The sequence below is a fragment of the Neolamprologus multifasciatus genome, chromosome 2 (genome assembly GCF_963576455.1).
Source record: "Neolamprologus multifasciatus chromosome 2, fNeoMul1.2, whole genome shotgun sequence".
Classification (NCBI taxonomy): domain Eukaryota; kingdom Metazoa; phylum Chordata; class Actinopteri; order Cichliformes; family Cichlidae; genus Neolamprologus; species Neolamprologus multifasciatus.
In genome coordinates, this window is record NC_140440.1 from 33,639,172 (window position 1) to 33,695,538 (window position 56,367).

General features: G+C 40.8%; 2 protein-coding genes across 2 annotated transcripts; both read right to left on the bottom strand.

The window, feature by feature from the left end:
- Positions 1-5,402: 5,402 nt before the first annotated feature.
- On the bottom strand, positions 5,403-15,032 carry sash3 (SAM and SH3 domain containing 3). Its single transcript, XM_085173620.1, has 8 exons — positions 14,572-15,032; positions 13,009-13,104; positions 10,794-10,928; positions 10,025-10,160; positions 8,855-9,012; positions 8,233-8,445; positions 8,002-8,146; positions 5,403-6,880 (listed from the first exon to the last, which is right to left on the bottom strand). Exons 1-8 carry the CDS (start codon positions 14,626-14,628, stop codon positions 6,621-6,623), a joined length of 1,200 nt encoding a protein of 399 aa, XP_085029746.1. The 5' UTR covers positions 14,629-15,032; the 3' UTR covers positions 5,403-6,620.
- Positions 15,033-24,084: 9,052 nt separating this feature from the next.
- xpnpep2 (X-prolyl aminopeptidase (aminopeptidase P) 2, membrane-bound) lies at positions 24,085-49,999 on the bottom strand. The gene is made up of 21 exons (XM_085173603.1): positions 48,432-49,999; positions 47,805-47,866; positions 47,039-47,149; positions 46,883-46,946; positions 46,197-46,301; positions 43,288-43,374; positions 42,977-43,120; positions 39,147-39,248; positions 36,588-36,669; positions 36,219-36,420; positions 33,172-33,261; positions 32,906-33,015; positions 32,655-32,732; positions 28,830-28,901; positions 28,677-28,737; positions 28,453-28,522; positions 28,201-28,305; positions 26,790-26,849; positions 26,639-26,715; positions 26,452-26,541; positions 24,085-24,884 (listed from the first exon to the last, which is right to left on the bottom strand). Exons 1-21 carry the CDS (start codon positions 48,649-48,651, stop codon positions 24,684-24,686), a joined length of 2,193 nt encoding a protein of 730 aa, XP_085029729.1. The 5' UTR covers positions 48,652-49,999; the 3' UTR covers positions 24,085-24,683.
- Between the last annotated feature and the right edge of the window lie 6,368 nt (positions 50,000-56,367).

Here is a 56,367-nt window from a genome sequence, read left to right on the forward strand (position 1 = left end):
CTTCCTGTTAAAAGGGAGTTTTTCCTTCCCACTGTCACCAAAGTGCTGCTCATAGGGGGTCATATGATTGTTGGGTTTTTCTCTGTATCTATGAAGCGCCTTGAGGCGACTTTTGTTGTGATTTGGCGCTATATAAATAAAATTGAATTGAACTGAATTGAAGAGTGCAATCTGCAAGCTGTTGGCGGTCACAGATGGTATAATAAAAGATGAAGGTAGGCCAGTTTGGAAACGTCAAGAGCAGCGTTTCCATCTTTGCCATCTTGGTTTCAAAAAAACAGGATGTGCCGAGGAGGGACCGGCCAGAGCGTGCTCATTGTTCCCACTCATTGGCTAATGACTTCTAATTGAAGTTGTTAGCTGGTGTTGTTGGGGTCAAATCAGAAAGTTATCGTCTCATACAGACATTTGTAGAACTGAACCAAAGATATCGCCATCTAGTGACCTGTTAGATAAAATGCGCCATTATTGCATCTCCACTTTGTGGCTTCATTTTTCTGATCTGGAATTTACAACACGCTTACTGTTTATGAAGTACTTTATCCCAATATGCTTACTTTACTTACGTTCCCCAGAGTTTGTAAAAGTAGAAGAGGAGTCACTGTGGAACCAGCTCTCAGTTTGGATTTTGAACAAACCGACATGAGACAGACATGTTTCTGCTTTAAAGGTTAAACACAGTCAGGGCTGGATCAAGTGACCCTGAACATCACTTAGTTATGCTATAGACTCTTCACGTGACTCCATGACTCCACTCACCACTTTTCACTTCCCATCTGTTTATCTGCCACTGCAGTGTGTCACAGTTATTGGTTTTTATTTAATTTGATTTTAAATGTAATGACATAGTTAAATGCTGTCTTCTTTCTGCAACAGTAGGTGTTTTGTCCCATCTTCCTGTGTGCTTTTCTCTTCTCTTTCCCCAAACTGGTCACAACCGATGACCATCCCTTCCTGAGCCTGGTTCTGCTGGAGGTTTGTTCCTCTTACATGGGAGTTTTTACTTCCCACCATCACAAAATGCTTGCTCATAAGGAGTCGTCAGATTGCCTGAGTTTTGCTCAAATTACTGTAGGGCATTTAGCTTGCAATATAAAGTACTTTGAAGCAACCTTTGTGATTTGGCACTATATAAATAAACCTGAATTAAACTGAACCAATCAGTCTGGACGAGCACAAACACAACAGCCAATCAGAATCAGGCACAAGTTAGAAAATATTAAGTAATAAATGAGTAAATAAATAATTACACATAACAAATGTGAGCAAAAGCTATTCATGTTTTTTGTGTCCTCAACCATAATTTATGGTCCCGCAGATACATCTGTGCACGTTTCCATTTGGACAGCCTGAGAACCTACACAGATATTTAGATGTTGTAGTTTCTTATTCACATGCAGTGTGGTAATATCTGTTGCTTCATACACAGTTTAAATTGTGTCCTCATCATTTAGAACTAGTGTTTCACTTTTCACATAAAGATCGAATAGCAGACTGTGCTGCACACCAAACTACAGCATGACGAGATCAAACTTTGTCCTTTTCCTCAGCAGAGCTACCAGCGTGGGTGTAAACTCCCACAGATGTATATGCTATGTATAAAACCTACGAGAAAACTGTTTTCACACAAGGACTCACAGCTAGAAGACCAAAATGTGGGAAAAATAAATCGTGTTTATCCCACAGGCCGATATGATCCTTTAAGATTTACCCAAATCACACTTTTTGAGATATTTTTTCACTGAATTATCACGAAACGAATAAAACATGGAGGAAACAGTAACAGAAACAAGTGTCTCTATTACATTATCAACATTAAATTTGTCGTGTTTTACTGCTGAAAAACTGATATAGTCCTAATAATGAAAAAACCTCTTGCTGTGTCATTTTGAGCGTGACTGAAATTTATTTGCTAAATATATTTTAGCAGCCATAGAATTTCATGTGACTATCCCATGTACTTAAGTAGCTATGACGGCTAAAATCAAGAAATGCAAATCTTCAGCCTTCCTCTACATAATTTAAGGTGTGTAACACAAAAGATATTCATTGTGCACACTTTCATTAAACAGACAAATATTCTACAAAAACAGCCCTTTTTGAACAACTGCATACCATCTCTTTGCCGCCACTGTTTTGGTGGATTATTGTCTCCACTTTGCATTTTTTAGATTCATAAGAAATGATTTGCTGATCAGGCAAATCGCTCATCTAAAGAGAAGCCATGGCTCTCATGTTCTAATGGCAGGGTTTGCTGCAAACTGTCGATTTATTTTAACTCTGAGCTTAAATCCGGAAACTGTTCTGAGCGCTAAAAAAAGAAACCGACCTCACCGTCACCTCGCAGTATGGCCCTGAAGTCCAAACATCTACATCCTACCTTCTGTCAGCACAGATAAACCCTCTGAGGAAGTCAATAACCCACGCTCAGTTTATTTCCACATCTGGAAGCTGCTGGAGTCACGGAGATATCAACTGTGGAAGTCATGACAACCGCGGGGGTTGTCATGACAAATAAAAGGCATCAGTAGTCAGTAGTGTAGCTGCTCCATCACCATTCAGTGTTAGTAACATATAACATAAATATTTGTTTTCACATGTTACTAATACATTTTTGTTTGGGAATAATACAGTAATACTTTTTTTGTTGTTGTTGTTTCCCCTAGTTTCCCCTAGCTAGTAAAAAATATTTAATTTTTGTTTTACCTTAAATGCCTTTGGAGCTCCTCCGTTTGTGTAAGTAGGCTTGTTGTAGACTGTTGGTTGTAGTTGCTGGACCTTTTGAGTTCGGCTGCTGCTTTTCTAGATTCCTTTATCATATTTTGACCTCCACAAAGTGTTTTTATTATGACCTGTCCTAAACTTATTAAACAAATACCATCTATATACTAATCTATATTGCAGTATACTATTATACTACCATCTATAACTCAAATAGACTCACCAGCAACATTATTGCTGTGGATGCTATCATCTGTGGGACAAGATAGCACCTGTGTTTGGCTTTGCCGCTTGTGCCGCTAGTACAGCTCGCTGGTATAGTTTTATATTGGCCGCTATTGTCACTTGCAATATTATTTTTTACCATCCTGTGTTTTGATTTCGTCTCTGCCACCAATACTTATGATCGGGGAATGATGTTGTATATCAACAGTGTTGGGAAGATTACTTTTAAAATGTATTCCATTACAGATTACAGAATACATGCCCCAAAATGTATTCTGTAACGTATTCCGTTACGTTACTCAATGACGGTAACGTATTCTGAATACTTTGGATTACTTAATATATTATCATGCTTTTTACAACTACATGAATGTACTATTGCTGTGATTTATTACTGTAACTGAAGGTCCGCGGCTCCGAACCGTAGTAAAGGGACCTCTGGCTAATACGGTGGGTTCTGTGTCGGGCTCGTAGCCGAAAACTAGCTTTACTTTGTTGTCTGGGTCAACTTTGCTAGCAGAGACAGAGAGAGGCGTTGAAAGGCTGCTCCAACAGAACTTATTGTTTTTGGAGGAAAATACGAACACGGTGTACAGTCGAGTCTTAATAGCTTACTTACAACTGGGCTCGTCAGGCTCTCTTCTTGGCTGCAGTGGTTATTATTATATTTACATGCTTCCAGCTCCCGTTTTTGCTCGATGACAGCTCGTACTTTTCCTTTTTCTCCCTCCCTCGCTCACAGACACATAACGTGTATGGCAGTCCATTCTCCCTGCAACACGGACTACACTGCCTATGATGCTACATTCTTTAGAGCTATACCTGTAGCATTCTGCCTGTTAGCTTAGCACAACAACAACAAAAAGGCCTCTCTCACCCAGGAAACACGCAGAGAGCGAGAGCGTCACCCTGTAACCATGGCAACCGTAACGCTGCCGCCTGGAACAACAGAACGTAGCTGTCAAACAAAACCCAAACAGGCCTGACCCGCCACAATATGAAACAGGGAAGTACCGCCGTGTAATCCATTTATTTCAACAAAGTAACTGTATTCTAAATACCACCTTTTTAAACGGTAACTGTAACGGAATACAGTTACTAATATTTTATATTTTAAATACGTAACGGCGGTACATGTATTCCGTTACTCCCCAACACTGTATATCAAAGATTCAATGGAGAGCTACTTTGACAGCTGGGACAGTTACAGGACATTTTTCCCTCCACCCTTTGTGTGTTCCTCACCTGAGTGCATGTTACCGTACATATCGGGGATATATTGGGATTTAACACGAAGAAAAGAAGAAGTAGGGGAACCAGGGCCGGTGTCCAGGTGCGACTGAGAAGGTACCGAAGATTAGCTTCGTGGATGTGGGAAGAATCCCGGTGCCTACGACCAATTCATCTACTGTCACCTGGTGCCGACGCTACACTTCAGTTCCCAGCTCGGAATCTATGGTCTGATGGCCCCATGTTCACTTGGCGTCCCTCCTTCGACCGCCGTTTTGATGGCAGAGGTGATGTACCACTATGGATATTAGCTTCTGCTAGCCCTGAAGTCCCCGCCCGGCGTAACAGGTGTAGAGGTGCGCACAGGTGTTTAATTCGAGTGCCACTGCAGTCAGCTGTTGACTACACCAACCAAACGTCTTCAATCAGGTTTGCCCTGCTCAACACTCGCTCAATCACAAACAAATCGTATATTTTAAACGATCTTTTTATAAAGGAATCTCTCAACTTCATGTGTTTAACTGAGACGTGGCAACAAAACATGGATTATATACATCTGAAGGAAATTTGTTCGACTGGCTGCTCCGTCATCGGAACTCGAGGTCTCGCTGTTGTGTTCAAAAGCTGCATCAGAATCAGGAAGAGAGGTGATTTGAGTGACTTTGGATGCGGCATGGTTGTTGGCAGCAGTCAGGCTGGTCCGAGTATTTCAATTCAATTCAATTTTATTTATATAGCGCCAAATCACAACAAAAGTCGCCTCAAGGCGCTTCATAGATACAGAGAAAAACCCGACAATCATATGACCCCCTATGAGCAAGCACTTTGGCGACAGTGAGAAGGAAAAACTCCCTTTTAACAGGAAGAAACCTCCGGCAGAACCAGGCTCAGGGAGGGGCGGGGCCATCTGCTGCGACCGGTTGGGGTGAGAGAAGGAAGACAGGATAAAGACATGCTGTGGAAGAGAGACAGAGGTTAATAACAGATATGATTCAACACAGAGAGGTCTGTTAATACATAGTGAGCGAGAAAGGTGACTGGAAAGGAAAAACTCAATGCATCATGGGAATCCCCCGGCAGCCTACCTCTATTGCAGCATAACTAAGGGAGGATTCAGGGTCACCTGGTCCAGCCCTAACTATATGCTTTAGCAAAAAAGAAAGTTTTAAGCCTAATCTTAAAAGTAGAGATAGTATTTCAGAATCATCTCCAGGATTTTTTAGAGAATGGTCTGAAGATTGGCCACACTGCTTATAGTTGATAGAAAACTATAATCAGTTGCAACCAGTTGTTTCGACCAAAATGTGAGCATGTTGAAGGAGATCCAGCAGCAGAAGACCACACCAGGTGTAACTCTTATCAGACTACAATTCATATGGGCTCAAGATGTTGCCTGGGTGACGAGTTTCAATTTCCCCCGCAATGTTTGGATGATAGCATCAGCATTTCGCATGACCAGCATGAAGGCATGCATCCATCCTGCCACGCATCAACGGTTCAGGCTTCTGCTGGTGATGTCACAAGATCACAATCCAACACAGCACCTTTGGGATGTAGCAAATAAGAGATTCGCATCATGGATGTGCAGCCAGGAAATCTGCAGCAACTCTCTGGTGCTATCGTGTCAGCACGGATCAAAACCTGTGACGAATGTTTCCAACACTTTGCTGAATCTGTGCCTTCAAGAATGAGAGCAGCTCTGAAAGCAAAAGAGAGTCCAACCTAAAACTTGTACTTTTATGCGAGTGCCTATTAAAATAAAACTAATACAAACTAATCGGATAACTAAAAGTAAAACCAAATGTTTTAAAAGAATGAAAGTAAACATTAAAATTGAAAATTAAATTGAAACATGGCAAGCAAAACTATTTGCTTTACAAATGATGAAATGATGATAACTTTGCAAAAACCTCTGGATACAGTGTGTACGCTGACAGACAGCGATTGAAAAGAAATGTGAAACAGTAGCAATTAACAGCTTACAGAATCCACATCTTGATGACAAATTTTCTTTAATTTTTTTAATATTTACAACACTGCATCCTAAAAACTGCTGTAATATACATTATAACTTGCAGCAGTTGTATTCAAGTTACATTTAAGTATTTTACATTCTTAGACGTAGTCTCAGAGACTACGTCCCATGAAGATGGTTTTAATATGTACCGTTACGCTCAGATACGTTATGATAAATGATGACAAACAACTTTATAAATCAAACAACACAATACAAAAAAACATTCATTTAAAATAATGTGTCCAGCTAGGACAGATGAACAAACCAAAACTGTGCCACTCGCTCAACAGTCCATGGCTGTGTGACTATTGTGTTCATACAGTCTGCTCTTCTACCATGAAGAGATATTTCAGTGGGATTAAATTTGCATCCACAGAAACCCAGAGGACCAGGAGTAAGAGAAGTTTGACAAGCTGTCCATCACGTCTCAAGATCCTTCGTCCACCGTCAGCTCCTGCAGCTGCTCCTGCACATCCTCCAGCTGCTCCGTCTGGCTCTCTTGTGGCTGCTCGGACTCCAGCTCGTGGTTCTCTACCTCTTCCTCCACCTTTGGCTCCTCGCGTACACTCTCCAGATTCTCTGAGCTCTCAAAACAACCCGAATCCCGCGGCTCCTTGGCATCCTCCCCAGATGTTTCCTCCTTCTCCTTCTTCTCCTCCTCCTCTTCTGGCTCTGACTCTTCTTCAGCTACACAAGCACAAAAACAATCACAGTTTAATATAAAGAGGTTTACGCCCATCCTTTTTATTCTTCCTGAACTCTGACAGGTCCTTTCATCTCGCTCAGCATCCAGCAGTAAAGAAACAACACAATCATTCATCCGGAGTCACTTTGTGTCCACCTGGTGAATCTAAACCCTAGCTCACTCCTGTTCAGCATTGTTTATGTTCTCTCAAACCTCCTGAGGGAAATCCACTACATGCAGGCAGCTGACTGTTATTTGCTGCTGTGTTAGTGCATAAATACGGTGGGACAGCAGAGAGTGAGCCAAAACAGTAAATCTGTGGGTCAGATGGCTAAAAAAGAGACAAAACTACTAGTATTTAATGCTCAAACAGCTGCAGATTCAAGAAACACTTGCAGGTTTCTCAGCACAGATAATCACTTCCATCCGTTCATATCTCACCAAAGTGATTGTAGTATGTATGAAAATGAACTCCAGCTATAAGTTAATATGCTGCAGGTTAAATTACTTTCGGTGGTTTCAATGAGCAACAACTCTAATAATGGAGCTAATAATGCTAATAATATCAGCACTATTATGCTAATAATAATGCTAATAATATTAGCATTATTATGCTAATAATAATGCTAATAATATTAGCATTATTATGCTAATAATAATGCTAATAATATTAGCATTATTATGCTAATAATAATGCTAATAATATTAGCATTATTATTATAATAATTACCATCTCTGTAATTATTATAATTATAAATAATAAATAATAATAAATAAATAACAATAAATAATAAATAATTATGTAGTATTATATAATATTACATAATTATTAGGAATTGATGGACAGTCATCACTGTGGTCAAAATAATACAAATAAAGGTTATTGCGGTTTAGGGGAAGTAGATACTGAGTCATATGAAATGGTTTTGAGTGAATTTTAAAGAAAGTTTAAATTCACAAACTGTCCTTCTGCAGCAAAGATGAAGCATTGATAACACAATGTGAGCCATAAAGTGCACCTGATTGTGTAGTTGAAGCATAAAAAAATGACAAAGTGCTCCTGAAATCACCATCCTTTGATTAGACATTATGAGCTTTGCAGCATCACAGTGTATAAACTTACAGTCTCTCAACAGCTCAGTGGCGTTCAGGATCTTGGAGCGCTGCTCTGGGTCTGTGATGTTCAGCTCGTTCAGGTGAGACTCCTTCAGCCCTGCAAAGTCCTCCAGAGTCTGGAAACCATGCATGGACAGCAAAGAACTCAGCTCCTGCAACACGAGAGAGAATAAGGTTTACATATCTGCGATCAGACAGAGGTGACCATCGCAACGGTTGCTCTGCAGTTTCCCCTCACCATCAGGCCGATGCTGTCCAGGACTTCCTCCAGGCTTTTGGGTTTGGATTTGGCTCGGTTGGCTTTTCTGCTGCAGCGTTTCCTCCTGGTCGGGGGGCTTTCGTCGGGCAGGAGGTTCACATAAATGAACTTAAAGGAGCCCACCTTGTTGTTGAGCTTCCCGGTCCAGGTGCCCACGGGGGGCTTCTCGATGATGTGGATGATGTCCCCTTTCTATGAAAAGAGATAACATTAATACTGGCAGCCTGACAGGAGATAAAAGAAACTCACGAAAGACTCGCAGAATTATGAGTTTAAATTAAAGTCTGCGATCATCTCAAAGTTTCGCTCAATATTTGATCAGAAATCTATCCAGTAATTTAAGATAATGATCACCAGTGTAAAAGCTTTGAAAATATGAGTTTATAAATATTTTAAGAACCCCCTCAAGCAGACTTTTCTGATCACACATCATTGTATAAACTGCACTGAAATTATATTTTATCAAACCAGTAATGGAGGGTCTTGTAGATTAAACTCTTCCTTCACGGATGATAATCAAAATGACCCGTCTTCTTCTACACAGCTAACAAGCTCCCTGGAGGACGCCTCAGTGAGGAAGACTCCCCCCTCCGAGACTCACTTGGAGTTTTAGCGAATCCACATCGTAGGGGCTGGGGGTGAAGTCGGTGTGGACCACAGCGCGGCCGCAGAACGGGCCGTTGTAAGCAACGCCGTTCTCCTCCAGTCGCATGCTGTCCCTCTGGCTGTATCCACTGTCCAGGCTCTGCCTGTCGCTGTCTGAGGAGGACAGATAAGAAGCTGGTCAGATTCATCCTGAGGCCTTCGCCTCTGCCCCAGAGGTTTAAACACACTGTAAACATCCCTGTATGAGTCCAGGAATCATGCTGATGGGACACGGGGCCTTTATACAATATAAAAAGGTTTTTCAGGCTTTTATTAAAGTAATATGGCATTTTACAAAGATATCAGACCTCTAAATAGCATTTGTAACGTAAATATATAATATTAGGTTGGACTTATTAACTACGAATGCTGGATAATTAAGTCAAAGCACTTTTCCTCCAGTGGGAAACACGGCCTTTTGAAGACTTGAACAGTTACAAGAACATCTTACAGGGAAAACTTCCCTTTTCAGTCATCTGTAAAATTATCAACTTGCTACTTTCAGTTGCTCCCTGTGGTTTCGCCACAGCGGGTAGCTCCCCATGTTTGATTGGCAGATTCTTTTATACCGTTCCTAACGCAACCTCATAAGGATTGGGTTCGCCTCGATCAAACCAGGCATCGTTTGCTTGTTAAGTGATTATGAAATCCCTTAAATTGTGTCAATTAAGAAAAGCGGTGGCACTCACAGTTTAGTTTAGCTTTGGGATTGAGTAGCACCTGTTTGGGAAACTTTTCTACCTCTGTTAAATTACTCCAACAGCAACAAAGTTAAGCCTGGTCTAACATTTTAACACTGTTTTAACAGTTATAATGCCAAAGACTCTCTATGCATCTGACCGAGGAAATCAGGTGGACTGAGTCAGTGACCTCCTTTAAATCTAAAATTAAAATGCACTTTTAGGGGAGGAGAGCCTTTCCTGTTTTTACTTGAGTAAAAATCCTTCCTTTAAAGAATTCGATAGTCAAGAATCTAGTTTATCATTATAATTATTGTCTTGCTGTTAAAAGAAAATTAATATCACCCTAAAAAAGTATTCAGTGTATCCTTGGGCCACACGCAGTCTGTCACATCCCTCCTGTTCCTCTCACACAGCCTGAAGTAGTGATTTTTTTTCACACTTACTGCCAGAGAGCTGGCGGCTGATGGGGCTGGGCATGGTGTCCTCCGAGCCTGTGGAGCACACCGACGTCCTCTGGCCTGCGCTCAGATCTGGAAGCCAGTCGGAGGAGACAGGAGACAGCTCTTCACCGCTCTCCCCCTGGGGACAACAGTGCAGGTCAGAGGTCAGTTCACATTTACCTCCCATACATAATAAAAACGTCAAAGAAGTGTCTCATTATCTTTGTCTCAAACGTGTTTCATTACCTTGGAAAATACTTTAGGGCATCTGTCATTGATTTGCTAAAAAGGGAATTCTTCTTTAAAAACACAGTCTGGCTTGTCTTTGTGCTAACAGACATTAACCTTTACATGACAGATTGGTGGCAGTCTGCTAAATTTAGAGCTCTGAACTGAGTGAGCATTATACCAAATAGGTAGGAGATAGACATGAAAAAGCAGAAGCAGTGGAGGAGGGTTTATTCAGGCTCTTTACCCAAACATCAGCATCCCCACAAATCTAAAATACTTGATTACAATAAGAGTGCACAGCACTGGCTGAACTGTAACATTAAATTCTGCAGTTTGCTGTATTTTAGTTTAATCTAGAAAACATTGCATGCAAGTTTTTGTGCAAGGTAAAAGAATAAACCCCTCTGCAGTACATGGGTTTCTCCACAAGGTGGAGACAGATTCAAATTTGTAGTAGTGTGAACTTTTTTTTTTTTTTTTTTTTAGGTATGCATCACGTGTTAACCTTTGGATTACTTTGTGAAACTTAAACAGTCTGTACCCCTTCTTCAGCTAAAGCCTTCTGCACCATCTTGGACGTTTTGCGGGTCATGGTGCGTGAAATGACATTGCGCCACTTCTTCCCCAGTTTGCTGCCACTTTTCACTGCTTCCTCTGCAGTCATACCATCTGCTACCTGGAGAAAAGGAGAAAAGGGAAAACCACCAGATGAGTTTTCAGTCACTGGAATTAAGTTTGAGAGTAGTAAAAAAATATTAAAATCTAAGCCACTGACATGAATTTCCTCGGTGGCATCGAAGCCAGGTCATAAAATTGTTCTCACAGACTAAGAAGAGCGTTTGTGGTAATGGGGTTTGCGTGCACACATGTTGCTGCCATCCACAAAGCATTTCTCTGTCTCTCTGTAGCACGAACACGCACACACAGACACACAAGCGCTCTACTGTGGTGCTTGAAAGCACAGTTTTAGAGAGTGTTACCATCTGCAGACAAACTGTGTGAAATTGCGTGATTATTACTGACATCTAAAAATGTCGTTTTCAGGCTTTTGAGGTAGTTAACAGCTGAGACGGGCACATAGCTTAATCACAGTGATTATTAGTATCATGCAGATCCTAAAAAGCAACAGTGGGCGCTTAGTCAAGAACTGTAGCCCAAAAACTTAACATTAAGTATTAAAAAGAGTGCCAAATAGACAGAATACATCAAGACAACAGATGCAGTTTTATCCTTAAATTGCTGTATGTAAAATAGATGAGTTATGAAGAGCAGCAGAGAATTTCTAACAGCACCCACCTGGTTAGTGGTCACGTTCAACCACCATAACCTTCTACTAATAATACCCACAGGTTTCTGTTTTGGTTCTGCTACTCAGGTGTAGTTTGGAAGCATAAGACAAGCTTTTTTCAATGAAGTCTACCATCTGTCCACATTACCTCCTGATTAAACTGTTGTAATTATTTCTATTTCTTCACCAGTCATTACTTTATCACCTGCAGGGTGAACAAAACACAGAAGCTCGTCTTCTCTCAGGAAAGAAACAGTGCGATCACATCACACCTGTACTGGCCTCCCTGCACTAGCTCCATTGCAGGATCCAGTTTAAAATTTTACTATTTGCTTTCAAGAGCCCGAGTGGTTTTGTGCCATCCTACTTAACCTGGTCTGTAAACCAGCTGCTTTTAGAAGCTCAAAGTTGAGTCGTGTAGTAGTTGAGCAGGTTTCCTGGGTTTTATCATGCGGTCTTATTTATTTGTATTATTGTTTATTTGATGATGTTTTGATATTTTTGCAGACTTTAGTGTATTTATTAGTGATTTGCTGATTGGTAATTATCTTTGTATTTGGCATAACCTATACAACACTTTAGTCAGCTGATATTAACAGAATTTTGGGGGGTCAAGCTTGGCTTCCCTGATTTAAAAATCAATACTAGATTTGCAAACTAACCATAAGTTTCTCCATTTAGCTCCATTCACTCATATTCAGTGAGAAATGTTTTGATTTGAAGCCAATTTTGGTACAAATATGATATAATTAGGCCCTGGAGAAGCCCTCAAAGCTTGTCGTGCACTTATTCTTAATGAAACACTATCATGAAGAAGCGCTGCCGTTTATCGGCAGTGTAAACATTCAGCAACCACAATGACAATGGCAAACCCACGTCTGCAGAGACCGCTGACAGGGGTGTAACAGATGAATTCTCAGCAGCAAGTTTTAAGCTCAGAGTTGACGTAAATGAAAAAAAACAAGGCCAAATTTAAATGGATACGCTCTTCGGGGGAATACCATTTATGATTTTGGGACGGAGAGGCTCTCTGCTTGACTAGACCGGAGGACATCCTGTCTGCATGCTGTTGTCATCTGGGGCTCTGTGCAATGCTTCTCATTCTTACTTCCTCTGTAATCATTTCTCTCTAACTTCCACTCAGTAACCTGAATGTTGCTGGGAAATTATTCATATATTCTGTTAATTTTAAAAGTGTTATCATTTGTTCACACGTGTAAATCAGGAAGCACCAACTGGGCACTTCTGTAACAGTCATAACTGAAAAAAAGCTTCCACTTGACCTCTAGTGGATGCGTTATTTAGAGAAGGCCACAGTACGAGAGACGAGGAACAATGTAACAAAATATCTGGAGGAACTGCTATTCAGGAAGTTAAAAGAAGAGATAAAATAGGTATTTTTTACTTTTATAAACTGATGTTTTGTATATTTTGCTTGTTTTGTGCAAATCCCAGGGAAGAAACTTACATTCTCCTCCAAGCTGAACTCCTTCTCTGACACAACAGGAGAGGTAGGCTTGGGCTTCATGAAATCCTTGAAGCTGCTGGACCTCTGCAGGGTGAGCTGCAAACAAAACGTGCATTGCACTTAAATATCATGAACTCATGAACAGCAAAGAGGATCAGACAGTTGTTCGGTGGTTTTCTGTGGAATAACTGATAATGCTGAACTTAGTACGATCTTATCTCCTCAAATTTGTGAACAGAAGGGGTTTCTCAGAAGTAATGTGTGCCGGTGTTTCTCCACACACTGTTATCGAAGTTGAAGTCACGGCTAATTGAACGTCTGCACGGTGATGTGGCTGCATCTGATAAGGTTTTACAAAGGTACTGCAGCTGTTTAGCAGGAAACACAAAGGAAATGATGTGCGTCTAGATTCATTAGGGTTTCTGCAATAAATAGCTTGTGTTTTCAAAAGCGGCATACACAAGACCTTTAGGGGAAGGACGTGAGCACCAAAGCTAAAATATATACAAGAACATGATTTCATCCTCGCAACAACATTGTTTTTTTTTATTCTTTTTTTTAGATCAAGTTTTCAAGCTGTAGTAATTTTGAGCAAAAGAGACAAATTTGACTCATTTTTTTTGCATATTTTCCAGATTTAGACTTTCTTGTAGCTGTTGTGGAACATTTTTGTCTAATTTTCCATTTAACCACGCCGCCGTGCAACATCTTATCGCAGCTCATCCTTCTCTCTCTGCTCAAACCACAGGAAACTGGCAAAGCTTTAGCAACTGCTGCCAGCCAATCATTGCAGACATGCAGCCAGCACCGGTGGCTTACGGTCTACCTTGTAAAGTTTAACCACCAAAGGCTTAACCTTCAGCAGTCTTGGGCCTCAGTGACATTTAATATGACGAGTTCTGGTGGCAAATGTTTCTTTTTCCCATCCTCAGTTTTTATTCAACAGCCACAGACCTTTCGGCGAAATCAATCTTCTATTAAAGCCGACAACCGCAGCAGTGACACGAGAAGAACAAACGCAGCGAGTTGTGTAATGACACGGCGTGAAAACGACCGCGGGGTGGAGAGCTGCATGGAAAATAAGAGCACTGGTGTCAAGTGTAGGAGGCTCACTATCTTGATAGCAGCTGGAGACAAAGTCAGCAGAAGCCACAGAGCCTTCTCTGACTCAAACTACATCTGCAGCAATGATTCACCCTGCCAGAATAGAGGAACTTTACTTTTCTAAAAATGTATCGGGGCTGCAGCCAAAACGGTAGTTAGAAAAGGAAATATTCTGTTTTAGGCAAAAAGCTGCTGCTGAACCTCAAGTTTCGTCTGTGTTCGTGTGTGTTCAGCTTAACCGCAAAGGTCTGAACTAACTTAAGCTGACATCCTGTGTTGAAAAGATGTGCACACAAAGAAGACAGCTGATGTCGAAGTGCAAACGAGTGTGTGTGGCAACAAAAGTCTACAAAAGTAACAAATATAAAAACTATGACTTTCTATTTAATATAAGCATTTCTAAGTGTAGCTGCACACACACATCAAAACAAAGAATTACAGCAACCAACAAAAACTCACCTTCTTCTTCTGCACCTGCTCCTTCTCTGAGGCATTTGACGGCTTTCGCCTCAACATCTTGTCCCTCTGTGATCCTCAGATCTCCCCGGACAGAAAGATGTGGGAAAGTTGGACCCGCTTTAATCACCTGAGGATTTCTGTGACTACGCGGTCACAGCCTGAGTCTGATTAAAAAACTGAGGAAGCCTGATGTGTGCTCTGTTGCTGCCGAATGAACTGCAGAAGCCAGCAGGAAGTCACGTGGCCGCGCTGAAACTGAAGAGGCAAACCCTGTTTTTGGTGACTGCACGGAGACTCGTGGTTTTGTTACAAGTATTGCTCACAAGCGCATGCTATTTGCTCTCTGTGGCTCAAAACTGAACTGACACATGCAACCTTAATGAGTATTTCATTACAACACTGTTGACTGTTACCACATATCAAATGGTGCACAATCACCTGTTTCTCATCATCTTTAAAAAACGTTTTAAAGATAAAAGTTAAGTCAAGTAAAAGCTGGCTGGAGGAATATTAATCAGCAAAAGATGTTGATGATCTTTTGCTGCAGTGTCACAGCTGTAGTGACATCCCGCAGCCACTTATACAACATTACTACGCCTGTATCGTTTTAGAACTTCTGCAAAAAGTTGCAGTTAAGTTTACTGGCTGTAAAAACGTCTCCTGTGTATCTTAACATCTGTGTTGTCAGCCTCTGTGTGCTCACAATGTTGAGGACAAATAAAAGGTTTTGATTTTGCAGTCTGTCATTTAGCTTCAGTTTTACTGAGCTGAAGTGTGGAAGTGAAAAGCAGCTAGAGCTGACATATTTAGCAACTCAGTAACAGCTTTGCAGCTGCAGCTACAGGAGGCCATAAAAAATCAAAAACCACTGATCAGATTACCCAAAAACTCATTCATATTTACTCACAAAGTGGTTTATGGGACAAGTGAGATAAAACAAAAACAGCCGGACACATCCTGACAGGATAGAAATGGAGCATTGAGACAAAAACAACTTGTGTGACTCAGAAATGTGTGCGCTTGTGAGTGCGCACTGAGCTGGCAGGACAAGGCGAAGTAAACGGCTGGCAGTAAATGTAAAGAGGGAAGTACGATGCAAGTCAAGTTTAGTTTGTTATTTTCGAGGGGGGGGGGGAGGGAGACGACCACATGATAAGAGGATGCCCTATTTTAGTTTCCTGTCAGTCAGTTAAAGGTTGGCAAGCAATCTCGCAAAAGATCTCAAAGGGGATGAAAACAAGAAGCAACAGCTGATTTGGACAGTGCAGACGAACACAGAGTGTCAGAAACATTCAGACGTTTGGGTGACTACAGTGCTGCAGAGATAACAGAATAAGAGCTCTTAGCACATGTTTAACGTAAAGAAAAAATAAAAATACTCATGCACAATGAAATTTGTGTAAAGAAAACAACAAAACATTATTACGGACACAGCTGTTATGATTACACTCACGGACACGTGAAGATGCTTTTTTAAATAATTTTTTGGACATTTTTGTGAGAGCTTTTCAGAACAGAAAGCAAAAGGGAAAATCACAAAGTTTTGAAATGATCCATGAATCGAATCCAGGCCCTGCAGGTTTCCAGCGTGATAGTTATTAGCTCAACCACAGTGAACTAGGGCAGCACCTCTTTTTTGGCTTTTTCTGTAACCAAGTGTAACAAGTGAGAACCAGATCTGACAGAGAAACCATGGGACTCTCTTATTTGGTAGCAGTGCAGTCTGATTCATCATCTTATTTACTCCGAGCAGATTTGGATAAGCCAAAGGGAATGAAAGGTTACTTCAATGGAGATGATAATTTACAAAATGAAAGCCATGTTGCTGTTGTCCCCTCTGTGAATCACCACCTTACCGTTTAAAAAGGTGGTATTTAGAATACAGTTACTTTGTTGAAATAAATGGATTACACGGCGGTACTTCCCTGTTTCATATTGTGGCGGGTCAGGACTGTTTGGGTTTTGTTTGACACCTACGTTCTATTACGGTTGCCATGGTTACAGGGTGACTCTCTCTCTCTCTGCGTGTTTCCTGGGTGAGAGAGGCCTTTTTGTTGTTGTTGTGCTAAGCTAACAGGCAGAATGCTACAGGTATAGCTCTAAAGAATGTAGCATCATAGGCAGTGTAGTCCGTGCTGCAGGGAGAATGGACTGCCATACCCGTTATGTGTCTGTGAGCGAGGGAGGGAGAAAAAGGAAAAGTACGAGCTGTCATTGAGCAGAAACGGGAGCTGGAAGCATGTAAATATAATAATAACCACTGCAGCCAAGAAGAGAGCCTGACGAGCCCAGTTGTAAGTAAACTATTAAGACTCGACTGTACACCGTGTTCGTGTTTTCCTCCGAAAACAATAAGTTCCGTTGGAGCAGCCTTTCAACGCCTCTCTCTGTCTCTCGCTAGCAAAGTTGACCCAGACAACAAAGTAAAGCTAGTTTTCGGCTACGAGCCCGACACAGAACCCACCGTATTAGCCAGAGGTCCCTTTACTAGGTTCGGAGCCGCGAACCTTCAGTAACAGTAATAAATCACAGCAATAGTACATTCATGTAGTTGTAAACAGCATGATAATATATTAAGTAATCCAAAGTATTCAGAATACGTTACTCTCATTGAGTAACGTAACGGAATACGTTACAGAATACATTTTGGGGCATGTATTCTGTAATCTGTAATGGAATACATTTTAAAAGTAACCTTCCCAACACTGCTCCCAAGGTACATTGGTCCTGAGTGAGGAGGCAGACAATGAGCGATTCAATGGACCAATGACTGGCAAGAAGAGCAGGGGACCTGTGTACCCTGCCTGAGATAGGCCTGGAGCCAAGAATTTGATGGAAAGCGCCTGGTGGTCAGGCCTTAATCCATGGGGCCCAGGTGCTCAGGGATGCTCCATCTGGCGACTCCATTGTCCTACTGGGAGACTTCAATGACCGCGTAGGCGATGACAGAATGGGAAATGGCTTGCCTCATCTGAACCTGAATGTTGTGAAGTTTTTTTTACTTCTGTACAAATAACAGTTTGTCTATAATGAACACCATGTTCAAACATAAGGATGTCCATAAGTGTACGTGGCACCTGGATAGGTTGCAGGTCCATAATGGATGGATGGAAGATCATGTTATGTTAAATCACAATTAAGAAATAAATTGGTTGGGTTTCAAATACTCAAATACTCCCTATTTCTCTTCCTTAACAAGGAAGGGTATGGTTCTTGAGTGCCAACTTTCTACTTCCACACATAAAAAATGGACAAGCCTATCCATCTATTATACGTTTTTTTCCAACGTTTTTTCAAAGAGTGAGAAATCCAAGTGAAATCTACAAATATTCATGCTGCTTACTGATGAGATTCATTCACTAAAACATTAAATTATAATGCTCATTTGCTAACAGCAGGTTGTTTCACACTGAGATCAGCCAAAACACAGAGACAGCAACAAAGGAAATGCTCTTAGAAAAGAGACATAAATAAGCAGTGGGTGACATCGAGGTGGCTACATCCATCTTTTATACTCTTAGTGTTTCCAGATTACAAACCACGCTTGGCTGTAGCTCAGATCTGCACCTCAACCTGACATAACTTCATCTGCCTTCACTGAATCACAGTTAATCTGGAACTACACCAAGATAAGCTAAAGGGTCGGGTTATTTGAAGGTGAATAACTACTCATAGTCAGATTTAAGAGTCCACAGGTGTGTATGTACCTCAACTTAAATACGCAGCACTGCTTGGATTGTAGTGATAAGCGGAAGACTTCTGTTAAATTAATATGGGAGTGTTTAACAGTAAATACATGGTAAACATAAAAGATCTTTCTATCATAGAGAACAATGATCGCATAGTTTTTCTTCCTCTTCTCTTCTTTTCACCACAAGCTCACCAAAGTGGGTGAAAACGCCTTTTCTGAGAGCAATCAGACTGTCTTTGAAAGGCTCCGTCGTGTGCTTTTAATGACCAGAGATGCAGATGCAGGGTGTGAAGTGTCGACGCTTGTCTTCACACCTTCAAGTCATGCTGACAGAATAGTTGCCCAGCAACCCAAGTCAACCAGCAGGAGCGGCTCTAAGCTGCTGAACCACGAGTCCAGTTATGTGAAGCTGCAGGTTGAATTTGATTATGATTCGATTTCAGATGTTGTCATTTTTTAATGAAGAACTTCATGCATGGGGAATTTGTGTGCCCTAAGTAGCCTTTTTGGCATCAGTTTTTCTGTGACTTTTTCAGAGTCAAATACTGATTCTCTTTGTAGATGCATATTTCTCATTTAATATAATCTCTGCCTATTTACAGCCACTGTTTACTTTCCTGTGCCTTTGAATGGAGAAGTAACTTCTTTAAATGTGCACCTATTCATGACGATGATCAATTAATTTTAATACAGTACTGTGCAACCGTCTCAAGTCCCTCCTCATTTCTTTGTATTCTGCTAGAAAAATTGGAAATAGGTAGAGCATTTCATTCAAAAATGCAAATACAGAGTCTGTACAATTTTAACAAGTTTGAAAGTCAATATTTGGTATGACAACCTTCCTCCTCATTCCTTTAAGTACTCTTCAAGAACAGTTATCCAGACTCTAGGGATGCACCGATACCACTTTTTTGGAAACGAGTACGAGTACGAGTACGAGTACTTGCATTTCAGTACTCGCCGATACCGATACTCGGCGCCTGTGATTAACCCCTTACATGCCGCTCAAACATAGACAGGTCTCAGACCGTGGTATCGGTCCCCGGTATCGGGGGACTTTTAACGAGTACGAGTACTTTAGAAAATGTGGTATCGAGGCCGATACCCGATACCGGTATCGGTGCATCCCTACCAGACTCCTCGAAGGACATTTAAAGTTCTTATTTTGAATATTGGCTGCTTTTTGTTTGGGATCACTGCCATATTTAAAAATTAAGTTGTTACCATTCAGACATTTTCCAGATGGTGTTACATGGTGGATCAAAATCTGTTGAGACTTTGGAAATTTATCAATTCGTTCATTTAACAACCAAGGGCCTTATTAGCACATGGAAGAACCATTAACAGCCATAACAGCCACAATCAACCAGTAATTGTCACAAGTCAGCCAATGTGGTTGTGTTGGTTACCTTAAACACTCTAGAACAGCGGTCTCCAACCTTTTTTGCGCCACGGACCGGTTTATTACCGACAATATTTTCATGGACCGGCCTTTAAGGTGTCGCAGATAAATACAACAAAATAAAACTAGTACCGGTACCGAAAAAAAGAAGATTTATTCATAACACACGTGAAAAGACCCAGGAAAACCGAGTAAACAATAAAAACGATAACAAAATAACGCTAAAAACCGATAAAAACCCTGAAAACTATACATTTCACACCTGAGCCTCAACTCTCGCGGACCGGTACTGGTCCGAGGCCCGGGGGTTGGGGACCGCTGCTCTAGAACATTCTAGCAACATTAGTTTGTATCGACACTTCCTCTTTTAGCATCAGATTACGTCTGATTCAGATTAGAATACTGCACCTTTTATACTCAAGTGAGAAACATGTAAAAAAAAAAAAACACATCCTATGTTAGTTTTACAACACCATGTGGTACTACTACTGTAGCTCACATGTTTTGGCCCTGCCAACACTTTTTGAGGTCCTCTCACGCTTGTGTGGAAAAATGGTGGTGCATTTTTCATACATCTCCAACTTTGGGGGTTTCCCCTTTAGTGATCACAGTTTCTGTGAAAGAAACATGCATGGCTTTAGTTTCATTAATAAGATGATTAATGAGAAGCAGATAAGTCTACATCTTTAAATAACTGGATTAGAGCTTTTTATGCTGCGGTTAGAAAAACCGAGGTACAGTCAAGTCAACTCTCTGGAAGAATTCAGAGTGATCTGATCATCATTCATTGAATAGTAGAATAAAAAAATGAGCGAATCACAATGCAAAACCTGTCACCAAAACACAACATGTACTCCTATTTCTTTATTTGAATTTGTGAAAAGTGTCAATGGTATCCAGTTTAACAGTTTAATTAATTACAGCTGTATTTGAAAGTCATGTTTCACCTGCGTTTACACTGGACCTCATTTTTTGTTGGTTTCTTTGAAGGATTTCACACAAAAACTTTTGACAGCTTTCATTCTTTGACTTTGTGTTTTCTCCTATTTATAGAAATATCTTTCATCACAATGTCACACATGCTGAACTCTATTTTTGTTGGTTTTATTTTTGTTGGTCGCTGGCCAACAGCTTGTTGGTCCATTACTGTTATGTTTGTGTGATAGTAGCAAACTAATGTCTGCCAGGCACCATTAAGAACAAAAAACATTTGCATAAATGGTTACTTAAAAAAACAAGAAATAACTTAATGACTACTTAAATATTTGAATATCGTGCACATCCCTTGGGGTTTTCCCTAATGCAGTTATGCCTGGCACACAGCCATATTTATGAGCACAGCAAATATTCTGTTTGCAAGCGGCAGCCAGTTACAGGAACGTTGGCTTATACGGAGGGGAAGTGAGCTAAGATGGCACATTTACATAGTAAAAAAAGAGGTGGACATAGTCATTATGACATCACGTGATTAGTCTTGTTGTGAAGCACTCATATGAGCATTTTCACCAACATGCATCATCCCAGGGGAGAGGCCACAGGGTAATGGCATTTGGCAAAAAAGCTTCAGTGATTTCATGAAGTCAGATACTCAGAAACCATGTTGTCACTTTGTTGCATTCGTTATTCACGTTTCTCAAAATAAAAGTCTTCTTTTATGTCCTTATTCAGTTGATGAACCTCTTCTAGTTGCAAAGTTTGAGCTGTTTATCTCACTTTTAGCTCAGTTTTGAATCTGAAAAACATTACGTGGGCTAGATGTGGTGCACACACAACAGCACAGCTGACATTTGGCCCATATAAGGTTGACCTGTGGCTGAGTTTATGCACTCACACTGCGTCAGGGCTACCAATTCAGGCCAAATGCAACCTAAAATAACTACAAATATGAGCTACTGTCTCCAAAATGTGTGTTAAAAACTCACCTCTGTGCCACTTGTCCATTTAAGTTTTTGTTATTTATTTTCCTGGGTACCAATCAGCAGTTTGGACAAGAAAGCAGTGTAGCTTTACAGGTAATCCTCGGGTTTCTCTACTAACTAAATCACCTCTTACCTCGGTATATCAACCTGGAAATTATGCTGCTCCAGAGTTAGTTATGTTCTAAATTAGAGACAAACATGTATGAAATCACCAGTCAACTCTTTTTGTGTCACTGTTGCAGTTTGTTGATCAGTAAAAACTCATATTAAATAAAACATTTACATGTAAAATATATGCAAGGTAGGCTGACTACTTCTGTAAAATAAAAACATCCTGGTAACCTGTTAACTTTAACATCTGGTGGTGTCCATCATGCTTCTGCACACTTGTCTTTTGGAGGTTTCTCTCTCCTTTCCTGTATTTCATCAACTGTGACCACAGGGGTCAGCACTGGCCCTCTGTCCCAATTACTTATTTTTACTGGACCACATACTGCTGATGCTAGCATCCTTCCCCAGGAAACTCATCTCTTACATCTAGAGACAATTTTCTTGTCCTCAAAGCTCATTTTTTACTTTGGCACAAACCCTCTTAGAGCTGGCGCTGACTAAATTTAATTAGACACTGGAGGTTGTAAAAGCATATTAGTGACCTTTGATGGAAATAGGTCACACCAGAGCTCAGTGTCATAACGAAGGGTCTGAACACTTACAGTATATAAACAGGATATTTCAGAGTATTTTTTCAGTACAGGAACACTCCATGTTTTTGCTCCCTCATTGTGCTGTATTCTCTATACACTGAAAAAAAAGGGATTGGCCATCTCTTGGTTTTATGTAAGGATCTTGCTGTATTTAACACAAGTGCCTCATGCTTTAAAGTTAAGTGTAACTATACATAGTGTTGGGAAGGTTACTTTTAAAATGTATTCCATTACAGATTACAGATTACATGCCCCAAAATGTAGTCTGTAACGTATTCCATTACGTTACTCAATAAGAGTAACGTATTCTGAATACTTTGGATTACTTAATATATTATCATGCTGTTTACAACTACATGAATGTACTATTGCTGTGATTTATTACTGTTACTGAAGGTCCGCGGCTCCGAACCGTAGTAAAGGGACCTCTGGCTAATACGTTGGGTTCTGTGTCGGGCTCGTAGCTGAAAACTAGCTTTACTTTGTTGTCTGGGTCAACTTTGCTAGCAGAGACAGAGAGAGGCGTTGAAAGGCTGCTCCAACGGAGCTTATTGTTTTTGGAGGAAAACACGAACACAGCGTACAGTCGAGTCTTAATAGCTTACTTACAACTGGGCTCGTCAGGCTCTCTTCTTGGCTGCAGTGGTTATTATTATATTTACATGCTTCCAGCTCCCGTTTCTGCTCGATGACAGCTCGTACTTTTCCTTTTTCTCCCTCCCTCGCTCACAGACACATAACGGGTATGGCAGTCCATTCTCCCTGCAGCACGGACTACACTGCCCATGATGCTACATTCTTTAGAGCTATACCTGTAGCATTCTGCCTATTAGCTTAGCACAACAACAAAAAAAGGCCTCTCTCACCCAGGAAACACGCAGAGAGAGAGCGTCACCCTGTAACCATGGCAACCATAACGCACATAACTGTCAAACAAAACCCAAACAGTCCTGACCCGCCACAATATGAAACAGGGAAGTACCGCCGTGTAATCCATTTATTTCAACAAAGTAACTGTATTCTAAATACCACCTTTTTAAACGGTAACTGTAACGGAATACAGTTACTCATATTTTGTATTTTAAATACGTAACGGCGGTACATGTATTCCGTTACTCCCCAACACTGACTATATAGTGCAGGAACTACATGATATGCAGAGAGGGTAGATTAAATTGTTTATATCATGTTCAAGTGAAGTAAATCAATAATATAGCAATGTTAAACCTTGCGACATCACGGGTGATTGTGATTTGAGGAAGGCATCCATCTCAGTCAAGCCGAGCAGCCGCCTCTACTTTTTCGGTATACCAAAAAAAGTAAATTGAGTGGTTGTTACATTTAAAAAGTCTACCTTGTAATTTGAATGCAAAAACTTCACGTTTCTATCTTGAATGTAATTAAATCATGTAAGATCTGTATGAAATTCAACAACTTAATTTGTTCTTGTTGAGATGACATGATACAATCTAGTAAGAGTGGTTAGTTGCTGGAGATTTCAAACTGCAGGAAAATCACTGGAGTTATAGAGGCAGAGAACTACACACACGCCACGTGTATGCTATTGCTATTTATTGTGTTTATTGTGCAAATGGCTGTTTGTCTCTACGTGATAGACTGGTGAGCTGTCCAGGCTGTACCCTGCCTCTTATCCTATCACTTCTGGTTTATGCCCAAACCCCCCTGCAACCTGGATAAAAATGGAAATTCTGCAGCAAGGAGGCCGTTAGTCGTTTTAGATCCATTCAATTCCTATGTTGAACATTATGTAATATGAAGACAACATGTAGTATTTAAGTAGTATGTAAGTGACCATGTAGTATTGGGGTAAAAGCTATTCAATAGTGACAAAATTGCAAAGGATTAAAATATTCCAAGAGCTCACCTTACTTCATCTAAACATGTTTCAATCGTGTTTTATCAACACAAAATGCACAAGTTTGTTGAATATGAATAAGTTGTGTTGATTGAACTCAGTTGTTTAAGTTTCTGCCAAAGCAAAACACTTGTGTGCAACCAATGTCCACTATTGAATTAAGTAAATCCAACATGGCCCTTTTTTCAGTGTAGACTGGTGAGAAACAGATAAAACCACTTTGCAAGTTCCTTAACAAACCCTTTTTTTTTAGTCTTTACTTTAATAAAATAGAAACAATATTATCTGGTCATACAAATGTCCAGTTTAAAACCTCAAAAAATCACAACAAATCAGTTAAAACTCCACATCAAACATTTACCAACATAATTCAATCATTAAATACATCTTTCAATTAAAAAAAAAAAAAAAAGCTAAATTGCATCTCTCAACCCGGTATAGCTGCTCAACTGAGACTGCATAGGAGTAACAGTGTGCAAGTCTGCTGCGAATGGAGTAAGTGCAGTGGAGACGGAGATGCTCAGACGATATTTTGGAGCATAGCGACGGCCAGAGCGATGAGGGTCAGCGAGGAGGAAGAGACGGAGGCAGACGAGCCAATCTCAGCGAAAGGCTCCGTGTTTCTGAGCATCCAGTCCTTCTCCTCACGAAGGCCCTGATTGTCCAGCTCAGGACCCACCAGGCTCCGGATTGTCTCGTAGTATTTATTCAGCCAGTGAAGCTGGTGAGAGAAGAACATTTACTGAATGTTTACTGTTTAATATTCCAGCTGAATTTAATCAGCTTTATTCCAAAGTAACCAAAATTGCTTAACGAGGATAAAACAGAATTTCCTTTTTATTTTAGTGAAGAAATAAATGCACACTATGAAAGCGTTCGCACGTAATGACTCATTTATGCAACACATGACGAACATCCTGTGGTTCCTCAGTTTTCCTCACAGTCAGCCTATTGTCATTACGCAGAAATGTTTAGCGCTATAAATTTTAAAAAAATGTATCGTCATTGCTCCTCAGATGAACCACTTTATTTCATTTTGGAGTGTTATGGACTCTGGAAAAGATCATTTTCAGTAAGAAGTCTGTGAAACTGACGACTTAGACTTCCGGCTCTGATGAAATTCAGTTTGCACAACCAGTCAAATGACGTGATCCCTTTTTAAAGGACTTACAAAACAATCCTTCCTGTGGCAAAATGCAAAACAATCTACAAAACCATCGATTGGGCAACAACCGATCCTATTGCGTGCTGTATGTCTGTGCTGTACACTCCAGTTTTAAGGGGCTTCACAAGAAACTGTACTTAAAACACTGCTGTTCAAAGGTACAGAGCCTTGCTATCTGCCAACATGTTGATAAAACATCAAGTGAGAGATGTTGAGACACTGTCATAAAGGTCCACAAAAGGATGAACATGGTGAGCAACAATACTTAGGTAGGCTTTGGATTTAAACGATGCTCCTATTACACCATCCCCGTGTACTCAATTAGTGATACAAGACAGGACTGATTCATGCATTCATTCAAATGCTGCAGCAAACATTGAGACCAGACAGCATTTGTCTAATCTTCTATTATCCAATGTTGGTGAATCTGTGTCACTTGTAACCTCAGTTTCGTCTCCTGGCGAGCACTCTGTGTGGTCTGCACCTGTAAACCATCTGCTGCAAGGTTCAAAGCGCATTCAGAGATGCTCTTGTGCATATCTTGGTTGTAGTGGTTATATTTTACAATTCTTCTCTAACATCAACAAGACATTTCTAACCAGGTGCTGATGGGATATTTTCTTTAAAGTGCACAAAAATGCACTAGATTTAAATAATAACAGGATTTAAACGTTCATGAACTCTAAAAAAGTAACATGTTTCTGTTTATCAAAAGTTTATGTCATCTAGATTTGAAAAAAACAAACAAAAAAGCAGCATAACAGGTTGTTACATTTTCCACTTCTAAAGAAGAGTGAAAACACAGAAGTTGATTTCACACGTGGTTTTGTTTTCTTTACAGAGCGTTTTGATCAGTGAACCGTAGACAAACTGCAGCTTAAAGCGTATTATGGGGGATTTTAAGAGGAAACCAGCACTGGTATTGCAGGCAAAAGAGCCTCTGATATGACAGGTTTGTATACCCAAAGGTATTTACAAATTAAAACTAGAAATTCGTTTTGGGGAAGTAAACTCACACTGAGGTGCAGCCGAGCATTCACGTCAGCACATATTTGTATCTCATTTTCAGAAATTGGAGGCAAATGTCTTGTAGTTGATTATGCAATGAGATGCAATTTCTTACCTGCTCTGAGCTGAGCAGTGACATGTCAATCAGCTTTCTGTCATATGGAACCAGTGATACAGTGTCAAAGGTCAGGTAGTTATTTCCATACTGGACAGAAAAGAAAACCCACATAACGTCACCTTCACGTTACATTAAAAAAATGATATAATTCCAGATTATCAATAAAGCACCACTTAATTTTCACCTTTGTCTGAACTGGTACGACCACTGCAACATCTTCGATCCGGATCCCAAAGTCATTCTCCTTATAATATCCAGGCTCTATGAGCAAAATCAAGCGATTTTTCAGGATTTTGACATTTTGCACAGAAAAACTTTACAAAATAAAAACTCACCGATAGACGTGAACATGCCGGCTCTGAAGCCAATGTTGTTGCTTTGGAAGCCAACAGGCCCTGGGGATACATTACATTAACTCGTGATTAAAATGAAAGTTACATTACAGAAAAACAAATAAACTTCTCCATGATTTACTCTACAATATATACATTGGAAGCTTGTGAACATCATGCAACCTAAAGTGTATTTTCATGATCATGCTGGTCAGTGGATATCAAGTATTAAAGAGGAATTATCAGAGGTCATTATTCATGAGCCAAAATGTCAGACTTCAGGCTGCTCAGTTTCAGCTTTTTTACTCTTTAACACTGTTAATGTGGTGGAAAATACAGCTGAGACTGATGAGAACAGTTTTGTGGAAAGTTAAAGGCGAGCTTTTATGATTTTTGTATCTGTGGCATACATTACTGTCACTGTGGATATCCATAATATGGTAATCTCAGGCATTCAGCTAAGGCTGTAAGCTGGCCGGGGACCTTTTGTGTGGATTTGCATGCTCTGGGCTTCCACCCACAGTCCAAAGACATGCATGTTAGATTAATGTGAATGAGTTTGAATGGTTGCCTCTCTGTTTTACGGCTGCTGGGACAGTTTGGCTCCAGCCAAACTGCAACTCTGATTTGGATAAGTGGAAGAAAGTAGATGGATAAATGGATTAACAGACTCTTGACTGACATTTCAATGTTTTATATATTAAACAGTTGAGAGATGATGAAAATAATTGTTACCTTCAGCCCTATTAGGAATAATTTCCTCCTGATATTGTTAAAAAACAATTAAACACCATTTGGGGCACAGAATGGACCAGCCACTTAAAAATCAGCGCAATTTTATTTATCCTTGACACACTGTATGATTTTATTTATTTATTCATTTTAACTCAGAAGGTGGAGAGAGGCAAGAAAAGCGTGATAACTAAAAGTGTTTTAATACCCTCTAGCATCTTTTTTTGCGGAGGCTGGGATGAATAAAAGTAATGCTTGCAGAGGTTTTTTTTTATCCCACTTTGTCTTCTGCATCTGTAATAATGCAGGAGAGAAAGTGGGATAACCGTTAAATTGTTTCAGTTTCAACATGGTTGATTTAGTGGAAGATTTGGTGCCACTTCTCTTTTTTTATTAAATTATACATTTCCTTGAAATTCTTGTACTTTGTGGCTTTTTCGAAGTTTTTGTACACCTGGGACACATTTGAACTCTCATCCACAGATAGATACTTAGTAACTACTACTGGAAAGATTAAATGCATAAACCCTCTCTGGCAGTGTAGCCCATTTTCTGAAACCTTTCTGAGATCTTATTGTGATGCATGGATGCAAGTGTACGCACTGAAAAATAAAACAGTGTTCAAAAAGCAGCACGCGGCATATTTGGCATCTCAAAGTCATCTCCAAATAAAGATTCGTACACTCATGAACTCCGAAGTAGTTTCCGACACCGTGACCTGTGCCGTGGCCGTAGTTCAGGCCCACCTCCCACAATGCCCGGCGACCCAGCATCTCCATGTTCACACCTGTTGATGAACAAAAACCTCCAGTCAGACATCCTGTAACAGACACGCTACATCTACTCACAGCTATGGTCTATGGTGGAGGAAGGGGGCTCTCTAGTGGTGAAACAGAAAGATTTCATTTAAAATGTGTTTATTTTTCATTCCCACCTCTTGTCCCGGAGGGAAAAATGGTTCTGGATATCTCAATGTTTCCCATCAGCACTCGAGTGAAGGCCTCCTGTGAAGCAAGACATGTGGTAAATGATAGGAAACTTGTGTTTGGAACGAAATAATAAGAATTAGCATATTGAAAAAGATAGAAAGGAGCAAAGTTGATTGATTGCTATATGACTGATTATAAGATTATAACATATCTTCTCTATCAGTGATACCTTTTGCATTTCTGTGGGCTTTCCCCAGTGAACCGTCCGAGTGATGTCAGTGGTGCCGTCTCTGAAAATAGTGAGCGACACAGTGACTCATTTTAAACACTCGTGACATAAAATGAAACTACAGAAGTGTGTGCAGAGATCGTTTTTACTCACAGATACTGGCCACCAGAATCAACCAGGTACATCTCATCAACTGTCAACCTCCGGCTTGTTTCTTTTGTAGGGCTGCAGCACAAAAACAGGAAATGATAGTAGCGCTGCTTGCTGGTGTTTTTCAAATGTGTTAAACTATTAGCAAAAGAAAAAAAATGCCTTCATGCAAAAAATCCAAAAACATAATAATGTTATTGTTATTTTGTGATAACCGTGGCGCTCTAAGGCTCAGAAAGATACAATCAGGCTGTTTATAATAAGACCGCACGGGCCTCATTTTGTGAGGCACAAAAGTTGAGAAAAGAAAAATATTCTCAGTTACTCATCGTTTACAGATTTTCCTTGATTCCTCATATCAGGAAAGTCGTCCTCACGCTTAGTTCTCAAAACATTTCTCACAACACAGACTCATTTTTTATAAAAGACAAAAAAGTGTCAACACATGCAAAACCACTCGATCACTTTAACTCTGCAACCAATGACTAAAAACCTTTCAGTCAAATCATTTTATGTTTTCATCAAAACCTTACTGGAACCAGCACCTCTCTCTAACTTTGTCTCTAAACCACTCGCACCACTTATTTGTACGATATATGCTTGTGTGTAACCAGGCATTCCTGACACAAGACTGAGAGCATGCATTTCTATTTGCTTCAAATCAAGGGCATCTGCTATGACGGTCATGGTGTGAGGATTGAATGCAACATAAAGATAAAATAACTCCACAAATAAGTTGTAAGGAAAACTCCTTCATTCTAATACCACAGTTTACTCGATATACTCCAACAATTTCTACATGCAAGCCTTCATTCAGGGACGACTGGTTAGCTTTGATCTTGTTCCAGTCAGATTTGTGAGGCATAGCGTCGTTACTCATACTGTACTTACCCATTAATAATAATGTTAGCTCACCATATAAACTGAAAAGGGCTACAATTAGTCCCTTTTTACGAATCAATGCAAATCAGACGATTGCAATTACAGAGCAGAATCCGTTTTTAAAAACAAGACTGTTTAGTGTCTGACTCCTGACACCTATTCTATTATTATAGACAGCCCCTAAGACTACATATGCACATTTATGGCCACACCTTTGAATATTTGATTTCAGGTGTTTTGACTCCCATTTCCACAGGTGTATAAAGCCACAGCAGAGCCAAACGTGAAAGGATGAGTCACTCTAAAGAGTGCGGTTCGATAATAGGATGCCACTGCTGCGACAACGTGTGAAATTTCTTCCCCCCTAGATGTCACACAATCAACTGTAAGAGGTACTACAGTTAACGAACCACCACCACAACCCAGCCACAAAGTAGCAGACCACATAAACTTACAGAGCTAGGTTACAGCTAAGGAACTGTGTGTAGAAGTCACCAACTTACTGCTGATGCAATAATCTCATAGTTTTAAACATTTTCTGTGTGAGAGGAGCTTCATGAATGGGCTTCCATTGCTGAGCAGCTGCATACAAGCCTTATACAATCCTGCATAAGCATCTGGGGTGGAATAAAGCATGATGCTACTGGACCGTGGTGCAGTTGAGTTATGTGGCGTGTCAAGTCATACTTCTCTGTGTGGCAGTCTAATGCTTTGTTGTGATTTGGCGCTATATAAATAAAATTGAATTGAATTGAATTGAATTAATGCCACACCAGGTCAGGGTTTGTTGCATTCTCTGTTTTCAGCTGTGTGGTAACATTTCGAGGAACACCCTTTTCTAGCATGCCTTTGCCTCAGTGCACAAAGCAAGTCCCACAGAGACGTGGTTGGATTAGAACTCGATGGGTCCACACAAAGCTCAACACCGATTGGATGAACTAGAATGGCAATTGTGAGCCAGGACCTCAAAGATACTTTTGTGGATAAATGGGCAAAAATTCCCACAGACAGGTGTAAAGTACAGGGATTTTGTCCATATAGTACAGTGACTCATCGTTTGATGTCAGTTTGAATGCAAAAAAACAAAATGAGTGATTTGAATATGTTTGCGTGTTTTTTTTTCAGTTTCTGCATACAAGCCTCATTCAGTTAGTCTTGTTCCAGGAAGACCTGAGGCAGTATTCTGGTGTAATTACTCATACTGTACTATTACTCCAGATTTCCCCACAAACTGAAAAGTGCTACACTCAGTCCCTTTTTAACATCAATACAAATCAGACATCAATATCAATTTTAAAAAGCACAATGGTTGAGCAGGTTCAGGCTTACTTGGATACAATCTGTCACTTGGTTTAAGTCTACTTTTACTCCTGACACCATTTTTATTTATTTTTTAATTCATGATTAACAAAACTGCTCATTCTGCTTGACTTGCAAACAGTCTAACACTACAAATCAATCACCATCGAGGGACTTGCCCACAGTACAGTGAATCTGAATCAGCTTCTGTAACAGTGTTTTTCTGTACTCGACCCTTAAAAAAAACGAAACAAAACACTGAATTAAAATGATAAAGCCACAGTTTCCTACAAAATGCTTTGCTGTTTTTCATATCATCTGACTGTAGAGGTTTCTCTCTATAATATTGTAGGGTATTCATTTTATAACATTCGGGGGGGCTTGAGATGATGGTTATTGTAGACTGGCACCTTATATAACTGAACGCATTATCAGAACTCGAGTATGTGACATGTGAGCTGAGGACGTTTATAAATAATTTGTAGGAGCTGTAAAATGAATTCTGCAGGTGATGATTCTGCATGACTGTTTCCAGGAAACGTGTTTCTTGAGTTTGTGACAATCTTAGCTCAGTATATTTGGTAAAACTAAGTAGTTCTTTTAGGAGTAAAAAGATCCCATCAAAAAACATGCAAAAAGAAGATTTTGGATGTATATTTAGGATATTCTACCAGATATTTAGCATACCAGCAAAAACAAGTTCCTGTTTTGGCTTTAAGTGTTTTTTTCTCCCCTTCTATTTTTTAAATTCCAGTAATGTTATTCTATTTTTACAGCTTTGAGAACTACAGAACATCATGCAAAAATAATAAGGTACAATATTCATTTAATTAATGCCTTGGAAAAGTCATGTTGGTTGTGAAATATTCAGGAAGGTTAAGACTGCTGCCGGTACACCACAACCACCAACAAAAGCGGCAACAAGTTAATGATACCACAAAAATGTTACAATGTTGCCTTGTTGTGGAACTAAATGGCCTGCATTTGTATAGCGCTTTTCTAGTCCTTAAGGACCCCAAAGCGCTTTACACTACATTCAGTCATCCACCCATTCACACACTGGTGATGGCAGCTACATTGTAGCCACAGCTGCCCTGGGGCGCACTGACAGAGGCGAGGCTGCCGGACACTGGCGCCACCGGGCCCTCTGACCACCACCAGTAGGCAAACATGGGGTTAGGATCTTGCCCAAGGATATTTGGCCAGGAGGCTGCATGCCAAATGTAACCCTAACTATAGACAATTACAAATCCAGATGCGTAATGTCGGGGTTAAGCAATCATATAAGGTCCTAAAGGGACCTATAATTAAATCTTCTGTTACTTTTTTAACCTTAAACTTTTACGTTTTTTAAGGACCTTGTTGTTTAGTTTGTGTTCTTTTTTTTTTGGTTTGAACATCTTGGGTCATAATGGAAAAGCCTTCACTTGAATTCCGATTGATATTTTATCTTATAATGCATTAGAAAAAACAAGTGCACCAATAAAATCTTGAATATCTGAGCACCTCACAATGATTTAAAAAGATTCAGCAAACATTTAGGTCATTTTTGGCATCCAGCATGATAGGGTACTGTAATCTTCTATGAATGCATCCTTAAAAATGCAAAAATCAGTATAAAGATGTTGGGATGAAAATTAATCTCACCTGTAATGGGCAAGAGCAGCATTAGGTCCACTTGCAGATATGGTGGCAAAGCTTGGGCCTCTGCTGTCCTTCTGTTTGCTGGAATGACGTTCACATAATTCTTTAATTCTACTGTTACAAGTTTGAGTTTGAGCTTCATCATTTCTAAAATTCCTCATCTTTCATGCGTAACAACTCCTTTAAATTTTACATTTTCAAATTAAATAGTTGGCTTCAAACACTTCATGTCAGCTGTCCCTGTTCCCACCCACCTGCGGCACTTGTCGACGTATTCTGCAGCGGTCAGTTCAGTCTCATTCCCCTTTGGCACGCTCTTTTCCAGCCACATCAGGAACTGGATAACAGCAACGGCATCCCTCACCTGCACAGAGTCACCGTGACAATGAAAATGATGCAGATTAAAAATGCATATGGCATGTTGAAAGGCATCTTTGAATGGGGTCATGCATTTACTCAGATGTATGTTTACTCAGTATCTCCTTTGGAGGCATTATGTGTGTCTGAGTGGATGACATACGTGAGCATCCCGTAAAATCTGCTGCTCCGTCTCATCTTTCACAGCTTTTGTCGTCAGCACGGGAGAGTAGGAACTAGTCAATAGTTTGTCCTACATGATGCAAAAAAATAATGATTATTAATTATTATTTTTTATTACTCATTTTGTAAAATTCTACATATTTATTAGTAGAAAGGCCTTGTTCAAAAAGGTGGAAACAAGACCCAGGGGTACTTAAACTCAGCCTGACCAGTCATCTTTTCAAATCATGTAATCCACATGGTCTGACTAAAGAACATCTTCATAGTGATATGTGATATCAGGGGAGTTACTGCACAGAGAATAGTTATTTTTCACATCTGTGAAGGCCCGGTTTGCAGCTGTGTGTGACATGGCTGGAATGATAATTGGCACCTCCTAGTCTGAAGTCATGGTTCTCAGTTGGAAAAGGGTGGAGGAACTTGTTGCTCCAAGCGATGGAGTTCAAGTATGTCCGTGACTGACGAAGGAAGTGGTTGTCACTGTTCTGATGGCTCCTGAGTCACTAAATTACTTCCAGGCTGAACGACTGCAATTCATTATTATCAGGATGTCCAAAAAACTCACTGAAAAGCCTTCAGCTAATCCAAAATGCTGCAGCAAGAGTCCTGACAGGGACTAGAAAGAGAGAGCAGATTTCTCCTGTTTTGGCTTCCCTTCATTGGCTTCCTGTTAAATCCAGAATTGAATTCAAAATCCTGCTCCTCACATACAAGGTCTTAAATAATCAGGCCCCATCTTATCTTAATGACCTTGTAGTACCATATCACCCTATTAGAGCACTTCGCTCTCGCTCTGCAGGCCTACTTGTTGTTCCTAGAGTATTTAAAAGTAGAATGGGAGGGAGAGCCTTCAGTTTTCAGGCCCCTCTTCTGTGGAACCAGCTTCCAGTTTGGATTCAGGAGACAGACACTATCTCTACTTTTAAGATTAGGCTTCAAACTTTCCTTTTTGCTAAAGCATATAGTTAGGGCTGGACCAGGTGACCCTGAATCCTCCCTTAGTTATGCTGCAATAGATGTAGGCTGCCGGGGGATTCCCATGATGCATTGAGTTTTTCCTTTCCAGTCACCTTTCTCACTCACTATGTGTTAACAGACCTCTCTGCATTGAATCATATCTGTTATTAATCTCTGTCTCTCTTCCACAGCATGTCTTTATCCTGTCTTCCTTCTCTCACCCCAACCAATCACAGCAGATGGCCCCGCCCCTCGCTGAGCCTGGTTCTGCCGGAGGTTTCTTCCTGTTAAAAGGGAGTTTTTCCTTCCCACTGTCGCCAAAGTGCTTGCTCATAGGGGGTCATATGATTGTTGGGTTTTTCTCTGTATCTATGAAGCGCCTTGAGGCAACTTTTGTTGTGATTTGGCGCTATATAAATAAAATTGAATTGAATTGAATTAAATTTAAGGATAGGATCCTGCCTTCACCCTTTGCCACATTAGTTTGAGGTAGCAGCAGAGTGGTTCGAGCGGTCCAGGGAAAGAGCTCAAATGTGATCACCTATCAAAGTGTTCGCAATAAAGCATTGTGTGTGAAAAGCAAACACTTTGTCTGTCGTGCTCTGATAGGGTTTCCCATAGCCCAGGAAGTGCTACACTGGCAACCAACTACTCCAACGCTCCATGTCAGACCCACAGCCCATGCAGCCAATGCAAATAACATGACAAATAATTCTTGGTTAACATGTTCGAGGCCACAGCGCTGGCATGTCTGTGCCCTTTGTGCCTCTTTTCCCCCCTAAAGACGTATTTTTTGCTTTTCCAAAAGTTTTTAAACAAGGAAGCCTTTTGTGCCTCTCATTGTTAACAGAAGTCCTACTTGAATATATTGGCATCAACCCCAAAAAAAGAGTGCCTGGAAATCCAATGGGGGGTTGACTCTGTTTGTTATTACCTCCTGGGATCACCCTCTGCTCATTCCACGCCCCACTGCAGTGGCTTCATAACATGAAAGATGCCAATGCTTGGATTAACTGCTAGTATCCACCTAGTAGTGATCCATAGGTTGGGAGGTGCAGATTGCTGGAGCTGACTTCCTTTCTAATTCGTGAGGAGGGCTGTAGGTTAAGCCGGACGGCTCCCTGGGTTAATTCAATTTTGCTACGTGGTGGCGGGAAGTGGTTCGTGGCTGTGGCAGTGCCAGGTGAGAACAGCTGACAGCAATGATCTAATCAGGTCCCTCCTGAGAACAATTTCATTCATTTTGATTCATTTATGTCCTCTGTCATGGATATTTGTTTTTAGTCTGTATCTTTTGATTTAGTTGAGCTACTCTATCAAGTCCCGATGTATTAAATAGAGGACATCCTGGGCTTTCCATTGATACTGGTGGCCTCTTTTAGCTCCAAAGAAAAAAGAAATCACAAAAAAGTTCAATGGGAAGATTTTTTTCTTCCTCGGTTCTCAGGAGGATATTTTACGCAGTAGTGCGCTGGTGTGTGGAAAGGAGTCTGAGATGGCTAAGAGTGTGAGAGTGGCTGGAGCTCAAATGATCATCCATCAAAGAGTGTGCAATAACACATTGTGTGTGAAAACTAGACACTATGTCTGTAGCATTATCTTTCTCATAGCTCAGGAAGTGCTAGTCCTTCCTCAACTTTTTAAAGCTTGAAGTCTGTGGCCATCAACTTTACAATGAGCAGAAAGCAATAAACCTTTGCAGTTTTATTTTATAGGTCATCTGTCCAATATTTTCAGTTAAGTGCACTGTAAATTTAGAAGGAGCCCTGTCACAGACTATCATCCTATCTGAGCTGTGACAGGTTTGAGCCCTTGATAAGTGTAGGCAGACAAAAAAATAGATGCATTAGTTTATTTTTTACAGTTTGACTGGGAAAGTATGAATCTGTGTTCTCTTCAGTATATTATACATTAGACAAACAGTCTAAGAATTGATTAGTGCAGCTTTATAATCTACAACAGCTCTTCCATCGAGAACAGCAGTGCATAAAAAATAAATAAATAAAAAACGATCACGGTGGGCATAATTATGCAGTGCAACACATAAAAAGAAATAAAAGCTCAGCATACCTGTGGTGGAATGACCTCATAAAGAGCGTAGTTTGTGTACTCTGTACCGAGCCACACCTTAACCTCAGGCCTGGTCACATAGTTCTTCAGATGATCGAGGATGGTATCATAACCTTTCAGCTGCACACAGAGGGCCCCTTCACACGAGGCATTCAAGTACACCTTCAACTCTTCAGTCACCCGCTCCACGTGGAGAAAGAGCCTGTTACACGACGTGAAGGGAAATAAATACTGCATATCCTTTTACATAATATATAAACCACTGATAATAGGTTTGCAGCTGGTATTTGTGATGGGAATTATAGGAAATAAGGAAATGCAAAAGGATTTTTATTCGGTGAAGTGTAGTGCCTAACAAAATGAACCTACCAGATCTCATCCATTGTGAGTAGAGTGTAGGAGTAGAAGAAAGGGTTGTACGGGATGTCGTTGCCGCGCATATTGAAAAGCCCTAAAAACAAACAAAGAAAACATCTCACTGTCAGCAAGTTCATTTATTTCCTCACTGGGATTAATTTGGGCCATGAAGCGCTCTTTGCATCTATTGTGAGACTTACGCGACTCTCTGTGTGTAGCTGCTATTTCAAAACAGGCTCTAATTCAAGTCAAACAGTCTTATGAATGGTACCCTTCCTGTGTTGGTTTGTGGGTAGACTGCCTTTGTATAATTCAGTCTGCGGAAATCTTGCTTATTTCCGATTCAATCACATCACTTAACCTGTCACTTAGAGTGATGGAGCTGGAGGAGTGATTTTAGGTTGACATATAGAGAAATTGTTTGAATAATCCTAATATTCTTTATCTTAAAGGATTCTTTTTTGTAATTACTTTCTTTAAAGTTAAAATGTTCATTAGTGGGGGGAAGATTTTGTACCCAGTGGAAGTTTTAGACAGTATAAAAGATGGACATGGCTTCCAGATCGGAAGATGGAAAGTAAAGTTTATGTACCTTAAAACTGCATTCTTTTGATTGCCAGCAGGGGGCGATAGCTGGCTCTCCTGATGAGGTTATGCGGTCAGTCACTCGTACCCGGGTATTTTTGAAAACGCACATTTTTCTATGCGTTTGCACCTTTCGTCCACACGTAAACGGCGTTATTGGTCACTGAAAACTGAGATTTTTAAAAACTCTGGCCAGGGTGGATATTTTTGAAAACTCCGTTTTTGCATTTACGTAGACGAGAAAAACGGAGAAAGCGCAGCGTCAAAGATGTGCGCCTTTTTTGACGTCACACTGTGCGCCACGTTATTGTTTCGGTGAAATGAATTTCTACAATACTGTTACTGTTAATTGTTCTCTCTGCAGTGTTTAAATGCTTACATATACACACACAGTTACTGTCCCTCCACACATAGGACTCGGTTCTGCTTCTATGCCCCAGCTTTGTTTACTTTTTCCCACCGAGGCTTCTAGACTTCTGATTGGCCAACATTTCTGCACCGTTAGGAATATAGCGCCACCTGCTGCTTTGGCATGTTCCTAGCAGCGTTTTCCTTCATTTCTGCCTTTACGTGTGGACGGGATCATTTTTTTAAACTAAAACGGAAAATCTCCGTTTTCAAAAATACCCGTGTACGTGTGGACGTAGCCTTAATTTGGGTCATAATTGAGAAACAAGTGGCAAAAATAGCTCATCTGTATTTTATTGCGCTTGTGTCCATTGAAACAGGAAAGGGAGCCACACTGGAGTTCGCCAGAATCAAAAACAAAAACGTGTTGCCGGCTTACTTTCGACACTGCCTCCATCATGCAATAGGTGCTCTCTGCAAGTAGACATGCTACCTGAGATCCCAATGGTCTGCCAGTACATTGAGTGATTTGTGGTCCTATCACCCAGCCCTAATGGATGGATTACTTGGCTGGTTGTCCATCCAATAAAGGTTACACTGACTTGCTGCATATTGGTACAACATGTTATGACGTGAAAGAAAAGCCCTGGCCCTAGTTTAACTTCAGTTGATATCTGATCAGCCCAATACACCGACAAGTTAAAACTTCTTAGAACTTAAAACTTCTTCACCATTAGTTCATACGGGAAGTATTTAAAACACAAAAACTGCTAAAATAAATTATTGTACTTTAGCAATACTTTAAGAACATTAGTGAAAAAAGCTTTTTAGAGTCTACGAATGTGACAGAAAAACATACATTTATTTAGCAACAGTAATTATTATTATAGTAATAATTTGCTATTATTTATTATTACTATTATTTATTTAAATACTTTTAGACAAAGGTATCCTTGCTATGTGTCTTTTTTAATATTTGTAGGTCCTCTAAAGGTAAGAATATTACTTAAAATGCAATCAAATCATCTTTGGTCAACCCTTTTTTAATCACGATATCAGTAGTGTTTCATAGGTTTTTAAATTAAAGAAATTAATTAATTAGAAATGAGAAAAAAAGTCAGTTTTCTACTGACTGCTGTGCTGTTACACTGTAGAAAACAAGGCCTGAAGCAAACAAGTATGCAGTGCAGCTGCATGTCACTGGTAGGCAGCGTGTTGTTACTGGTGCTGAACAGTTAGGACCACAAACTCATCTAAAACAGATCTGAGACATGTTCAGGTTAATTTATATGCTGCAGCTGAGTAGCTTGTCGGGACAGGACATTGGGCAAGTAAAAGAGCAATAAGGAAAGCTATTCAGGGGGACTTTAAAATGAACTGATATTTCCTTCTTGACATGCTGAATAGGGGAATGTAGTTCTGGACATTCAAAGAAGCTTGACTCAAATGGGGGGGGGGTTAAATTCTGCCCTCGTGGTGGTGAAGAGCGTCTAAGACCTGCAATGAATTCATAAGAGCAGGATATGTCTCAGGTGCTTTTCTCAGTGATCCAGTTGTAGCTCAATATAAATACGCACCACAATTAACGAAGGCATTTCTGAGCAGCATTATAAGATATATAAGACTGCAGTTACTTACAAGCCGTTTCATCCAGCGCTGAAAGCAGGAGGCCTGTGGGCTTGTATGGATTGTCCCCCATCTGAGTTCGTATGTGCTCCACTTTCTCCTGCCAGGTCCTCTCTACAAATATACATATTTCATTTTCATTTGCATCCAGTGAGACACATTTGATGCTAATTTGTCGTGCAGCGTGCTTTTGTCCATCCTCGAAGGGAGCAGGCCGCTTGCTAATTGGAAGGTAGGTGGTTCAATCTAGAAGATACTGACCCCACGTCGCTCTCTGATGCATCCACTGGAGTAGGAATATGTTTGAATGTTATATAGAAAGCACTTGCTTGCTACAATTTTAACTTGTCTGAGTGCTTTTTGCTCAAAGTGAGTTTGTAGAGAGTGTGAAGAAAAATAACACTTAATTGCTCACACTGGGATTCTAACATTTTCACTTCACAAATAATGTGGTTTAAACAAAACAAATGTTATTATTAGCAAATAATGCCAAAATAGTTTGAACAGAACGTCTTTAACCACAACTCCTGATTATTAACAGTTTATCAATATTTCATTTTTAGGTCAAACAATCAACACAGATCATCGTCACACTGCTCGTTCATACAGTAATTATCTGGGTGTTTATTACTACGAGAATTTAATCGTCTCATCGTCAACAACTTTTCTTTTATTTACTTTTAAAGCTCTCCATGGCCTAGCTCCATCTTATCTCTCTGAGCTGCTACAGCCTCATACACCCACCCGCTCTCTCAGGTCTGCTGATCAGCTGATCCTGAAGATACCCAGGACTGGGCGTAAACTTAGAGGAGATCGTGCTTTTGCTGTAGCAGCTCCAAAACTGCAGAACGAGCTTCCTTTAGAGATTAGACAGGCCACTTCTTTATCTGTTTTTAAGTCACTCACCTCTTTACCCTGACCTTTGACACCACGTGAGATGTTGTTTTTTTATTTTAGTTGTTTTTAGGTGATTCGATGCCGTTTTATCTTGTTTTTGTTTTAATATAGGGCCGTTTTAATTTTATGTTTTATGTGTTTTATTTATTTATTTTGCTGTTTTCTGTTATTCTATTGTTTTAACTTATTTTCTGTACAGCACTTTGTTCCTGTGCTCGGTATTTTAAAGTGCTTTATAAATAAAACTGGATTGGAACAACAACCAAGAGGTTCTAATGATGGGTCTGTCTAGCACAACCCCTCGCTGGAACGAGACAGTTTAACTACACAGCAAAAGCATTGAACACCAAGTAGGCAAAGTTCTTTATATTACTCATGCATGAGGGAGACCTGACTGGAGCCAGATGTCGCTCCGCCCACTTGACCTCTGTCGGATTCTCAGCCAGTTTCCCTGTAGCACTCTTTTTATTGTGGTTACATGAATATGCATAGGTTCATTGACAGGATATCTTACATATCTGAACAAAAGGCACCGTCTGTGTGTATGTGTAGGTATCTGTGTGTGTGTGTGTGTGTGAGGGGGGGTCAAGAGGTGACCACATAAACGACTTCCCTAATCCTGCTGGTCTGGAAGTCCAGCAGTTCATCTAAACAAAAGGCACTTAGACTAAAACAGATATACTTGTGTTTGCTATACCATAAATCAGTAAGAGCAGATATAACCTTTCTCCTGACCTTAAGTTGTGTGTGCATGCCAGAGTGCTCTGAGAGGCACACAGAGTCTCCACAGACGACTACGGATCAAACCTCCATTATTATGCAATCGATAATAAAACTCTAAGCATATATGAGTAAATATTTCTAAGCATAAATGACAATCAACCATATAAACCTAACAGCTAACCAGATCACCTTTTCTATTAGGAAGTTAATGGCATGCCAGAGTTGTTTTTGCAGTTCCTTCCACTGCTTGTAAGTGACAAAAATGTCTTGTTAACAGACATAAAAGAGCTGCTAACTTACTGAAATTCTGTCAGAAATTCAAGTCTACTTTGCACAACATTTGAAATGACTTACACAGAAAGGTGACAAATGTGTGAAGAGCTGGACAAAGTAAATAAGGACAAATGCAGATGCACCAAACCAGGGTACAGCAACACAAACTGAATCACTGAAGGGGGAGAAAAAAAATCATATCCCATCCAAACAGTGGTTTCCACTGTTTAAGTAGACAATTTCTCTTTACAAAATCATCCAGGGGCTTATTGGTCTTTTCAAAACCTAATCTAGGCCGAATACCACTGATGGGGTTGCATCCAACACATTGTGACCCATCTGTGGGTGTAACCAGTCTCACGGTGAAACAGCATCTTTGGTAACTCTAAACAGATCTCAAAAGCAAAGGTTTATGAGGTATTCTGTGCTTTTCAGACATAAAACTTCACTTTATTTCCTAAAGCAACTAATAGGGATGCAACGATACCAATTTTTTCAAACCGATACGATACCGATACTTGGATCTGAGTACTTGCCGATACAGAGTACAAAAACCGATACTTCTGTTTGGAATAAAATAAATACAAATTAGGTTTGCGAATAAAATAAACTTTTAAATTATTGCAGAGTGTCCATAATGTAAACAAACAAACAAAATAACGAAAGTATTTGGCATTGACAAACAAACTCCTCATCAGTCCACTGTGCCGTTAAACCAAGGACTGACATTGTGCACACACCTCTTCAGAAGGTTTTGGCACCATTATCTCCCTGATGTGTGGGCGGTTGGGAATTTCATATCGCAGCTCGAGTATGCTGAGAAGACGGTGCAATCCTATGTTTTCCACAACCGGCATTGGCTGGTCATCCAGAGCGATAAAATGAGTCAGAGCCTCTGTTATTTTAACTGCCCGTGGATTTTCTCTTGACATTTTTCTTCGCTTTTCCAAAACCTGAGTTAAAGTTGGCTGTTCCACACTGCTGACATTTTGTTTAGCCTAGCTACAGCAGCCTCCAGTTTCTCTTTTTTATCTGGAGCTGCCAGTCTCACTCGCCTAACCCTGTGCCTGTTTAGCGCGGGATGTCCCCCTAGTGGCCAATCTAAAAAACTACAACAGAAATGACAAGCCACCCTCTGACTAATGAAATAAGTTGGTGTCAGTTTGTGGTATCGGTTAACTTTTACGAGTATGAGTACACACACATTTTACAGTATCGGTGCATCCCTAGCAACTAACTACTATGATCTTAAATCAATAAATTGCTTTCAGTGCTCCACTTGTAGCTCTTAAATTTTTTACTAGAATTGTAGATCAGCAGCACCTGTCTCTATTTGTTAATCTTGCGATAGATTGGTGATCAGTTCAGGCTGTACCCCTCATCATACCCTATGACAGGTGGGAATGCCTCCAGCTCAACCGTGATGCTAAGCTGGATATACGGAAGAAAATGGATTGATGGATCTTTCAAATATAATGCTTTGGCTACTCCAAGGCCTTTCTAGTAAATAGGTCCTTTACTCTGACGTGCAAGCTTCTCATTACTTAATGGACTTCTTCCAGACAGTTAGCCAAGCAGAAGAACGAGCTTTCATGTCTAAACTATGAGACAATATTTGCAAGCTATATGGATTTCTTTTTTGTGCAGCTTGTCGTCACATACAGTCCATTAGGTTTATGGTGCTCTCCATTTATTCAATGTGCCTATTCTGACCATAAACCGGACAATTTGCTCATCCAGTCTAAGTTGGTATTTGATCCATCAGCCTGTTGTAAAACCATCGACATGCTATTTATGGCTCTGTTTTGCGAGCGGCTTATTGCGCTCTGTCCAGTTTGCAGGTATTTATCAGCACACAGATAAAAAGGACCACACACAGGTAGACCAACAGACTGAAAGATGTGTGCTCAGTACAATCGTAAACACACTTTCACATAAAGGAAACCTACGTATGACTCGGTCAGGCAGGCGGGCGAGGCTGTCAGGCGGGACCGACGGTCTTTCCTTCCACACTTTGTCGACCAGGTTTTCTGTGATGGACTTGAGGCTGTGATCGCTCGACTCCAGATTGATGTTGTAGTCTTCCTGCGTTTCTAATGAAGGAAACTGCAGATAATTACACACGCTGAACCGAATCAATCACAAGTAAACAGTCTGCATGGCGTCTGGAGGCTTTGTCAATAATTTTCCCATCTACTTAGGTGAGCACTTTATTGATGTTAAGCCAGACTGACAGGTGGGGAAGAGACGTGAGACTCACTGAGAGAGAAGAGGAAGGGATCAAAGCCGATCTCGTCACCCTTTGGCACTTCTGAGATAAGCCACTCTGCCACACTGCTGATGGACACTACAGAGCATCACACGTGACAGACAGCAGTCCGGTTATTAGAGAAAATGATGCAGAAGGTGGAAAACATTGCAGCGATTTTAAAAACAACTTTTGTGGTTTATAAAATAATATAAAATAAAATGAACACAAATAATGTTAATCGGAAAATACAGTTTCTATCAATGAAATGATACATTGTAACATTTGAACTGGTTCAATGTCGGTGTTAGAAGGGCTTCTTTGGGGTGACGGTCCATCTAGAAAGCTCACTTGACTTGATGATGATGTTTAAAACATTCTTAAGTTATTGCAGTGCAATTGAATTATTTGGTTAACAGCATTTGCAGCAGTGGATGGGCCTATGCAAGTCAGATATTTGGACAAACCCACTAAAAAGTGGTCAGTTTTTGCAGCTGTTGGGTTTTTTTGTTGCTGTTTTTTTTTTTAAATCCCACCTGAACAATTTTTTGAATTTTTCCTGTAAAGAATAAACTCCTTTCATTGTAATACTTAATATCAGCAAAGCCTTCCTGAATTTGAATTTTAAAGCTGCTTATCTGAAGAGCAGAGGTCAGATCAACATTCAGAGCCATGTATCACTCTGTCTTTATAAATTTTAATGTGTTTTCCTGTATTTGCCTGACAGTACTTTTCAGCCTCCCCTACCTCTCTCTGTGTTGCAGCCTAAGAAGCATTTGTTGCTCAGTAATTTCCTAAAACTGTTTCAGCAAATGTTTCCCCGACCAGGAATGCAAATCCTGAGCATTTGAAGCTGTGGATTAATACACACATGGCTGTAATGTAAGTATATGTATTATGTGTATCATATACACAGCAGTTGTATAGGCAATAGAGGAAGATATCACATAACCCCACCGTAGCCTTTTAAGAAAAGAAGTAATATGAGAAACAGATACAACAATTCATCAGTAAAGATGAAAAATGAAAACAACTTATACACAATGATGAAACGCAGTCATAACATGAAGCAATGGCAGTTGTTCCTTAAACATGACAGTGAACCCGCTGTCATGTTTAAGGAACCGGTTAGAGATGATTTGAGCTTTGTGACGTGGTGCTTCATACTGCTGGAAGCAAATGGTAAACTGTTATCATAAAGGAGTGGGCACAGGTAAGAACAATAAATAGGTAGGTTGTAGATTTAAATGATGGTCACTTGGCACCAAGTGACCCAAAATATGTATGTGTGTATATATATATTTTAGGGGTGCAACGATACACAAAATTCTCGGTTCGGTTTGGTGTCACGGTAAGATGTTTTTTCGATACAAAAAAATGTTCATGGTTTTTTAATTTGTCATTTATTAAAATTATAAATATATATTTTAACTCAAAAGTACAGTTTTTAAATTTAATGTTGCTGAAACAACAAAATAAAAAAAATAAATCTATCTGATGGAGAAATCCCTCATCTTTGGAAAAGAGAGTTTATTACAGAGAAATATCTCTTTCCAAAATAAAAGCTATACTATACGCTTCTTCTGGGCTATATTCTCAGCAGCATATTAAACATATCAGGTCCCCATAAGGAGAATCATGTGCTAACGGCTGTCTAAATGACTCGGGTAAAGTTTGTAGCATGCGTGCTTGTTGTTTTTGTCTGCTTCCACTTGTCTTTGCACTAGGATGATGTCGGTGTAAATGTGCAGTCATGTTCATTGTGTTCCCACTAGTGCTGTCAGCGTTAATCTGAAATTACGTTAACGCCACAACACGGCAAATCTCCGTTAACGAGCTACCGCGGATCACCACGGGTGGGGCTGGACGGAGTCAACACCTTAACGAGCTAACTGCGCTAACGCACTAGTTCCCACCAATGTAATTGAGCATTGCGTGGCACATCTGACATACTGTTTTACTTTAGTCCATGACGTGCTTACCTTCAGGGTCATACTTCACATGAAAACCAAAACAGTTCCAAAGGCCAGATCTGAATGAGGGTGGGGGAGGTTCAATTTGCCGTGTTGCAACTAGCTTAGCTTCTGTCTTGCTAGCTTGCCCTGCGCTCAGTGAATCTGCGCTCGACAGTGCAGCCTAGGCGGAGTAATCAAACGCAGATCCACTGAGCGCTCAACACAGACAGCATCGTCAGAAGAAAAGTTGATAAAATAAATTAAAATTTTTGTATTGTTCATACATATGCCTACCGAACCGAAAGCACTGTATCGAACGGTTCAATATCGATAACTGCATCGATTTATGCCAAATTTCTATCGTACTATCTGAATGTCTTAGCAGAAGTTGAGACTCAGCAAACCAACAGAAATGTTTCCTCAGTCTCTTGTTCTCAGATCATAGGAGTGAACAGCTGGCGTGGTCTTTTGCTACTATAGTTCATCTGCTTCAAGCTTTGATGTGTTCGGTGTGATCAGGACTTTCTGAAATACCCACACAAGCCTGTCTGATACCAACAACGATGCCACACTCAATGTCACTTGAATCAAGTCGTCTTGACCAGCTTGGGTGATTAAAGCCAATGGTGTCATGTTATTGGATGACTAGATATTTTCATTAATGCACTGATGAACAGATGTACCTAATGAAGGCTGGTGGGTGAGTGTATGTGGCCCTTTACAGGCATCTTTTTTCTGCAATCCTTGAATGACATTGGCTGTCATGAAAAGCTATAAAAAAAAAAGTAATAAGTCCCATTAGTTGCAGTGTCTTAATTTTTGCATCGGTGTTAAAGATTTTTGTTAATGAGCGATGTTTATTGATATTAAATCTGCTATAATGGTTTTTAAAAAAGGAAACATTTAACTGGAATCGAATGGTTGCTGTGTTGTCATAACAAGTAAGCAAAATAGGACCACTCCTACCATCTTTTTCCAGCTCCCAGTTGCAGTCCATCTGTCTCTCAGCTTGAACCCAATAGCGGCTATCTGTCCACAGAGCGGCCTTGTTCAGGGTAACTACAGCAGTGCCTGAGGAGAGGCAGGAAAACAGCTGCGTTATAGAGAGGGCAGCAGCGACAGTGAATTACAAACGACTATAAATGTCAGAGTTGACTCAGTGTGTGACTGGACAGCTAATCTGAATTTAAAAGATGTATGTGTGATTGAATGAGAGGGTGAGCAAGAAACAGTGATAACAGTCTGGTGATGTGGTGTGGATATATAATCAGGGTTTACATTATCATTCCACTGTTGCACCCTCACATCACAAATACCCATCAATGAATCTTAATAAAAACCCAGACAATACGGCTTCTCATAATAGAGTTTCACATAGGTTTGATGGAGTGTAATCAGCGCTTTACTTTCTTATTCTTTCACAGTTAAAGCGTGACAACAGAGCTCATCATTTCATAGTGACGTTCCACTGCCAGGGCGAGTGCCTACATTTGAGGACATGCAGTCGTGCAGCAAGTGAAAGCAGGGGAAACAAATAAACGAGGAGCGAGATGTATGGCGAGGATGTGGGATGAAAGCAGAGGAGCTGCGTGACCGAAGATGTCGGGAGTGAGTCATGGGGAGGAGGAGGACGAGACAGAAAAGCATTGTACCTGCAGAACCAGTGAAACCAGTCATGAAGGCCAACCTGGCGTCACGTGGTGCAATGTATTCACTCTAATGGTAAAAAGCATACACAAACTCAAACACAACAAACACACGCGAGCTTTAATCTCAGATGACATAATTATGATGGACAGCATGTGTACCAGGTGAGCATCGGTGGCAGGGATAATGTAGGCAGAAATATTCATGGCACGCATTTGGACTCGTAGCTCCTCCAGCTGGAGAGAGGTGTTTACTGCTGTGCTGGGGAGGTACTACAAAACACACACACACACAGACACACACAGCAAGAGTAAAAATGTTCAGACTGAATAAAAACTCGAGGAGCTGCTCATTCATCCATCTCTGCATTTCCCTCCATAATCATTAACTGCAGTCCATGTGCTGCAATCATTAACTACGTATGCAAAACTCATGCTACATTTCCTGATCTCTGGGATTGGAATGTTTAGTTAGTGTTAAAGTTGATGTTTAGTTTTTTCCTGTTATCCCGGTGTACACTTTTGATTCCCTTATTATTCCAGCCTTCTCTTCTTGAGATCCTCGTGATTGCTTTGACCTCACAATTAGTCCGCTGTTTGTAGCCTGTCCTATTGATCTCTAAATCTTCAGACAGTGTTCTAAAATTCCGACTTACTCGGAAATTTAAGTCAATAAGTTGAAATTTTGAGTCTATACATTTTCAACTCATTGACTCAAATTGCTGAGTAAAATCATTTGTTCAATTGTTATTATTGTTATTGGTGTGAAAAACAAGCTTCCATATATTTTGGACCCTGCCTCTACTCCTCCACATGGATCAGTCACATCTTTGACTTCAGCTTTATTTTCAGCTTCCTTTGTGTAATTTTAGCAAAGAAATCAACAGTATCCCCTTAAATAGACATTCAGTTGACAAGCTAATCTTACCGGTGGGGTCAAAGAGCAGTTCCTTTCAGTTGATTCTCGTGCAACAGCACCATCAGTGTTTCCTGAAATTGCATGCACACAGAGGTAAAAGACCTTGGAAAAGTGATACAAGTGACTGAACTGAGCTATGCAGGCACATTTTTGGATTAGTCTAAAGTAATCTTTCCCTTTAAAAGGGGCTTATTGGACCAAATCTTTTCAGACAATCTGAAGGTCACAGCAATCTGCGGGACCAATGTGACTCAAGGCTTTGAGGACAAGAGTCAGACTGGACACGCAGAGTTCATATCAATCCCATTAACCACATCCAGCAAGAGAAGTGCAATCAATCAAGTTACTGCTGATGAAAAACCGCTCTGCAGAGTTTATGCAGTCAAATTTTGCGCAAAGAAATACAGACAAGTAAAACCGCCCGGCACAGACAGAGAAGAATGCATATACTTCTTTAAATGCAAGTCTTCAAGTGCTTAAATCATGCAGTGTATGTACACGCAGACTGTAACTGTCCCTATAACAGCAGCTCTGTACTGTAAACAAAGAGAAATATTGATCGCCACAGTGGCTCGATGAAAGTCTTCGCACAGAGAGCAGATCCTAATCAAAGAGGATAAAGAGGAACTTTTTTACCTGTGAGTGCTGCTAGATACAGAGCCAGCAGCCAGCTGAAAGAAGGCATCTTGACACTCCGAGCCCTTTGCGAACAGATCCACACACGGAGTGGCTGAGGATCTGATGTTGCATGCAGCGTGTGTGTGAAAGTGTGTGGGGGTGTTGCTCGTAAAAGCATTACTGCCCTCTCTCTCTCTCTCTCGCTCCCTCTCTCTCCTCCTCCACTGTCACAACTCATTATCTCCCTGGTAGGAATCGTGTGTGGTGGCACTGGAAGGGAATCTTAGTACTTGGAAAAATTCCCGACCAAAAATATGCATCCATCCATCCATGAAAAACACCCACCTGTTTGTTTTGTGGGGTTTTTTTTGTTTTCCTTGCATCTGACTCAACAGTTTTGATTGTATTATGATGTAATTCAGTGGCTGTGGGTTAGAAATTTCCACTTTTGTGCGTTTTTGAACACTACTGATGTTGTTATTGTTTGTGTATATGAGAAGAGAGAAGCAGTCTTACACTGAACAACATGGATAAAGCTGCTTATGTTCTGTGACTGTGTGATTGGACCCAAACACAGGACTTCCTGGTTCGAGGCAGTGAATTTATTTACAGTGAGACGTGAATGGTGAAAAATAAACAGTTCAAAAAAAGTCGTGACTCAGTTTGTGGTTACTCAATCTGCAGTCTGGGGTTCGGGCCACTCCACCACAGCCTTAATCTCCGCTGTCTCCACCCGGAGCTGCTCCTGTTCCACAATGAAACCAACAAATGTGGAACTTGCATTTCTCACCTTTTACAAACAGAGGGTTCTCTAGTAGCCACTGACGAACAAGGCAAACGAGATTCTCATGATCGGGTCTTCGGAAACATCAGAAATTTGCCAAGGTAAACAAAAACAAAGTGATTCATGAAGTCCCTCGAAATGTCGTTCACCGGAGCCTGGAAAACCTCAAACCAGATGGTAAGCGACCAGATGGTACGCGTTGCAAAGGTCAGGTTTGGTGAAAATGGTGTCCCCTGCAGTAACTCTAAGGCTGAGGACAACAGGGCAGAGGGAACTTATTTTTAACTGTGATTTTGTTTAGTAAGTGGGAGTTGATACAAGTATATACAAAGTGTCTGCACACTTTCTTTTCCACAAAGAGTGAAAAGAACAGTGAGACATGAACAGCGAAAAGCAAACTGTTCGTGGTTACTCCTGACTCCTGTGCAGTGCTCTTGGTCAGTGGTATGTGGTGAAATCCCACACACAATATTTACAGCTGTGCTCTGCTCCCGCCAAACTTTCTTTCCCAGGTTCCTAACAAAACAAGATGTGATGATTAGATTAACGTTTCTCCAGGACGAGCGATAAAGACAGGTTCACCTCAGAGCCGGGGCTGTGCTGACTAGGGATGTATCCCAATTCAGGGTCTGCAGCCTTAAAGGCCGCATTTTAAGGCCGACTACGTCACAGCGACGCGACGAAGGCTGTCCCAATTCGAAGGCTGCTCGAAATGCGGCCTCAAATGCGTCCTTCATTTCTTTGAATTTTAAGGACGTGGCGGTGTAGACTTCGTGGCCCAACATATCCCAGAATGCATAGCGCGGCGGTGGGTGTGGAAAAAAAACGAAAAAAACGGTGGATGAGGGGCGCCCGAAGAGTAAACTTTAAGTAAGTACTGAATATGATGTCACTTATTTATGTGCAAATGTTTAATAACGAAGAACATTAAAACATTCCTGTTGGCCACATGTTGGCCAAAGTTATGTGACATTAGTGACGTTTGTACTAACTTGGTTTTAAAGCCTTTACTTTAAAATATACGCCGTTCAATAGCTGAGCTTAATCTTCCAGAGAATGATCAAAGCTCATGTAGAAACAAACAAACAAATGAACAAAAGATTTTCTCCTTCATTTCTGTCAAACAAAGCTGTATGAAACGTTTCCAGCTGTTAGTATCATGGTTGCTAGGCAACCTGGGCAGCGCAACGTAGGCTAGACCATCCCATTTCACAAGCCTCGCACTTCCGGCCTCAGCGGTCTTTAAGTACGCGGCCCTCGAGGATCGTTGAGGCTGCGTACTTTAAGGCTGCAGACCCTGAATTGGGATACAGCCAATGTCACTCCAGCGTCAACTGAAGTCCAGCCACTCTGTTAGACTGCTGACGAGGATCATCAGCTGCAGCTGGTGAATCTTGATTGGTGGAAGATATGGCTGGCTTCAGCGAGGGAACTCCTTAGGCCTGGTGTTGCCTGTAAACCAGCACAGGTCACACACACTCACACACACATACCCACATAGAAGGAAGCAGGGGACTGGGAGAGAACATAACAAAACATAATAAAAGGGGCAGAGCGACCGGCGAGGACGTACCATGACAGTATTTATCTGAGGACAGATAATAAAGACATGCGGTCGTGTTTGTGTTTGCACACCAAGACTACTTGTAATTCTGCAGAGATTCCCGTAAAAATCAAACCAAAAAAACCCCTTTGGTATTTTTAAATCGTTGAACTCATGCCAAACAGATAATACCACTTAGCTGAAAGGAGGAGGAAGAAGAGGAAGGAAAAAGGAGCAGGGAAATGTATGAGGAGATTAATTACAGCAGCAATACATCAGGTTGTCTTCGAATATCCGTCTAGCTTCTCAATTCTTTTTTTAAATATTTCATTTTCATTTTGAAGAGATAGTTTGATATTTATGCAAAGACATAAATTGGCTTTCTTGTTGTGAGTTATGTAATATAATCAAATTAAAGCCACAGGGAGACAGATGGTGTGTTTGTAAATGAAGGTACCAACTAAATTCACCTATCAACACTTGGATTCTTACTAATTAACATACGTTTCATTTGATGAAGCTGCACAAAAGCTGAAATTGAAAGGGGATTATTTTTTTAGGGGTTGAGCACATTGACTTTCTTGGGTCTTGCAGTCGAGAGGATGTTTCCTTTGGACAGAGCCTGGCCACATGTGTCCCTCCGGTCTGTCTTTAGGACAAACTAAAATATGTTCAGGATACATGAATAAAAGATGGATGGTTCTGGAAGTGCCTTAACCCTGTGTTGTTTTTAATCAACATCAAAGGTAACATCTGTGGTTTCAGTAAAAAATCAGACTGTATAGAAGATGAAGTCACTGGAGGCCAGTACATGGATGTGGATCCAAATACAGACACCAAGTGGAACACCGATAAGATTTAAACAAGCTTTGTTGTGAACACAGATTAGAAATGGCAAGACGAGGGCACATAGTGGGGAGTCTCAGCGAGAGCTAGGCCAGGTTATGCGAGTGAGGAGTTAATGCAGGGAGGAGAGAGGAATACTGATTCTGCGGGCTTGAAGGTTGAGGTTGTGAGGCTCTGAGGAGGGCAGCCGAGTGAGCATTCGAGAGGTGAGTGAGTGACTCTTGTTCCAACCTTGTTTTCCTGATAATACAGAGGAGATGAGAGGCAGGGGGACGAGCAGGTAAAAGCAGTTTTAATTCCAGTGAGTAGGTTCCAGAGAGGTGTGGAGAATCCAGCCAAGGAGACCAGGTTATTGAGCTGCAGGGGAGTAAAGCAGTGACATCACGAAGAAACTCACAAGGAAATCAAGGTAAGTACAGAGCATGAACACGAAAACAAGTAGCAGTGAAAACCTGGCTACCACCACGAGTTAGCTGACAAACTGGAGAATAGAAGAGTGCGCTGGTCTTAAATAAGCCTTTCTGATTGTCGCCAATGGATGAGAGGTAAGTAGGGCAGTTGAGGAAACAGGGCTCCGCCCAGAAGGCAGTCAGAGGTAGTTACTGTTACTGTTTTCTGCCTTAATTAGAAAGAAAGTTTTTACAGGACTCTAAAGAGTCCAGTGAACTGCTCAGTACACCATTACTGCTTCCATAGAAAGTAAGGACTTGCCTTTTGGAAGGACTTGCCAGAAGAAAGCCTCTTCTGTCTAAAATAAATATGACAAAGTTGTGTCTGGATAAACAACAAGACCTCTGGAACAATGTCTGTTGGATAAACAAGGCCAAAGTGGAGATGTTTGAATGTTTGATGAAAACCAGACGAAGCAATAACATTTCATACCAACATTTCATACCGAGGAGAGAGGAGTTTGTCTTGTTTTGCAGCCACAGAACTTCAGCACCTTCAGCATTCACTGAGTTGACCATGAACAGATCTGTATACCAAAGTATTCTAGAGTCAAATCTGAGGTCATCTTTCCAGCAGCTAAAGCTTGCCTAGAAGTCGGACGTTAAACAGGAAAATGATCCCAAGCATACTCATAAATCTGCAACAGAGGGTGTTAAAATGACCCAGTCATTGGGTCACACATTGGTTTGTATGTGTGCAATTTGCTAATAATATAGCACTGAAATGTAGACAAACCCATTAATGGCATGACTGTCATTTCTTCAGCTGTGCAGCAGGTTCAAGTGCATGCTATTCAAGATGAGGAAGGCTGATATATTTTTTTAACAGGCTGTCAGTGTGAAAGTAATGTATTCATTAGACAGAGTGAAAGGTTTCTTTACATTTTCTTTTTAAACATTTTTTATCACCTCGGGTTGTCAACAAATCCAATTCTGTTATTTTTGCATAGTTTAACACACAGACAAGCACACACATTGGACTATTTATCAGAAACATACTGCTGTAAACCAAACCGTTAGTGACTCACTGAATGAGAAACTAAAATCGTGTGTTTCTTGGCCATCCAACAATTACCACACCTTTGGAAGGATTGTCATTGTCGTGTTGACAGATGGACTCTGGCATTCATGAGATACGGGGGTAGTCAGTACACAACGCAATAACATAGTGCTTCACTGCCCAATGTTACTGATTGTCTAACGAGCCAATGCCATGATTTACTGACACTATAACTACCTGATGTGAATATATTTTTGATATGCAACACTTCTGTGGTGCTCTGGGATCCATTAGCTTTGAACATGACTTCAAAACCTGACAGACATCCAGAGCACAGTGTGCTGGAATAAGAAAAAGCCTATGATATAACACTGGGTACTGTAAAGGGATCACAGAGTGTCTCTTAGGCTGGAACATCAGAGAATATGAAAGCAAAGCTTCCTGTGATTTTAATGAATAGCTAGCTGCTCCAGTGTTACAAAGCTGTGCTTGATGAGTCGAAGGTATACGGTTTAATAGGGCAACACAGCTGTGTAGTGATCAGCACTGTTGCATTTGTGTAGCCTGTGATCCTGAACTTGATGAGCACGTAGATGGAGGTTTACCTAATGCAGCAATAAAGTTAGTACTACACCTGATCAGCTGGGACCTCATTTCACCCTCAGAACTGCCTTAATTCTTCACAGCATGCGTTTGACAGGCTGATGGGAACATTCCTCAGAGATGTTGCTCCATGTTGAACTGATAGTATCACACTGTTACTGGAGATATGTTGGCTGCACATCCATGATATGAATCTCCCATTCCATCACATTCAGTGGGTGGTCTATTGGATTGAGATCTTGTGACTCTTGAATAGGGATGGGTACGTTCTGACATAAACGGTAGTAACCAGACCGAAAAGCAGCGCACATTTCGGTGCTTTATTTCAGTGCTTTTTTTTCCTGAGCTGTGATACACTTTAGATTCTAGCCAATCATTTTACGTTTCCGAGGATAGTAGGCGGGTCCAGGTACGTACGTTCTTTTAGAGCAGAGCTACAGATTAAAAACGCCCAAGGCGAAGCGGTCAAAAGTCTGGCTGTACTTCACAGCAAAATATGCAAACTCAGCAGCTGCAACAAGTGCTTTAAGGTGATACTGTGATACTGTCAAAGGAGGTAACACCTCAAATCTGATGAAACACCTGGTGACGCATAGCGTTTTTTAAAAAGCCGAGAAATGCACCGTATTTGATTGCTTGCTGCGAGACCTCACACCGAGCACATCTACTGCAGGTGTGGTGCCTGTTATCGGACCCGGAGTTAGCAACATCCCCCAAAAACCCGAAGAGGAGAGTCCTGGCCCCTAGCCCTGCCAGTGTAGCAGAAATGATGAGGATGATGATGGCAGCAGCAGCCGTTCTTCTCTGCTTGAGTAGCTTAATGTTGTTCGTGTGTAATTTACGTTGAGTAGGCTAACCACGTTATTACATTAATGCATGTAAGGTGAACTAGCAAACACCGTCGTAGTTACATGCGGCTGTCTTCTTGTTTGATGGCAGATACTCCCTTCACCCTGGCCAAAAAGGCTAAAATGACCACAGAAAAAGTGGAAAACAGCTAAACATGAGAGGTTTTTGGACAAAGTTTGTGTTTTTTCCATTGTTTAAGCTGCTTCCAGCCCAGAGTGATACCATATATGCCCCATAGCTGCAGAAAAGGCTAACATTGTTATCTTTTCACAAACAAACAGCTGAACATGAGAGGTTTTTGGACCAATTTTGTGTTCTTCATTCTTTAAGCACCGGTTTGAGCACCGTTTAAGCACCGGCACCGTTTCAAAAGTACCGGTTTGGCACCGGTATCGGATAAAACCTAAACGATACCCATCCCTATTCTTGAGGCCATTTCAGTACAATGAACTCATTGTGATGTTCAGGAAAACTGAAGTTTTGAGCTTTTGTCTCAAATGCAGACTCGCTTTACTTAGTACAAGAACTTCATTGAGAAAAAAAGATTAGAAGCACCAGGGGTTCACTAGGGGTCAGAAGAGCAGGGTTACTTTGATTCCTGGGCGGAGTATACTGAAAACAGGAAAGCTTAGTGATGCAAAAAATCAAGATAACAACAACATCAGGGAGTCACTTTACCACTGGAAGGTAGCAGACAATCTGGTGACAAGTGGAGGCGCTTAATTGCATCTTGATGGAGCACAGGTGTGTTTGGCAAGAGCTGGATGCTGGCTCTGCCCCAAAGAGAGGAGAACCCAGCTCAATCTGGACTGCGAGACAGGTAAAAACACACTCCAAACATCACAATGACCCAGACTATGACAGCTTTGTAATCCTGCTGAAGGCACCCATCAGAAGATGCATAAACTCTGGCGATAAATTGGCTTACATGGTCAGCAAAACAGAATTAGGCAAACTCAGCTGATATGGTGCAAAGTGTGACAAGAAATTTCCCCTACACCATTAAACCAACCTGAACGCCAAATACTGACGCCACCAAAGACTGTGGCAGAAAATCATCTGTCAGGCAAAATCTTCTATTCTGCAATTTTGGTGAACCTGTGTAAATTACAGGGATAGCAGCTGGTGTGGTCTTCTGCTGCTGTAGCCCGTCTGCTTCACAGCCTAATGCGTTGTGCATTCAGAGATGCTCTTCTACAAATCTTGATTGTAATGAGTAGTTATTTAATTTATTGTTGCCTTTGTTATTGTTGCTATATGAATAAATGTATTATTATAATTCATGCACAACATTTAATGAAAACGAAGGAGTTGGTGGTGGACTTCCGGAGACGCAGACCCACCACACTGACACCAGTGAACATCCAGGGAGTGGACATTGAGATAGTGGACTATAGGTACCTGGGTGTTCACCTGAATAATAAACTGGACTGGAGCCACAACACTGATGCTCTTTACAGGAAGGGTCAGAGCAGACTCTACCTGCTGAGGCGGCTAAGGTCATTTGGAGTCCAGGGAGCGCTTTTAAAGACCTTCTATGACTCTGTGGTGGCATCTGTCATTTTTTACAGTGTTGTATGTTGGAGCAGCAGTTTATCGACAGCTGAGAGGAAGAGGTTGGATAAACTCATCAGGAAGGCCAGCTCTGTTCTGGGATGCACCCTGGACCCAGTGCAGGTGGTGGGAGACAGAAGGACTCTGGCCAAAATAACATCTCTGATGGACAGAGTCTCCCAGCCCATGCATGTAGATGTTGCTGAACTGCAGAGCTGCTTCAGTGACAGACTGCTGCATCCTCGATGCATGAAGGAGCGTTTCTGCAGATCCTTCCTCCCTGCAGCTGTCAGACTGTACAATCAGAACTGCTCCCAACAAACATA

Excerpts from the sequence above, each read along its gene's own strand:
- sash3 (XM_085173620.1), bottom strand. The coding sequence starts at position 14,628 with ATGTTGAGGCGAAAGCCGTCAAATGCCTCAGAGAAGGAGCAGGTGCAG. Across the intron at positions 13,105-14,571 it reads AGCAGGTGCAGAAGAAGAAG|CTCACCCTGCAGAGGTCCAG; the intron begins GTGAGTTTTTGT and ends TTTTGTTTGCAG. Across the intron at positions 10,929-13,008 it reads AGTTCAGCTTGGAGGAGAAT|GTAGCAGATGGTATGACTGC; the intron begins GTAAGTTTCTTC and ends CCTTTTCTCCAG.
- xpnpep2 (XM_085173603.1), bottom strand. The coding sequence starts at position 48,651 with ATGAGTTGTGACAGTGGAGGAGGAGAGAGAGGGAGCGAGAGAGAGAGA. Across the intron at positions 36,421-36,587 it reads CTCACAATGGATGAGATCTG|GCTCTTTCTCCACGTGGAGC; the intron begins GTAGGTTCATTT and ends GTCGTGTAACAG. Across the intron at positions 28,738-28,829 it reads GATTCTGGTGGCCAGTATCT|AGACGGCACCACTGACATCA; the intron begins GTGAGTAAAAAC and ends CACTATTTTCAG.